The sequence below is a fragment of the Peromyscus californicus genome, unplaced genomic scaffold (genome assembly GCF_007827085.1).
Source record: "Peromyscus californicus insignis strain IS unplaced genomic scaffold, ASM782708v3 Scaffold_7__1_contigs__length_154581171, whole genome shotgun sequence".
In the NCBI taxonomy this organism is placed as follows: Eukaryota; Metazoa; Chordata; class Mammalia; order Rodentia; family Cricetidae; genus Peromyscus; species Peromyscus californicus.
The window spans coordinates 138644265-138714826 of NW_026294595.1; the positions used below are offsets into that span (position 1 = coordinate 138644265).

At 45.6% G+C, this 70562-nt stretch overlaps 3 protein-coding genes across 5 annotated transcripts in view; 2 read left to right on the top strand and 1 right to left on the bottom strand.

Moving 5' to 3' along the window:
* The first annotated feature begins 7661 nt into the window (after positions 1-7661).
* On the top strand, positions 7662-30093 carry Ywhab (tyrosine 3-monooxygenase/tryptophan 5-monooxygenase activation protein beta). 2 transcript variants are annotated; one of them, XM_052724005.1, is made up of 6 exons: positions 7662-7877; positions 23038-23339; positions 25442-25565; positions 26685-26848; positions 27585-27680; positions 28164-30093. In XM_052724005.1, the coding sequence occupies exons 2-6, from the start codon at positions 23040-23042 to the stop codon at positions 28218-28220; spliced, it is 741 nt and encodes a 246-aa protein (XP_052579965.1). In that variant the 5' UTR covers positions 7662-7877; positions 23038-23039; the 3' UTR covers positions 28221-30093. The 2 variants fall into 2 exon arrangements, with proteins under 2 accessions (XP_052579965.1, XP_052579964.1); XM_052724004.1 differs by lacking the exon at positions 7662-7877 and adding an exon at positions 8028-8722.
* Positions 30094-35535: 5442 nt separating this feature from the next.
* On the top strand, positions 35536-63378 carry Pabpc1l (poly(A) binding protein cytoplasmic 1 like). The gene is made up of 14 exons (XM_052725488.1): positions 35536-38054; positions 40096-40289; positions 45133-45248; positions 47016-47155; positions 47321-47415; positions 50006-50143; positions 52135-52230; positions 55755-56003; positions 56928-57018; positions 57589-57705; positions 59440-59546; positions 60454-60547; positions 62329-62459; positions 62809-63378. Exons 1-14 carry the CDS (start codon positions 37862-37864, stop codon positions 62875-62877), a joined length of 1830 nt encoding a protein of 609 aa, XP_052581448.1. The 5' UTR covers positions 35536-37861; the 3' UTR covers positions 62878-63378.
* Positions 63379-66178: 2800 nt separating this feature from the next.
* Positions 66179-70562, bottom strand: part of Tomm34 (translocase of outer mitochondrial membrane 34) — a 16970-nt gene continuing 12586 nt past the window's right edge. For both annotated transcript variants that reach the window (XM_052724146.1, XM_052724145.1), the window contains exons 6-7: positions 67338-67464; positions 66179-67127 (exon numbers count right to left, since the gene is read on the bottom strand). In XM_052724146.1, the coding sequence (XP_052580106.1) occupies positions 67023-67127; positions 67338-67464 (232 nt within the window). In that variant the 3' untranslated portion in view covers positions 66179-67022. The remainder of the gene's footprint in view (positions 67128-67337; positions 67465-70562) is intronic.

The window sequence follows — 70562 nt, forward strand, 5'->3', positions numbered from 1 at the left end:
CTCACAGAAGAGAAGAAGAATGGGCTAAAATGTATCTCAAAGTTACAGTCTAGGGACTCTGGCCCACTAAAATACATAACCCCACACAAAAGAGACTTAATTATAAGATGACAGAAAGCTTCCCATCACCGGAACCTCTCCATAGCATCAATACGTCTTCAATATAAAAACAGGGAATTACAACTGAGAAAGCTGCGAGGTACAAGCTGCCATTCAAAGGGGTTTCCAGGGAAACCTAGACAAGGGAGGCAAATTAAAGAGGAAATTGAAGCCTTTGACACAGTTACAGTAAGCAGTAAACATAGCCTAACTCCAGGCAGATAGACATAAAATCACCACACGCCTGTTTACCTCAGTTTCTATTACACAATACATCATGTCTGACTGCTGAGAAATTATAAGGCTTCCTTAAAGCGAGAAGAAAAAAATTTGAGGAGACAAAGCAAGAACTGGGCTATACTCAACGGTAGAATACTTGCCTAGTATTTGTGAGGTCCTGAGTTTTATACCTAGAGCTGCACAGCGTGTGTGTGCGGGTGCGTGTGTGTGTGTGTGTGTGTGTGTGTGTGTGTGTGTGTGTGTGTATACAAACAACACAGAGAGAGACAGAGACAGAGAATCATAACCAGACTCAGACATGGCAAAGATGGCATTACTGAACCAGGAATTTAATATTACTAATCTAGGGGTTCTAATGAAAAGAGCAGGTTACACATAACCCCAATGCTGGGGTGTCCAGGGGAGATGGTTGACCCCCGAGGCTCACTGGTCAGCTGTCCTAGCCAACCAATGAGCTCCAGATCCAGTAAGAGATCCTGTCTCAAAAACTAAGATGAAAAGAGATAAGGAATGCCGGGTGGTGGTGGTGCATGCCTTTAATCCTAGCACTCGGGAGGCAGAGGCAGGTGGATCTCTGTGAGTTCGAGGCCAGCCTGGTCTCCAAAGCAAGTTCCAGGAAAGGCGCAAAGCTACACAGAGAAACCCTGTCTCGAAAAACAAACAAACAAAAAAAAAAAAGAAAGAAAAGAAAAACAAAAACAAAAGAAAAGAAAAGATATACGGAAACAACTAACATTGACCTCTGGCCTCCATCCACACCTGTAAACACACATGTACACATCTGCACAAGCCAGTATACACACATACGTATAAAACACACACACACACACACACACACACACACACACACACACACACACATCTAGACATAACCCTTGTATTTGTTTCACAAATAAATTATCCCTTGTTGGGTGTGGCAGCATGTGGCTTTAGTTCCCCTTCAGGGGTGGAGGCAGGAGGTCAAAGTCATTCTCTGATACATAGCAGGTTTGAGACCAGACTGGGCTAAATGCAACTTTGTCTCAACAAAAACAACAAAGAGGAATCCTCAAGGGATCCTAGTGAAAATTTAACCCTCAGTGGATCACAGATCTAAAGGTAAAATACAAAACTATACGAGTTCTAGAAAGAAACAGAAAGAAAAAACTCTGGGTAACCTTGTGTTTGCAATGAGTTTATAGAAACCAAAAATATGATCCATGGAGGGAAAAGAAAGGCAAGTTTTAATTTCATTGAACTAAAAAAAATCCTGCTCTGGGAAGTCACTGCTGGGAGAGCAAAAACCAAGCCAGAGTAGAAGATAATCTACAAAACACACATCTGATAAAGGACAGGAAGGCAGAATCATCTGCAAAGAAGCCCCAACATTCGGCGACAAGAAAACAAACAACCCAATTAAAAATGGACAAAACAGAAAAGAATAGAAACAAATGGAAACAAAAAAGCAGGCTGTGTGGGGTATGCTCTGCATTGCTACTCTTGCAAAGGGCCCGGGTTTGGTTCCCGGGCCCCACGTGGTGGTGGATAACCCCCCACAACTTCAGTTCCCAGGGATCCGAGGACCTCTTCTGGCCTCCATGGCATACATGTAGACAACACACAGGGCATAAAAATCAATCTTGTTTTTAAGGGAAGAAAAGGGAATAGACACTTTGCTAAAGATACACATGATAAATGAGCCTGTGAAAAGGTGTCACTGAGGGACTGTAAATGAAGACAATAACAAGATACTAATGCACACTAATCCCAATGGCTAAAATCTAGAAAATGAATCAACAGAAACTAAGACCTGACATACCAGACATACCAGATACAGGCTTGCTCAGGGAGCAGCACTCTTCATTGCCGGTGTAATATAAAATATACGGTCACCTTGAAAGAAACTTCAGTAGCTCCTTAAAAAAGTCAGACATGGTTTAGGGGCTAGGGAGATGGCTCCATCTGTAACGTGTTTGTACAGCAAGCATGATGACCTGACTTCAGACTCCTAGCACCCACGCAACAATTCAGGCACAGCAAGACACACTGTTAATCCCAGGACTGTGAAGGCAGAAGTGGGAGGATCCCTGGAACCCACTGCTCAGCCAGTCTAGATGAATCAGGTTCATTGAGAGACTATGTCTCAAAAAAAAATCAGTGAAAAGTGATTGAAAAGATATGCAGGGCTGGAGAGATGGCTCAGTGGTTAAGACCACAGGCTGCTCTTCCAGAGGACCCTGGTTTAATTCCTAGCACCCACACGGTGGCTCAGAGCTGTCTGTAACACCAGTCTCAAGGGATCCAACACCCTCTTCTTGTCTCAGAGGAGCACAAGGCATGTACATGGTACCCAAATATATGTGCAGACCAAACACCTATACACATAAAATAAAAAATATTTTTATTTTTAAATTTAGGAAAAGGGAGACACCCAATGTCCACCTGCAACCTCACGTATGCATGCACATTCAATTGTGCCCCCACACATTAGACACAGGGGTTTTTGTTGTTGTTTTGTGCTTTTTTGTTTTTTGTTTTGTTTTGTTTTTGTTTGGGGGGACTTTTTTTATTTTTTCAAGACAAGGTTTCGGGGCTGGAGAGATGGCTCAGAGGTTAGGAGCACTGGCTGCTCTTCCAGAGGTCCTGAGTTCAGTTCCCAGCAACCACATGGTGGCTCACAACCATCTGTAATGAGATCTGGTGCCCTCTTCTGACCTGCAGGGATACGTGCAGGCAGAACACTGTATACATAATAAATAAAATCTTTAAAAAAAAAAAAAAAGACAAGGTTTCTCTGTGTAGCTCGGGCTGTCCTGGAACTAGCTCTGTAGACTAGGCTAGCCTTGAACTCATAGAGATCCACCTGCCTCTGCCTCCAAGTGCTAGGATTAAAGGTGTGTGCCACTGCTGCCTGGCTAGACACAGTTTTAATATACAGCCTAATACTCTTGCTCCTACATCTTTACTTAGCTGAACTGAAAACCGATGTCCACATAAACCTGCATGTAAGCGCCCACAGCGGCGTTAGTCGTAATTGTCAAAGGCTGATCAAGAGCTCCCTCAGTGCTTCTGTTAGTCAACACAGTGCTATCAATGAAGTGGCTTTGATACACAGACATGTATTAGCTCACAACTCAGTCTACAAGTCTGAAATAAGGGATCTACAGGGCCGTATTCTCTCTCTGACTCTGGGCAGACTCCTCCCAGGCCTCTCTAGATTCTACTGTTGCTGCTGCTCCTTGGTGCTCTTTGGCTTGTAACCACGTCAGTCTACTCCCTGCCTCTCTGTCACATAGTGCTCTCTTTGTGTGCTTCTGTCTCCATGCGACATGTTCCTTTTACAAAGACCTGTCCTGGTGAATTAGGAACCTACTCTGATGACCGCCTCATAATTTGATTATATCTTCAAAGAGATATAATTCCCAAATATGGTGATATTTGCAGGTATCTAAGATCTCAATTTCAACAAATCTTTATGGAAGACACAAGTCAATTCTGAAGACATGAGTTATGGGAGCTAGGTGTGATGTTTCACACCTGTAATCCCATTATTTGGAAGACTGAGGCAAGGGAACAGCTATAGGGCTATAGGGTGAGAGGTCTTGTCTTAAAAAAAAAAAAAGGTTAACTGATAAACAATATGTGGCATACTCGTACAATGGAATATTATTCGATGATAAAAAGAAATAAGCTATCAAGCTATAAAAAGACATGAAGAAATTTTAAACAGTATCACTTCATGAAAGATGCCAGTCGGAAAATGCTACCTACTGCATGAACCAACTCTCTCTAGAAAAGGCAAAACTATAAAGAGTATAAAATGTCAGTAGTTGCCCAAAGTTGGGGGTATGGAAGTAGGGGGTGGATAAACGAAGCACGGGGATTGTTAGGGCAGTAAATTTTTTGGAAGATAGTCGTAGATACATTGCCTGTCCTGCTCTTCAAGCTCTATGGGACTCTAAAATACAAAGAATGTAATTGGATACAAAACTCTAGGTGCCAGTTAAAGATAATGTATCAATACTGGCTCACCAAATGTCACAAATGTATCAACAAGAAGAAGGTACATTAGGAATAGGGAGATACTGGAATTACGTACTTTCCATTCTCTCTTCACAAGATGGTTATATGTCCTCCCCAAGTCCCCATAATCACTGGCCCATTTGCTTAGTCCTGTACCACACTGTGCTGCTTAGTTGGTGTCAACTTGACATACACTAGAGTCACCTAGGATGACAGAACCTCAATTAAGGGATCACCTGCATCATATTATCCCTGTGGGCATGTCTAGGGGGCATTTTCTTGATTAATGATTGATGTGGAAGGGTCCAGCTCACTGTGGGCGGTGCCACCCCTGGGCAGGTGGTTCACGGCTGAACAAGCCATGCAAAGGAAGCCAGTAAGCAGTATTCCTCCATGGTGTCTGCTTCCGGTGTCTCCCTCCAGGTTTCGTTCTGTCTTGGCTTCCTTCAACAATGGACTATAATGTGGATGTGTAAGCCCGGGAAACCCATTCCTCCCCAAGTTGTTTTGGTCATGGTGTTTTATCCCAGCAAAAGAGGAGCAAACTGGAATACACATCATATTTCACCTTTGCGTCTGTCAGTTGCTAGCTGTGGCTTGCTGACCCCTGGCCTAGAATGCAGAGATGGTGAAAGGATTGCATCCATGCCACCCGTTAGCAGGCACCAGGGGAGGCCTGACAAAGAGCATTTCTGTTCACTCCATGTACAGATGATGTAACCTGTGGTGTAGTCATTAAAAGCCTCTAACCCATTAGGCCACTTTCAAGATGGGGGCATAAGACAGCGCTGTCACATTAAAGCTACTGCAATCTCAACAAACTCTGGATTAGTGACTGGTCTTTGGTCTACCAAAGACAAATCCCCATGGAGTACTTGTGGTATTAAGAAACCCTTCCAGTATTCTAGTTCTGTGGTTTTGATTAAAATCCATTTTTTAACATTACACAACACACTCTTAATCTTGTTCAAGTTAAAAGTTGCTGTGTTTGGTTCAGGACATGTGATGCAGTCTGAGCCTTAAGAACAAATGTCTGTACAACAGATGATGTCAGGAAAAACGGCCCACAGACTGGGAGAGGGCCCTCACACCCTGGAAAGTTTGTGCATAGATACCCAATCTAAAGTAAAGACTGTGGTCTCAGCTCCCGTACAGAAATATGGACAGTATTGCAGACAAGGCAGAGATGCAATTTTCTGTCCATAAAAATCTGATGTTTTTTTAAATTGGCAGCTAGACTGGGAATATAGTTGGTAGGGCCCTTGCCTATCCTGAATGATGTCTTGGCTTTGATCCTCAGAACCCTATAAACTAGTATTGTAGCACACCCCTGTAATCCCAACTTTCAGGATCTGGAGACAGGAGGATCAGAAATTCAAGTTCTCCCTTAAGATGGAGAGTTATATGAGACAAGAAGGGCAACAGCTGTGCTGGACAGGTGGCTTAGTGCTTACAGCACTTGCCACATGAGTGTGAAGACTGGATTCTGCATCCCAAACAACACATAAATGCCAGGTGGGACATGACCTCTCACACCTAATTCCCACCTTGGAATGCAGAGGCTGGAGATTCCTAGAAACAACTGGTCTGGGAGAATGCCCTTATTGGTGAGTTCTGGGTTTGATAGAAAAACCTTGCCTCAATGAAAAAGGTAGAAAATGATGGAGGATGATTCCTGACGCCTACACACACACACACACACACACACACACACACACACACACACGCACATGCACACGCACACACGCGCGCGCGCGCACACACACACACACACACACACACAAAAGAAAAATGCCAGCAAATGTACTGGATAGTATTATGTCAACTTGACACAAGCTAGAGTCATCTGAAAGAAGGGAGCCTCATTGGGAAAATGCCTCCATTAGATGAGACTGTAAGTAAGCCTATAGCACATTTTCTTACTTAGTGATTGATGGGAGGGCCCAACCCATTGTGGATGGAACCATCCCTGGGCTGATGGTCCTGGATTCTGTAAGAAAGCAGGCTGAGCCAGCCAGTAGCAGTACCCCTCCATGGCCTCTGCATCAGTTCCTGCCTTCATGTCCCTGCCTTGTCTGAGTTCCTGTCCTGACTTCCTGTGATGATGAACAGTGATTTGGAAGAGTAAGCCAAATAAACCCTTTCCCCCCCAGGTTGCTTTGGTCATGGTGTTTCATCAAAACAATAGAAACCCTAAGACAGCAACTATCTCAAACTGTTTATAAATACTGGAACAGTATATTGGAATAATAGGGAGTTACATAAATGAATTGGGGTGCTGACGATCCGGAAGGACAGCTTCTGGAGAGCTCTGATTGTTACACTTACAATGGCATTGAAAAAAGATCACTTAGTGGAGGCAGGGCTCAGGGTCAAGTATTAGAAGTCTATCATTAAGTTAAGTAAGGGAGAAATGAAAAGGGTCTATTTGTTCTTTCTCCTAGAGACTGTAAGCTTCAAGACAGCAGGACGACCGTCTGTCTTGTCTCTTGCTGTATTCTCTAGCATTCAGAAAGCTGCCACACAGAATTCGTGTAAAGTGAAGGAGTGGTGATAGAGGTATTTTTGAAGGGCTAGGTTTAAGGGTCAACAGGCTTAAGTGGAGAATTAATAAATTTCAGGTAATGGTGAAAACCATCAGTGAAGCCTGGAGTTCTGTCTTTGAGGCTTTCCTATAAATGATACTGGGGATCAGGGAATCTCAACGAAGAACGGATGTACACAGGTTGTTTTGTTGTTGTTGTTGTTTTTAAAGACCTTTAGGGTGTTCTGTTCCTGACACTTCGTGTAGCTTCCTCAGTCTAGGAAAGGAACAGTATGTACCTTTTAGGACTGAAATATGAATTAACTGAAAATGTAGAGCTGAGCCCTTTCTGTTCTCCTTGGTTACAAGAATTCCCTTAGCGCACAGCTAATAGGACTGCTAGGGCCTCGGATCCCGGGAGGATTATTTTCAGGGTGGGGTGGGAACAAACGACCCGAACCTGGACCACGAACGCTCCAAGCTTCTGAACCCTCCCTCCCGGAGCCCGCCCTGTTCTCACACATCCCAGCCCTGGGGCGGTCACCTCAGCTCCGCCCTCTCTTCTTCCTCCTCTTCCTGCTCCTCCACCCCACTTCCTTTCCCTGCGTCCTCCCCCCCTTCGCTCCCACCCAGGCCCTACGCCCTCCCACGACCGCTCCCTCTAGGCCGTCCGTGACTTCCCCTCCTTCGGGCTATCACCGCCCTTTTCGGGAGGACGGGGCAACCCCGTGCCTCTCTCACCCAATCAGGAGCTGACGCAGGGTGGGGCGGGACCTGGGCTAGAGCGGAAGTGGTGGCCGGAGCGGAAGTGCAGCTGCCGCCACCACCGCTGCCGCCGCCGCCGCCGCCGCCGCCGATTCCGGAGCCCGGTAGCTGCTGCCGCCGCCACTGCAGCTACGGTCGCCGCCACCGCCGCTGCCGCCACCACCGCCTCAGGAGTGGGCCTGGGAAAGACGTAGTCGCCGCCCTCCGAGCTTCCCGGAAGCGCCTTTGCTCCCCACCGTCCTCCACGGTGAGTGCAGCGCGGCTCCCAAGGGCCCCAGCGCGAAGCCCCTTCTCGGGCGGCGGCCGCGGCCCGTCCCGCCACCGCCCCTCCCCGCTTCCGGCCGGGCCTGTGCCTCCGCGGGAAGCACCGGGCTTCTCCCTCGGCGGGCCATACGGGGTGCGGCTGGGTACGGCCGGGCCGCGGACTCCCCTCGGCACCTCCTCTGCTCGGCGCCGCCCCTGCCTGCTCCCCTCGGGCCCGGAGCCATCCCTCGGCCTGTCAGCCTCGCTCCTTTGTGGCTTTCAAAAATTGAAATGTAGGGGAAGGCGAGCGAGTTCCCCAAACCGCGACGCCCCTGCTGCACTCCCTGGATGAGTAAGGGTTTAACCTTGGCGACAGCTGGGGCGAATCCCTCTCCCACTTTGCAGTAAAGCTGTTTCATCATCGCTGGTGTGGGAAACCCTGCTGGACCCGAGATTCTCTGACAGCAGGGTTGAGGTTTGAATCAAGAAATGGATTTGTCGGAATCGTTTTTACTGACTCAAACCGGATTCCCAGTGGGGTGGGGGAAGATCAGGCTGAGAATTGAGGCTTCTTAAGATATTTGTCGTCATTTACTGCCATAATCTCGTGTGTCTGCGCCCCAAATTCCTCCATACACTTTTTTTTTTCAAACACTGTTTGAAGTCTGTTGGTGGGGATCGAGTGGGCGAAATGTAGACCCTTTTTCTTTCCAAGATGAGCGCATCTGGATCTATTGCAAATGGAGAACTTGCGTGCAGGGAGGATTCCAAAGGTGTCAGCGTTGATGAGAATTTGCCAACCTCTCTGTAAGAATAAGTCTTGTCCTTGCCTTCAGTACATTCTCTCTGGTGAGATAGCATTCGACTCTTGATTTCACTTGTCTGATGTGGGAGGTGGAATCTGCAAGATGTTAGGAGTCTGTAATATCACGAGAGCCAGTGCCGAAAGGTGCAACACTTAGGAGAATATGAAAATTACATTTCTCACTGTGTCTCAGGTGTTTCTGTGAAACCATGCATACATACAGTTTATAGGACTGAACGCGTGGTTACTGAGCGCTTTACATTTAGTTACTGGGAATTTATACAAATATTTGGTTCTTGGTGGGTTTCTTCTTGACTGCCTCCACCCAGCAAACCTGATTTTTTAGGGTTGTTCGATGTGTGTGTGTGTGTGTGTGTGTGTGTGTGTGTGTGTGTGTGTGTGTGTGCTTTATAGCTCAAATGTCCTTAGCAGCATACAGCTGGAGAATATTGTTTTTTTTTTCCTTCCCCACCCAAGTCAGAATTTTAAGCATGACCTTAGAAATGGAGGACTGAAAAATCCAGTACCAGCTGCTAAATTATTTTCCTAGCCTCTGCCTTCAAACAAGATAAGAAACCATTCACCCATCTTACAGATGAAATCTTTATGAGAAATGAGGTGATTTGGCCTAAACCACACACCTACTTTCAGATTGAATAGCCTCTTTCATCTGTGGCTTTATTTATGGACTGTCAGCCCCTGGAGTATGGCTCTTACCCTGTTATCTTCTGTACATTTCCCATCATGCAGTGCTTGTCTTATGTTGAAGCCATTTTAGACTTGGAGCTGTATGGCTCAGGGAGGCAGCCTGTGTGAAACCAGGCCGAGCACATTCCCTTGATGCTTGTTCCCTAGGCAGAGTCTCCAGAGATTTGGGCTGCTGCAAAAAGTGCATTTTTCCCACTTGGCCGTGGATCCAAAAACAGCACTGAAGTTGATGTTAGGTAAATTTGATTCGGTTCTTTCCCTGTACTCTTTTCTAACAGTGATCCTCAGAAGTTAATTGATCTCTGGTTCTTAGCTTCCCTATCTCCACAGTTGTCTGCGACCTTTTGTAAACTGTAAGTTGTTAAGTCTAAGCCTTTGGTTTTGTTGTATCTTAGTGGTTGAGTTCTCTTTCTCCCTTTCTGATAAGACACAGTCTTGTTCTGTCCACTGCTATTAAAACGATACATCCTATAACTTTACATATGATAACGGTGCCCCTCTTCCCCACGCTCACTGCTTTGGTCTTCCTCGGCCTCTTAGGTGCTGGGATTACAGGTGTGCACCTCTGCACTGGGCTGCTAATACAGCTTTTGATGTGTGGTGGCAGGCCGAATTAAAATAAGCTTCTGGGTTGTAGATTTTCTTAATACAAATAAAATTAATTAAAAAAACAATTGAATATGAATGGACATATACCATGATGTTTTTATATATATATAGTGTAATGTTTAAATAGCCTATCTCTTCAGACATGATTTCTTTTTATTTGTTTGTTTGTTTGGTTGGTTGGTTGGTTTTTCAAGTCAGGGTTTCTCTGTGTAACAGTCCTGGCTGTCCTGGAACTCAAATCTGTAGACCAGATTAGCCTCGAACTCATAGAGATCCACCTCCCAAATGCTGAGATTAAAGTCATTCGCCACCACCCAGCCAGACATGATTTCATTGTAGTAAAAAATAAAGTTTTTTCTTCTAGCCCATTGAGAAATCCAGCACACAGGGTACATGTTATGTGTAGTCAGGGTACAGTGCATAGCATAACTGAACTTGTAAATTTATAACCCGTGTTTTTGACTGTACATGTCCACATTTAGATTAGGTATAGCATACGTGCCTATAGCATAGACACATACAGAATCTACCCGTTGTGACTTAATCACTAGCTACTGAGGTATCCTCAGGTAAATAGTCTATGATCACACTAGTCACCACTTATAGCACTTTGTATGTGCCAGGCTTCCTTGTAAACACTTCAAGCACTAATTATTTAGTCTTCAGCCAATGAAAGGTAAGTACTGTTCGCCTCATTGTATAGATGAGGAAACTGAGGTGCAGAAATTAAATTTTTCCAAGGACAGAATTAAGTGCTGAAATCAGGAGTCGCACCCATGTCTTTGACTCTGGGTAATGATAGATTTGACTTGTAGAACAACATGTATTCTATGACCACCTTACTTTTTTGTACATGCATCCTATTATGTGTTTAATCTAGCATTTCATCTGTACTTAAAGGCGTATACGATACTGTTCTTTCATAGGGTGATATTGCTGGTATATATCAGATGAAAGCTGCTGAAAAGTCTAGTTTTTCAACCCTCACTTTATACTAGGGAGGACATTCATCAAGTACTCCACAGAAAGCCACCCTAGGTTCTGTTTTCCTAGATTGTAACTGTAACCATACCATCTTTTATTGTTACTTCTCATACACTTTGTAGTATTTTGGGTTTGTATTTTGTCTGGGAGAAGGAAAAGGGAAGGTCTCCCTCTGTAAGTAGAGAGAAGCTAAGTTCCTGTGTCCTGTAGGAATTGTGCTCCCCACTCTATGGATGGCATCAGGCAAAAGCAATTGTGTCAGTGAGGAAGGAACCCTAGAAACTAGAACTTCATGGTAATCTCAGCACTTGGGAGGCAGAGGCAGGCTGATCCATGTGAGTTTGAGGACAGTCTGGTTTTGGTTTACATAGTGAGTTTCAAGATAGCCAGAGCTACATAGCAAGACTCTGCCTCAAAAAAAAAAAAAAAGAAAAGAAAAGAAAGAAAGAAAAGAAAAGAAAAAAAAATCCCTGCTTTATACATTTACCTAAGGAGATGAGAATTTGCACTAGCTAGGGGCCAGGAGAATATAGTTACATAATGACTCTTTAACGTTAGACCTGTCTTCACTACATGAAAAGGGCTCTAGTAGATCTGCATTTCATAATGAGAAACAGTTGGAGGTAGACTTGGGATTTTCCTAAGGAGAATGTTAAAGGAAGAGATATGGATTTGAAGTCCTTTTCTGTTCTGTGATATGTCTGCTAAAAGCGACTTATAAGGCTGCTTTCTGAGAGGCAGTTACATGTTTCTGATTCTTGTAATGAGATGAAAGTGAGTGATGGCCTCACAAAAACAAGCTATTCTGGCAGATTGTAGGTAAACTTTTTTCCCTTCAAGTTCTGGCCAGTTCTTGATTATGTAAGTTTTCCTGTTCTGGTTGTTTATTTCATTGTTTTCCTTAAAAGACTCAGCTAGAGGAGTTATTTCTGAATGGCCTTGACAAACAGATGAAAAGCCAAATTAAAGTAGCTATGAGGCTGGTCTGTTACTCTGTCTTCCTGGGGAGAGCCTTACATTAAAGCTCGTTTGATAGTTAATGTGTTTTCAGAGTGTACTATAACTACTGCAGTAACCTTACATGATTCGTCAACACAGTTAACAGCTTATCTTTAAAAAAGGTTGCTACATTGAGAAAACATTAACTTTAGAATTAATGTAGAGGGGCTGGTGAAATGGCTTAGCTGGTAAAGGTGCTTACCACCAAACCTGATATCCTAGGTTCGACCCTGATACCCACACGGTGAAGGAGAGAACCAATTCCCTCAGTTGTCTTCTGACTTCCATGTGCACACAAAAGAAATAAATGTCAACAACTTTTGAGATTAATTTTATGGGCTCAGGAGATAGCTACTTTGGTTAAATGGTTACTATGTATGCATGCATAAGGATCTGTGTTTGGTCCTCAGCACCCACATGAAAAGCCAGATGTTTTGTGCATATATAATCCCAGTTCTGGAATGGGGACACAGGAGAATGCCTGGGGCTCTGGGGCTGGTCTTTGAGAAAGATCTGTCTCAAATACAAAAAAAAAAAAAAAAAAATAACCCCCAAGGAGAGCTCCTGAGGATTGACACTCAGAAAGTTGACCTGTGATCTCTGCACACAATATTGAGGTAGATCCAGCTCTGCCATGGATAGCTAGCTGTGTGGCCCTCAGTAAGTTATTCTTTACATGTCAAAGGAGATGGTGCCACCTATCTCATAGGTATCTAGTATTGTATGGATTTATACCAATTCCTGAGTGCTTTGTCCTTTTCAGCAGACCATAAATGATAGTATTGTTACTTAGCCTTTTAGCTGTTCTGGGTTTTGTATGGGTACCTGATATTTTTGTATGGAGTGTGGTTTGAAAATATTTTAGGGACTTGTTGGAATCCAGTTTGAATCTTTTTTTTTAAATGATTTTTTAAAAATTTTTATATGCATTGATGTTTTGCCTGCATATCTGTGTGAGGGTGTTAAATCCCCTGGAACTGGAATTACAGACAGTTGTGAGCTGCTATGTAGATGCTGGGAGTTGAACCTAGGTCCTCTGGAAGAGCAGCCAGTGCTCTTAACCACTGAACCATCTCTCCAGCCCCCAGTTTGAATCTCTTAAGTATGATTGGTAGCTGAAAAAATAGTAATTAAAAAGCCTGATGCTGTGTCTTGATTTGAGCTAAGGTAGTGCTTTGAAAAGTCCAGCTGGATGTGGTGGCTCACACCTGGTAACCCCAGCATTTAAGAGGCTGAGGCAGGAGAATTGCCTAGAGTTTGAGGCCAGGCTAGGCTGCATAGTGAGTTCCTGGCCAACTTACATTATAGAGTGAGACCAACAGCAACTAAAAAAAATAGTCTAAGCGGGGGTGGGGGGGTGGCGCACACCTTTAACCCCAGCACTCACAGAGCCAGGTGGATCTCTGAGTTTGAGGCCAGCGTGGTCTGCAGAGCGAGATCCAGGACAGGCACCAAAACTACACAGAGAAACCCTGTCTCAAAAAACAAACAAAACAAAACAAAAAAGGTAGATACATACACACACACACACACACACACACACACACACACACACACAGAGTCTGTATTTTCTAGGTCAAATGTGACTTATCTGTGTCTGTCCACATAGGAAATAACAGCTTGTTCGCTTTTTAAAAATTCATCAATGATCAAGTGGCTTGAAATTCAGTGTGGTGGGCATATTACATTTTGGGTGTCCAAAGGATAAATAACAGTCTGGATTCCTAACTTAAGCTTAGAGCCCACTTTAGTACCAATAAAAGTGTTTAAGAGTAAACTCTGAAATACAGTAGCTCTATGTCCGGCAAACACTGAATTGTGAAGAAAAACCAAAATCTCTTCCTTCTTCCATAGCAGTTGTGGAATTTTGTTGTTGTTTGAGAAGGTCTCATGTAGCCTAGGCTAGCCTCAAACTTCCCATGAAGCTATGAGAATGACCTTGAATTGAACTCCTGATCCTCCTGCCTCCTATTTCTCAGTGTTGGCATTACAAGCCTTCCCAGACCCGCATCTTTCGCATCAGTTTTCAAGTATCATTACGAATTTTGCCCAACAAAGAACCAACACTTAACTTAAAAACTACCAGTGTTGAAACCCTGTCTCAAAAAACAAGCAAACTAAAAGCAAAAACCACTGGTGTTAAGTGGTATGTCCAAGTGTGAATAAATAACATGCACCACAATAAATCGATCTGCTGGCTTTAAGTGACACAATCCAAAGACATAGGCTAATTCTGATTCATAAAGGCAGCCCAATTGACTGACCCTATGAACGGATTTCAAAGGTTTGCCCTGCCATTATAATGAAGCCACTCAATACAGTTCACCAATTTATCTTACCACAGAGACACCTGCATATCCATAGTCACTGCTGCTGTATTTACAAAACCTAGGAAACATTCAGTCTAGGTACCATCTACTAAGCATATATATAATATATATATATATATATATTATATATATGTATGTATATGTATGTATGTGTGTATGTATATATATATACATATATATATGTATATATGTATATATATATATATGAAGTGAATTTTACTCTGCTGTGAAAAAAATAAAATAACAAAATTCACGGAAAATATCCTAAGTGAAGTAATCCAGGCCCAGACCCCAACTCTGGAGTTGGATCTGTGTGTTTAAGTGTCTGTAGAGGTCAGAAAGCTAGAAAGGGCCCTGAGAGTGGGAGGGAAAGTGACCTTCGGGGAGGAAGGGGGTGACATGAAAAGAGGAGGGGGACTGCTGTGGATGGACAGGTTTAAGAGAAATTGGGGGAGAGAATTTTAATGGAATAACCCCTTTCGTCCTCTGTTGCTCTTTGTCAGGTATTTATCACAGCCACAGAAACTACAGCAGTTAGAGTAAGGCCCCTTTCCAGTTAGACTGGGGGGCATGGATTCCACAGGAAGAAAATCGTGCGGGGACTGTAAACCTGGTCAGAACCCACCGCTAAAGGGAGGTTCCAGACCCTGGAGGGAAGCCACTGCTGCTGCTTTACTAAACAGACAGTATGTCAGAGCATCTTCTGAATCCCTATGCTTATACCGATGGATTAGTACTCACCTCAGCCTTGGTCAGAGACACTTTTGCCATGGACAGCGGTTAACGAAGACTTACAACTGGTCAAAGTGCTGAAAGAAGTGACTACTGCCCCACTGGGACATCCTCCCCGCCCCCCAAGCCCAGGGAACGCTGGGAAGAAGTGTGGTGAAATGAAGTCTTCTGGCCACGGTGTGGGTGTTCACTCATGACTCCTACCAGCTGTACAAGATGGGGCCTGCTAATGGTCTAGCACAGATGGGGGAAGGGCAAGTGAGGTCCCACCTCTAGCTGAGGAGCTATTGGCAGTGAACAGCTGTTGGGGCAGGGGCATTCGTTTCGTTTCAGGGGTGTGGCCACTGGTCAAGTCTTCTCTGATCCAGTAAATAACACACCCATGGGCAGGGGATCTCCTTATTAGGAAACCCTGGTATGATACTGTAGAACCTTGCACCACGTTCAAGCAGTTGACTTACACATAATGAGAACTCAGAAACTTCAGTCTATGGTAGCCATTTATTAATTTTAACTGTTGAAAAATAAATACCCCACCTCCATTTAACTAGATTTGAAAGCACATGGAAGCAAACACGATGATAATTCAAAGTAAATTACTACTCCAGGTACTGAAGCTCTATTTTAAACTCAATATCGATGTTTCTGGTGTTATCTGTAGGAATCAAGAGATAATAAACTGTATTTCCTGTTGTCAAAATAATTTTAAATGTATAAATCATCTATAGCCATACTACCTTAAACACACCCAATCATTGAAAAGGAATACATTTAGTTCATGATGTTAACTGTTTAGGAGTCTCTGTAAACACTCAAATCAACAGCACTGACAATGCATTCCACACAAAAGTTAACGGTCAATGAGGAAGGGACACTCAATATGCACCTCATTTCTCTTAAATCTACCTTGTTCTCTTTAAAGAATTTAAAAAGAACAGCACATGTTAATTACTTATGCTTATTTCTAGAATATGACTCTCAAGAGTTTACTGTAAACACTTTTATTGGTACTACAGTGGACTCTAAGCTTAAGTTAGGAATCCAGACTGTTATTTATCCTTTGGGCACCCAAAATGTAATATACCCACCACACTGAATTTCAAGCCACTTGATCATTGATGTTTCCAACAAAGAATCTGCACATGTTTGAATGAAATTAGTTTTACAAGACTACATTTTGTATGTGGAATGGCACACAGGCGTTTTTAGAGTAGGTGTTTTCAGTGAGTAGTTTCCTTTGAGAGCCAGGAGTGCTTCACTTGTTCAGGATAACACCCACCAACCAACTGATCCCCTGACTTCTCATTCCCTCCCAAGGTAGGTAGCTTGGCATACTTTCTTTCCTCAGCTGTGATCTGCTTTATGGTGCTGGGGATGCTCTAGCTGGTGTATTAGTGAGTGTGGTCAGCCCCCACCCATTCACACCTCTGAACTTGGATTTATTTTTCTACCACTTAGCACCTTATTCTTCTCCTGCCATTTCATAAAAGGAGCTAGGACACCTACCTTTAAGAAAAAAAAAAAAGATTTATTTATTTATTTTTATTTAGTGTGTGTGTTTGTCTTCCCACCCCACTCCCAGAACACCAGAGGCATCCGGTCCCCTGGAGTTGGAGTGACAGGCAGTTGTGAGCTCCAGAAATGAATTCTGGAGGTCAGACTGATTCCTTGTTAGAGCAGTATGTGCTTTTAACTTCTGAGCACTCACTTCAGTTCCAGAACACACATCCCTTTAGCCTCTTCCCTCTTGGTGTAGTTGGTTGCTTTTCCCAGGAGATTCAGATGTGCTGCCTTTTTCTTGTGTTTCTATCACAGTTTTAGCTTGAGTGGGGGGGCACTCTGCTGGAAGTTCTTTTCAGCTCCTCTGAGGAATAATCCAAAGAATTCTTGGACATACTGATCATTTTTGCAGTTGTTTCAACACTGGACTGTAGGCATTTTGTTTTTGTGAAGTACCTGAAGAGTCAGAATTACTTGTCTATGAACCTTTACTCTGATTTGGCTGCTGTTAATGTCTACTTTTAACACTGCAGAAACAGGTATTATAATGTGGGGGAAATTATTTAATTGCTTTATATAGCTTCCTATTGGTTCTGTGTAGGGCACCATGTTTTCTATAAAGTCAGGTGATTCTTGACATGTAGTAGATAATGGAATCCACACTTTAAATTTTTTTGTTTTGTTTTTTGAGACGGGTTTCTCTATAAAACAGTCCTGGCTAGCCTGAAACTCACTCTGTAGACCATGCTGGCCTCGAACTCACAGAGATCTACCTGCCTCTCCCTCCTGAGTGCTAGAATTAAAGTTGTGTGCCATCACCGCCCAGCTCACATTTTAAATTTTTAACAAGTTATTACACTCAAGCTTATTTTATAATCAAAAGTGTTCTATTTCTTAAAAATATAGTTAATGCTTCTAAAAGCCAAAGTTAACATTTTCAACTTTTCTTTGGAATAACTTTTTAAAAGAATATATAGGTGAGTGATAGTGATCTTCTGTTTGCTTGGCCACTCTGAAATGACTTCTAAATTTTGAATGACCTCTAACTAGAAAATGTCCCTTAGGCAAAGCATTAGCTACAAGAGTGAGATTGGCTGTCATGTATTCTTTTTGGTTTTTCGAGACAGGGTTTCTCTGTGTAGCTTTGCGCCTTTCCTGGATCTCGCGCTGTAGACCAGGCTGGCCTCGAACTCACAGAGATCCGCCTGCCTCTGCCTCCCGAGTGCTGGGATTAAAGGCGTGCGCCACCACCGCCCGGCTTCTGCTGTCATGTATTCTTACAGCATTGGTTAGCTGAGTTAGCTCTTCATTTGTAGTCACTTTTAGGATTGTGTTTTGAAGTTTTCTTGTGATCCCAGCACTGGGGAGATGGGCAGGAGGATGTAGAGTTCCAGGCTACCTTGGGGTTGGTGAAAGCCTGTCTCAAAACATCAACAAGGGCTGCAAATAATGACTTAGCCAGTGTGCCAAGTCTCTGGTGGATTCCCCAGTACTGCTTTTTCCTCAGAGAAAATTAGGGAGTTGGGGCAGAAGTCAGAAGACAGTGTGTAATCCCCTGGAGCTGAAGTTGAAGGCAATTGTAAGCCACTGGATAGGGGTAACCAAACCTGGGTCCTCTGAAAGAGCAGGAAGTGCACTAAACCATCTGCTTTACTACCACCATGCATGGTAGCTTATTTTTTAAAAGCTCTTTATTATAAGACAAAATAGTCTGTTCCTCATAGTTATCCCAGGCTATGGTCTTAGGATGACTGTGTAGAAAGTAAACCCACCCATAAACATAGTGCAGGAGGATATAGAGTTCCAGGCCCTGTGCCTCATCTGGGCTGTCTGTGTTGTGACTGAGATATGGGATAAAATAATTTTAAAAGTAGGAGATAGCTGGGGCGGTGGTGGCGCACGCCTTTAATCCCAGCACTCGGGAGGCAGAGCCAGGCAGATCTCTGTGAGTTCGAGGCCAGCCTGGGCTACCAAGTGAGTTCCAGGAAAGGCGCAAAACTACACAGAGGAACCCTGTCTCGAAAAACCAAAAAAAAAAAAAAAAAAAAAAAGTAGGAGATAGTCAGGTATGTTGGCACACATCTGTAATTTGAACACTTATGAGGCTAAGACACATTGTGAGTTCCAGACCAGCCTGGACTACATAGCGAGATTCTGTCTCCAAAAAAAAGAAAAGTAAATTTTAAAAATAAGGATTATAAAAATTTTCAACCTAGAGATAACACTGAGATTACTACCCTTAGCCCTTTTATTTATTTTTTTTCTTTTGTTGTTTTGAGACAGGGTTTCTCTGCGTAACAGCTCTGGCTGTCCTGGAACTTTCATTGTACACCAGGCTGGCCTCAGACTCTGCCTGCCTCTGCCTTCCAAGTGCTGGGACCACCGCCTGGCTACCCTTAGTCATTTTGTGTTGACTTTTCTATCATGCTTATATACTCTTTAGGAACATTTTAGGAAAGTACCGTGTACCCCTTTATGCACAGCCCTGTACATCTTAACTGTCTTTCCTGTGCAGCTTCCTTTTGAGGATCCTGCAGTCTGTACTGTCCTGACTCTTCTGTACTAACCAGCTCTCTACTGTTGGATGTTTGAATTGTTTCCAGTAGTCACTAAGCGTTGGTTACATTTATTAGCAAATGCCTGCCAGTACTGTGACTTGATGCTTCCAGTGGCCTAGAACAGACAGATTGACAGCCATCATTACCATGTGGGTGCTCTGGGAACTCATGCATGTCAATGCCTTCCTACTGGCTCACTGCCAGTCTAGACTATGGCCTCTGAGGAGTCGTCTGCCCAGTAGAAAGCAAATAAAGCCTGTGACCTTCATTCAGAGTCTTAGAAGAAATGCATGCCCTTCTGATAAGCTACCACTGCCTACTAATTCCAGAAAAGCCTGATTGGCAATTGTTAAAATGTCATAGTTAGCATGTATGTCCCATTTTTGAACTCACTGAGAGAATGAGTCTCATGTTAACATAGAACTATTTCCTGTGCAAAGATCAATACAGACTCACTTCCTCCTTCCTGGTCTTTTGTTTATTGTTTTGAAACTGGGGATTGAACCCAAGGCCTTGTACATACAAAATAGGTGTTCCTCCACTGCGCTAATACCCCTAACATTTTTTGAAATTATATATTTTTTTTAAAGTTTTAAAAAGCTCACACTTTGGGTTTAAAAAATGGTATCTAGACATTCGGAGAGAATTAATAATCTTCAGATTGTTTGTGCAGTATGTATTTCTAAGAAAGAGTTCATCTATTGTTCTTTACTGCCCTGTTCCTGGTGTAAGCAACTCTGCTGAGGGAGATTCTGTTGTCTGCACTTGTAAACTTTAAGACTTGAGTTTGACAGGCTCCTTTTGTGTGTACTGGCAGAGTGTTTTGACACCTGATGCTGTTGCCTTTCTGTGTGCTCTTTGTTCTCCTGGTCATGGGTGTTCAAAAACTTAACAGTGCTTACTTGAGCAGTTTAGGATTACATGGGAGTCCTTCCTTTGAAAAGAATATTTGGGAAACTAAGTGGTATAGCTTTCTAATGTAGAGCAGCATAAAGAAGCCTTAGACTGTATAGCAGGTTCATGTGTATTGAGAGTCCTGTATCATAGACCAGCATGGGCTGTGTAACCCTAGACAGTTGGATAGAGTTTGCATAGGCAGGAGCAGTCTAGATGAAGAGACCTCATACCTGAGCAAGGTGCTTACAGGGTATATGGGAATGTGTACCTGAGAAACGGTACCTATTGAATGAAGATCAGTGAATCAGAAAACCTCACAGGCCACGTTCTGAAGGACTTCTGAAAGCAAGGGGAAGACCTTAAGATTATTGAGTTAAGGCGAAGGTGTGACTGAAGCTGTAGTTTAGAAATCTATAGAGTGAGGGAGTGTGCTTTTAAGGAACAAGAACTTTGGAGTATTGTGTTTGAGGAAGGAGAGGATACTGCCAAATTAGCAGGGTGGTTTCATTTCAGGAGGTCCTCTTCTAGGAGCTGTTCGCTGGTGCCAGTTGTGCTGGATACTGGGAGCTTCTCCCCAAAGAAGCTCAGTGTGGGAAGGAACTTGGGAGCACATGCAAATGACTTCAGTACTGAAGACACACATTAACCAGCAGGTACAGACAGAATTCTTGCCAGAAATATTTTCTTATTAGAAACAGAATATCAGCTAAATTTAATAAAATAAATTTTGGTAGGTTCATTACAAACTTAAAAAAATAGCTGGGCAGTGATGGCGTACACTTTTAATCTCAGCAGAGTCAGGCAGATCTCTTGAGTTAGAGGCTAGCATGGTCTAAAGAGTGAGTTCCAGGACAGCCAGAGCTACTCAGAGAAACCTTGTCTCAAAAAACAAACAAACAAAAAAAGACAGTCTGGGGGTGTTGTGCAGTGCTGGAGTGAAATTTCAAAATAATTTCAAACCCAGCCAGCTTTAAAAAGATAGATACCAAAAGACAAATGAAACTAACATTTTTAAATATTCAAAATATCATGGTTTCAAAAGGTGGTACTAGTCACATTTTCTAGTGGCCAGTGACTATTGGAGCTTCTGGGGAAGGTCGATGTAGGGGCCATGTGAAGGAGAGCTGCGGCCCAGTGAGTCGAGGTGGGAAAGCAGACGTGCATGAAGACAGCTGTTTTGTCAGAAGGACGTGTTGTGAGAAGAGGGGTTTGCTGTCAGTTGCTACTCTTTTCATTGTCTCTACTTGGGACTGTGAGAACTTCAATCAGGAAGTGTCTTTATTGGGGATTTCAGAGGATGGCCTGCTATCACAGATAGGGCCTGGAGTACAGGTGGGTGTTAGTGTAGATGGAGAAAGAGGAACTGTTTCAGTTTTCCTTCTGTGCCTTCCTCCAAACTACTAGATGTTGTGTAACCCATTTCCTGTTGAAATTGGCCTAGCTGCTCCAAAATCCATGTTATATAAGTCTAGAGTTACATAAGCAGCAGGCATCAGGACCTTTAGTTAATGTGTTTTCTTGTTTCTTTGTATTGAAAGTTTTAGAAACTAATGGATAAATGAGTATCAATTTTCTTTTTAAAGACATAACACTTGGTCTAAGGTAACATGATGGTTTTTAATCTCAAAAAACTCTGTGACAATGTCAGAGAATCTTGAAATAATCCCAAACCAGAAAGGCTCCATTTTATTTCAGATTTATTTATTTTTATGTATATAGGTATAGATGTATGGATGTATGCCTGCATGTATGTCTATCCAGCACGTGTGTGTGCCTGTTGCCCACAGAGGCCAAAAGAGGGCATTGTATCCCTTGGAATTAGAGTTATAGATAGTTGTGAGCCACCATGTGATTGTTGAGAATTAAACCCAAGTAAGTTATCTGGAAGAGCAACCAGTGCTCTTAACTGATGTCTCCACTCCCAAAAGTTTCCTTTTTGTACTGCATGTCCAGTGTGGCAGAGTCATGCAGGAACTTGGACTGTAGAACGTCACCATCTGAGGACTGTACATACTGGAATACATGGACTTTTAGGTAACTGCTGTAAAAGAAGAGGGCAGGGAGAACTGTCGTCTCTGCTGACATTTCATCTGGCTGAAGTGCTTGCTGTTTGACTCAGCTGCTGTAGGGTGCTGGGAACTGGACAGTGAGAAGGGGCTTCTGTATTGCTGGGTGTTGAGCTAAGGTTGCTTTAAAAAAATGTGTATGGGTGTTGTGTCTGTATGTCTGTCTGTGTACCACATTGATGCCTAGTGTCCTTAGAGGCCAAAAGTGGGGTGGGGGTGGTCAGATCCCTTGGAACTGGAGTTCCAGGCAGTTTTGAACTGCCATGTAGATGTTGCGAATTAAATGCAGGTCCCTTGGAATGGCAGGCAGTGCTCTTAACCTCTGAGCCATATCTCCAACTCCAAACTAAGGTTACTTTTTAAAAATTAAAAAGGTAAAGAACATGTATGTAGCATAAACTTAAAAACAAAAAACAAGCCCTGGGGCAGGAGCTGTCAAGATGGCCTAGCAGGAAAGGGAGATTGCTGCCAAACTTGATGACTCAAGTTCAATCCCTGAAACCCACATGGTGCAGGGAGAGAACCAGCTCCGACATTGTCCTCCCTTCCCCCATGCCCATGTATATGCACTCTCCCATGTGCATGCACACATAAACAGGTGTTTAAAAGCAAGTCGTTTTAAAGCAGTTTCTGTGTATTGGGGAGAATACTAGGATAATGGAACAAACAAGCTCTAGAAGAGACAGACAAGCCAGAAAGCCTTGACTCCCCACTGTGTTCTACTTGCTGTGGTGTTGTGGGCACATTGTTTTCTTTCTCTTAATCTTTGTGTTTCTAAGAAGGTAGAAGGGTTATTGGGAATATTCCTACCATGTAGGATTGTTGGTAACAATTGACCAAAATAATTTCAAGGCCTCAGCCGAGTCCTGACTTTGTAGGTATTCAGTACACGGTCCACATTCTTGATGGCATTGGGTGCTGTACTTCTGAGAGTGTCATTGCTGACATTGCTTCCTCTGTGCTCTGGCTGTTCTAGGAATGACCATGGACAAAAGTGAGCTGGTACAGAAAGCCAAACTTGCTGAGCAAGCTGAGCGCTATGATGATATGGCTGCAGCTATGAAGGCTGTAACAGAACAGGGACATGAACTCTCCAATGAAGAGAGAAATCTACTCTCTGTTGCCTACAAGAATGTGGTAGGTGCCCGCCGGTCTTCCTGGCGTGTCATCTCCAGCATCGAACAGAAAACAGAGAGGAATGAGAAGAAACAGCAGATGGGCAAAGAGTACCGTGAGAAGATAGAGGCTGAGCTGCAGGACATCTGCAATGACGTGCTGGTGAGGGCAGCGCTTCTGCTTTTCACATCCATCTCTAGGCTTAACGAGTGGTCCAGATACACTCTCCAACAGCTTAGGAGAGAGTGGAGGTGTTCCACTACACTCAAAGAGCTGAAAACTGTTTATAACTTGATCTAAAGAATGTGATGTGATTTTCATCACCCTTTCTTGATCAGTGCATCTCTTTTGGGATGTCTTCCTTCTCTAAAAAAGACCTGCAACAAACAGGAACATTTCATCAACATTCCTCCATTTGTCTTTAGAAATTAAGGCCAAATGGAGGGGATAATTAGAAAGATGCAGTCACTAGTGGGCTGTTCTAGTGTTCTCAGTAGTGATGTCTGGACAGGAAGAGGTGTAAAGGCCTTTCAGCCTCTCCTTGGTCATGCCTTCACAAAGTGTAGAAATCGGATGTTGAAGGTCAGGTGCATCTGTCAGTTACAGTGTACAGTCCAAAGCCAAATCAACGGTGGTCTGGGGCTTCTCCTGTGTGTTATGGACGCTACGGTCAGGTGGGGGATCCTTGTAACTACATTTGGGGTTAGATGGGAGGGTTGGTGGCCTATCCTAGAACACCTTATGATTATATTCTTTCCCTCATATCTGGAGCCCACTGGGAACTTTCATTTTCTGTGTGAAATTGGGTAAAAATGAACTCTGAGGGCTACTGTAAAGGGAAAGGGGGTTAACACTTGTTGATCTCCTTCCTACCCTACTGTCTGTCTCTCCAGATGACTTCCCTTGACATCTCTTGAAAACCAGTGTAAAGCTTGTCTGCTATCAGGCAGCACGCCTCACCCCAACCCACAGGAGTCCCACCCCTCTCTGCACAATACTTGAAAACAACTACTGCCTCCTGCACACCCTGGCATTGATTAATGAAATCCTTGATAACTGAGCTTTGCTTTGAGCCTCTCTTTTTATTAGATTCTCTTTTATTAGATAAGAGTTTCATGGCTAAACTTGTTGCCTGTCGGTTGTTTGGGGGTTTGTTAATGGTGCACTAATTCCTGAATGTTAGGTACATCTGGTATTCAGATGAAGTATGGCATGCATTCCAAAGGCAAGAAAGTTCCATAATTCCTGACATGTAGACCAGCTTTTAAGAGCATCTGAAAGAATGTGAAGAAGAGCATGGTACTTACTGCCTCTTAACCAGTTTTTCAGGATGCCACATTCTAAAACAACTCTTCGAAAATATTGCTCTGTATACGAAGCTTGGACTCCTTCAGAACTACTTTTGTTGTAAGCATAAATGTTTAAAGGAATTTGTTATTAATAATAGTACTAGACTCTGAGTGCTTACTACGTGCCAAGCAACGTGTTAAGCACTAGATGTACATTACCTCGCTTGTCCTTACAACTGCCTCAGAAGGTGGCCATGCCGGTCCCCTTTCCCCTCCCCACTGTACAGCCAAGGAATCTGAGGCTTGGGGTTCTAAGTCTCTCCAGGGTCGTGTGGAAACAGACAGTAAGCGTCAGAAGGTTCTCTTCCCAGGTCAGATTAATTTTAAACTTAGTTCTTGGCTGTTTTGTTCTATTACTGCTTTTTTTTTCTGCCCAGAATGGAAAGATCCACACACACTCACAATTACAGAATTACAAGTTTAAATGGGGGTTTTGTTTGTTTTTAAGAGACAAACAGAAGAGTTACGAAGTAAAAGTCTCTTCTAATGTCACTTCTCATCCAGAGAAACATTGTTAATAGAATCCTCCAAGGCTTTCCCTGTGTTTTTGTGTGCATGCACCCACACTTATTTTAATATTAAAGTGAGATTCCATTTAGAGTTGTGTTAGTGGTGTGGTTCTCTGCCATGTTTTTGACATCGCATTCCACTGTGGTGGCTGAATTATAACCGGCCCTTACAGTGGTCAGAGTGACTTGTAAATGAAGAATACAGGTGTCTACTCTTAGGACTTAGCTAAACAGTATTTAGCAGCTTGGATGAAAATTGGTTGGGTTTTTCTGTTGGTTTGTGTAGTTTTTTTTGTTGTTTTTAGTCTTCAGAAAAATCAGTAGTAGTAGTATCTATCTTGAATCTCAAATGTAATTTGAACATCTCAGAAGCAATTCAAAATTCTTAATGTGAATCACTTTTTAGGAGCTGTTGGACAAATATCTCATTCCTAATGCTACGCAGCCAGAAAGCAAGGTGTTCTACTTGAAAATGAAAGGAGACTATTTTAGGTATCTTTCTGAGGTTGCATCTGGAGACAATAAACAAAGTAAGTAACGTTTTAAAGAATACAGTCAGTAGGAGGGCTAGTATTTCATAATGAAATCCATTTTGACTTTGTTTACAATAGATACTAAGATCACAGTAACGAGAGTTTCAGGACCACAGAAGCAAATCTCTATCTAGTGGACAGATAGGAAGGGTATTAGAAGTTTAGTATGTAATATATGTGGTGAACTCTTACCTGGGAATTGATGGTTCTCCGTATAATAAAACTGTAAAATATGGTGGTTCACCTTGGCTGTGACTTTCTTTACCCAGTTTTAGTTGCTACAAATGTAGTTTGAAATCTAAATGGAAAATTTCAAAGATAGATGAGTCATAAATTTTCCCAAGTAACCCTGTATATGCTAGCCACCTATGACTTACCTAGTTGCCATATTGGTTACTTGATTGACTGTTCTAGTATGGCACTGCTTGTGTTCAAGTAATTTACTGATTTCCAGAATGCAAACTTACATTCCAGCATATTGATGGAACTGTCCTGTTAATCTCCTATGTGAGTTACCTTGAGCATAGATGATAGGTTTCCATACTGTCTAGTTCCCGGCATCCACAGATGAGGAGACCACTGTGTGGACCACCATAAGGTGCATTTCTTCAACACATGGCTTACTGTGATGTGATTGTGGCTGCTTTACTCGTTACCATGTGCCAAGTAGTTAGGGTTGCACTATTCTCTTAGCACTTTGAATCTGGGTGTGGGTCTCCAGTTTTTCCACTGAAAGAAACCAGAGTTCATGTATGGACTGTTTACTTAGGCCACATACTGGGTGAGTTAAGTTGAAAATTTGAGCTTGTTTATGCTGACCTTAAACCCCATTATTTTTTCACTAGAACATATTTTCCACACTTAATCTTATGAAAGGCCGTGTCTATATTTCTCAGATGCTTTAATAGACTTCCTCCTAATTGTCTGTTTTCTTCCAAAGCATTTGCTGTAGTACTTACATAAACATTGAACAAGTGTTCAGGTGGAATGGTGAAGACACGGACCTTTGTATTGATAGTTCATTTACTTTAGCCTCTTCACTGAAGTAACTTGATAGTGGATCATCCAATGGGATGCAGCCTGTGCAAGAAGCTGACCTTTTTATCTTCTTTCTAGCCACTGTGTCGAACTCTCAGCAGGCTTACCAAGAAGCATTTGAAATTAGTAAGAAAGAAATGCAGCCTACACACCCGATCCGACTTGGCCTGGCGCTGAATTTCTCAGTCTTTTACTATGAGATTCTAAACTCTCCTGAAAAGGCCTGCAGCCTGGCCAAAACGGTGAGGAAAGAGAGACCCTTTTGCTATTTCCAAGAACTTCCTTCTATTGATGACAGTCCTCACTGTCTTGGACATTTAAACATTTTCTAGGGGGTGGGATTTTAGGAAATAAATACAGAGCTGTTACTTGGTGCTTTCGTCTGAATACATGCTGACTTTTGTTTTACTTTGTTTGATTACTGTTGGGGTCATTGGTAGAACCTTTGAGGTAAAAGTGGTGCTTCCCAACAAGCTTTGAGCATTGGGCATTGTCATGTTTGTGCCAAGAGAGGACATCATGAAAGAAATGAGATCCCATTTTGTTTGTGCTGTATTACTTCCTGTCTTCTTTGGGGAGCTTTCTCCTATGCACACTGTTATTTCAAACTTGAATTTGGAAAGGGTGCCTGCAGTGAATTCTACAACTTGAACCCCAGAGACAAATCAAGCTTAGTGAGGTGAGCTTTGCTGTTCTCCCTTTGACCTTTGTGTACAGACCTTTTTAGTTTAAACAAAAATAGAAACCGCTTTGGCAATTAAAAATTTGAGTGAGCTTATAGACTAAATGTGCTAACAGTAACAGTGTTTGTTGGTGGGGATTTGTCATTGCTGGTTGGTGCTTTATACATGTCACACATTGGAACCAGCTGGCAGACATGTGAGAGGAGAGCAGGGCAGTTCCCATCCTCCTACCTGCAGGAAGGGTAGAGCTAATGCAGAGAATGTCCACGTCTTTGCTAATAGCTCTTTGTTTTAGGCATTTGATGAAGCAATTGCTGAACTGGATACGCTGAATGAAGAGTCTTACAAAGACAGCACCCTGATCATGCAGCTGCTCAGGGACAACCTCACTGTAAGTACCCTGGAGGCCGTTCACCTACTTAACCCACTACTGTCCAGGGTGTAAGAGGGATTTGTCAACTCACAGTACAGTTCTACGTTGTTACGTTAACCTGTATTGTACTGCTACCTTTATGCCTTTGCAGTCATCATTGTCTATGGTAATAAGGAGTTTTGAATAGTTGAGTGAGAGACCTGGAAACAGGACTCAGTGGTTCTCAGCCTGTTCTTCCAGAGGACCCAGGTTCCCAGCACTCACTCAGCAGCTCACAACCATCTGTACTCCAATTCTAGGGGATGTGGTGCCCTCTTTTGACTCCCTAGAGCAGTAGGCATGTAAATGATGCACAGACATACACGCAGGCAAAACACCCATACATGTAGGATAAAATGAAAAAGAAAACTTAGTGGTTGAGGTAAATATACTAGGCCCACCTCTTGGAGAAACATTTTAATGATCTATTATTATAGCTTTCTATTTCCTTTTCTCTTGCAGCTCTGGACATCAGAAAACCAGGGAGATGAAGGAGATGCTGGAGAGGGAGAAAACTAATGTCTGTCATGCTGTGTGATCTCTTTGGTGTCACTCTGTATCCTCCACATTATGTCCCTTTGTGCGATAAACAAAAACAAAAAAATCGAATGTTGACTTTCGATTTTTCACAGCCTAAGCCTAGCAAAAATGGTCCCTGGGATAAACAGCTGGTATTTGTATCTAAAACTCAGACTGGTCCCTTAAATGCCACGGCATTTCTGAAGTCTTGATTTTTGATCAACATTGACAAGGATTACTGTATGTTTAATTTTTACAAACTGAACACTGTGATTATGGGGTTTTGTAATTTAGCAGAGCTCTTACTGGTAGGAAAAATAGACCTGAATTATGTATAACTTTTTGGAAAGTTTAATCTGATATCAGAATAGTCACTGAAAATACAATTCTGTTGTAAAGTTGTACAGAAAGTTCTAGAGATTCTGTTGTGATGCCGGGACTTAGGGTGAGATGCTTACCATTGGCACCCTGAGTTTGGTGACTCACGGTAATTCTGCCTATGGTTGATGGCTTATTGACGCTTGATCAATATGGGCTGTTGCCACTCAAAAGTTCATGACCACAAATATCTGCAGTGTCTTCTCCTGAGGAAACTCAAAACCTGAAAGTGAAATTCTTTAGCTGATAATTGGGCTATGACACCACAAAAAAGGTCCCGTGCTCATACCACATCTGTGACTAAACCCCTTTACTACAGCAGTGTGTTCCTTATTAGCAACTTGTGAAAGCAGAGATCTATTTCTGTTACCCCCTAGCTAAAGGAGAGAAAAAGAGAGAGCAGTCTGTCTTAGGAATGGCCATACTAGTTTGCTGGATAATTCCTTTAAGGACACTGTTCTGGGGAGATGGTCTCTTGTCTGAGGAGCACTCCTAGTCTTGGAGGGTGGGTCTTCCTAGCTTGGAGGGTGGGAACTTGGAGATTTAACATTCTTTCCGTCCTGTCCTTCTGGCTGCTGACTTTGGTTTTCTCCTCTTTAAATTTACAGCTTTCTGCTTCCTTGGGTGTTTTCTTTTGGAAGCCTTTATTTGTTGTTACTGTATGGACAGGGGCGAGGCATTGAGCACATTGGGGAGCAAGCCTTGCTTCAAGGTGTTGGGAAAGGTGGCCCGCCAGCACCGTCACCCCCGTCTTCCTGCAGCTCTCGGCACAGTCGTTGTTCATTCCATGACTGAATCAAAAGAAGTCTCTTTAAGTAGCCATGATTTCTCCCTGTTGCAATCAGCCCTGATAGTGCTTGTTAGTACCTGTCACCAGACCCTCCCAGTGTACCCATCCAGCTTAGTTCTCAGACTTGTCAAACAAGACCCTGTAACACAGGGAAGTTGCATGGCCACTACAGTAGAGAGCTCCAACAGCAGCCAGGCCTGACAGTCTCACAGTATCACCCCTCTACCTTGACATTCCATGGAGCTGTAGAATCCATCTGTTTGTCCATCTGCTGAAGTGAGAAAAGAATTCATGCACTGATTTAAAACCAAAAAACAAAACAAAAAAACAAAACAAAAAAAAAACTAAAAACAAAAAACAAAAAAAAAAAATCCCTTCTTTCTAGCTAAACAAAAATGTGCAGTTAATACTTGGCGCTTGACAACGCAGTAGTGAGTGTGGACCCAAGCCTGTCTGTATATCTGGTAGCTCTTTGCTTTGTTTCTTCCTTACCAGTATTCTGCCTAACGTTTGCTTCTGTGGTGGTTATATTTACCTAGCAAGCACACCTGTGGTTGTGAAAATAGTATAGCAAAAAGAAAAAGAAAACCCTGGTTACTGATGTACTAGATTCGTGTGTGTCTTTTAAGCATTCTAGTTTCACCTTACCCGGAGGAATCAGGAAAATGTAAAAACTCAAAAGTGAAATAAACGTTTTATCAGTTAGTTGCCTGTGGATTGATGTATCACACTATCTGTCACTCAGGACTATTCTGATCACACCTGTTTGGAGCTTTTTCTTTTAAAAAGTAGTTTTATTTAACCCTTTGGAGCCAGCAGGAAGACTGTGTACGGCTGTTTCTGTCGAGGTGGATGTGATCATTGCCGTCTTGACCTCAGAACAGCTGTGATCACCTGTGCAAGGCCCTCACCAAAATGGGCCGTTTTTTGTTTTTATTTTGTTTTTTCTTTTAGGAGGGGGTGGGGCATATTTCACAAGATTACATAAGCGCTTTGGCTGGCGGCGGCGGGCACAGATGGCAGCCCTGCTGGTGACATAGCTGTTCTGAAGTGGCGCAGGGGGCCTGCCAGTGGTACAGCTGCCTGTGGACCTGCCCGTGCTCCTTCCTGTCAGGTCCCCTGTAAAACATAACTCGTTTGCCAAACTGGACTTGGATGGGGTCCTTTAGTCTCTTAGCATCTTCCCTGTCTGTAGTGAGTAGATGTGTCTGTCCCTAGGAAAAGCCCTGTGATATGCCACGCAACAAAACCAAAGGCGAGTCTAGGAGGGGCAGTTGATGGCCCCGGCTATAGGTGCTAAGGCACACAGCTGAGCCAAGTATCGGAGAAACCCCCAGCTGGCAATTTGCTTCTGTAGTAGAGTCTGCCAGGTAAGAGATTCCCCCAAGCAGCCGGTGGACCAAGTGTTCTTACAATCCCGGAAAGCATTTGTGGGTCAGGATGTAAGCAGGCAGCGGCGGTTGCACGGTCTGTGCTGTAGGTAATCAGACGTGAGGAGGCTGCACTGTCAGCCCATAGTTTCTTCCTGGAGGAGTTACAGTGGGAAGAATGGACGTTACCTACTGTTAGCTCCTGGGAGTTAAATGGGAGGAGGAAGGAGAGGGAGAGGGAGTGCTTGTCTTACACAACTGATATACGAGGTACAAACTGAGTCTCTTTCCTGGGATCCAAAAACTTGGGAGCCCATGGGAAGAGTTGGTAATAAAAAGGAAGGGAAGATCCATGGCCCAACGTGCAGGTGGCCTTAGAGATGGTCCAGTACAAGAAAATGATAATCGGAATACTCTGCCTCTGAACAGCTTGACTGGGGAAAGACCGAGATGGCTCCATGGGTAAAAACAAAGTATGTTCCTGCTACCAGGCCCGGGGACCTGAGTTTGATTCCTAGAATTAACATGGTGGAAGGAGAAAAGGGAAGTTGACCCCTGACCACATGTGCACCCTGGCATGTGTGTACTCATACACACACAACAACAAAAAGACTTTTAACAATGTCTGTTGAGACTCTGGGGCATGGGAGAAGATGGAGTGAAAAGTCTAAGTGTAGGTGCCATGAAATGGAGATTATCACTCATCCCTCCTTGAGATAAAGGGTATAGTCTGAGACAGTAGGAAATCAGACTGTCAGCTCCTATAAACTATTGAGGACTCTTGGTCATTTCCTGAGGCTGCCATGTATATTAGGAACTAGAAGACAATAAAAAGGGCAGGCATTCCTGAGAACTGGGTGTGAAGGAAATGCTTGCTGTACAGTTCAACACCTAGATAAGACTGTTGACAAGAAAGTTAAAAGCTAATTCAGCAGTGACCTCAGGACTGGTATGGGCCCTTAGGCCTTTGCTGATACTAGTAGGGGACGTGACCTTCACTAGATAGGAGAGGCCAGCAGGTCTGTGATGAAGAATAGCGTGTACACAGAGTTAGTGAGTGCTAAAGTACTCAGGAGGACTTGAGAAAAAAGGAAATGCAGGAAAGGTCTTTGGTTGCTTAAAAAATGAATGAAGTCCTAGTTGTATTGAGTTGGGGTGACAGGAAACCAGATTTGGTACTTTTGAGCCTCTAGGACAGCAGTTCTCAACCTGTGGGTCACAACCCCCAGGGAGTCAAACGACTCTTTCACAGAGTCACCTAAGACCATCAGAAAACATTCACAATTCATAACAGTAGCAAAATCACAGTTACAAAGTAGCAACGAAAATAATTTGATGGCTGGGGTCACCACAGCTTGACCTGTATTGGGGGTTGCAGCTTTAGGAAGGTTGAGAACCGCTGTTCTAGAAAGAAGACTTCAGAGCCAGGCATCAGCTCCCCCGTGTGGATGATGACAGAGAGGGTTGGGATGCCGGTGGAGGAAGCTCTGCAGTGGAACCACCTGAGCCCACCCTCAGAAGTGGCCAAGATTAAAATGAGCATACAAAGGAACTAGAGGCTCCGTGGATTGCACGTTTATCTGCCCCTTATTAATGTGTAAAATATGGGCTGTGGTAAGGTACTGGAGCTAACCTTGGCAACCCTCAAAGGTACCAAGAACTGAGCAGCAGTGAGTTGACTGTGAGAGAGAATGGTAGAGGTAGGTGCTAAATTCATCCTGTGAGTGGCTGATCATCTGCCCAGGGCACTGTGCCTTTCTCCCCAGTTGGTAGATGTACCGCTAGGGATGCTGCATACCACTTTGGAAAGTTTCTACTTGGAGTGACTGTAAGGCAGGCAGGTCTGGTTAGGTGAGCTGAGAGCTGTAAAGTTGTTTGACCTCCCTGCCATGGGGCAATAAATACCAAATGACATAGGCTGCCCAGGGTGTGACAAAATTACAGAAACCATGAAGAATTTTTAAAGGATAGAGCATCCACCCAGCCCCAAACACTTTCAGCAGCCCAGTGTGTCCAGTAAAGAAGCCAGATGGAGGCTAGTCATGGTGTCACACACCTTTAATCCCAGCACTTGGGAGGCAGAGGAAGGTGGATCTCTTGAGTTCAAGACCATCCTGGTCTACATAGTGAGCTCCAGGACAGCCCGGACTACAGAGAGACCAGTGCAGCAGCAGCAATACGGGTCCATTGAGGTTGCTCAACTGGTTGGGGCTCGCGTTGCCAGGCCTGAAAACCTGAGTTTGATCTACAAGGCCCACATGGTAAAAAGAGCCAACTCTCAAATGTCCCCTGACCCCTACATACATGCCATAGTGTGCACATGCACATGTGTGCATAGACCCACAGAATGAATAAGTTAACAATAGATAGTTAATGTTTACATTACAACAAAAAGAGCCAAACAGCTCATGGATAATGGCTGAATTAAATAGAGAAATGCCACCGCCATCCACCTGCTTATACCCAGGATTGGTCTTTTGAAACAGTGTAAGTGATGAAGTGTCCCCTTGCTTCACTATTCCCCTAGCTACTGGATCCCCAGACCTGCTCTCACTCAGCAGGAGCAGCTTCATCAAGGTTTCCTCCAGAGCCCCACTGTCATGGGATTGTTAGCCAATAAACAAGGCAGGCACCTTCAGGAACATAATCCTGGATTAATGTACCTTCAAAATGTTTATGTTCCATTAAACACTATATATAATGTGAGCTGAGCATGCCCAGAGGCATTCCTGTCCATCACTTTCTTAAACATGGGTCTCAGCATCTTAAACTGTCCTAAAGAGCATACTTTACCTGAGTTTATTTAGGAGGGGGCCACATCCTCTGTGAATAGCTGTATAGTCTTGTATAAAACCCTTATGCTTCCTTCAGCCAAGGAGGGCATTGCTTTAGAAACAGACCCCTCTTTCCAGGCTTCGAGCAGTAAAATAAAATAAATTCACTTTTGGCTTTACACTCATCAGGATACAAACCCAGTGTCTGGTCACATGATGGTAGTCCAGGACCCTGCTGTACGATCTGCCCTCCGCAAGATGGTTTCATTATATAGACGATATGATGCTAGTCTCAGGGTGTTTGACAGATTTAGAAACACCTTGAAGATGTGTACACCGAACCTAAAGAGAGAGTGGGAAGTTAATCCACACAGTGTGAGAGCCAGCTGAGGAACTTTTAAGAATTTTAGGGTTGGTAAGACATATGCTCCCTGACAAGGTATTGATCAAATTCTACAGTATTTTCTGGACATGACTGTTATGCTCATGAACTCAGCAATGTGGTTGCCAGCACAGAATCAAGCCAGTCAGCATTCCAGCACAAATGGGGGAGGGGCTATTGACAGCCAATGGCTGCTAGAAGAAGACAGTCAGTTTTGTTTAGGGGTGTGGCCCCTGGTAAGCTGACCGTGCTCTAGTAGATGGGTACACGCCCATACATATATGGGTAGCACTATGGAACTCTGGGTTATTTAAAAAAAAAAAAGGCATGAAGTCAGGAGGGGACCATGGAGGTGGGGTTGGGGGGGAGCTGGAGAGAGGAGTGAGGGTGGGTATGATTAAAATAAATTGGATATATGTATGAAATCCTCAATGAATGAATAAAACAGAAGCTGGAGAGATGGCTCAGTGGTTAAGAGTACATACTGCTTTTTGTAGAGGGCCCGAGTTTGGTTCCCAGTACTCACGTTTAGTGGTTCACAACCTCCTGTAATTCCAGCAGCACAGGAAACCAAGACCTCTGACCTCCATGGGTGCATGCACTCATACTCAGATATCTACACACAAACACACATGCATACAATTTTTTTTTTTTTTTTTTTGGTTTTTCGAGACAGGGTTTCTCTGTGTAGCTTTGCGCCTTTCCTGGAACTCACTTGGTAGCCCAGGCTGGCCTCGAACTCACAGAGATCCGCCTGGCTCTGCCTCCCGAGTGCTGGGATCAAAGGCATGCGCCACCACCGCCCGGCCTCATACATACAATTTTTAAAATAATCTTTAACATAATAAAAATAGCTTTTAAAAATTCTCTAATAGCCTGTGCCTAAGAATGTAAAACAGACGTGGGTGTTTGAGGATCTCCTAGGGAACTGGTGCGTTTTTATTTTATTTTTATTAAGACTAGTTTGTCCTGGTGCCAGGGAAAATCCCAGGAATCCATAAGGATGACCCCGGCTAAGACTCCTAGCAATAGTGGAAAGGGTCCTAGAACTGGCCCTCTGTAATCAGATTGGTAACTGCCCTAATTGTCATCATAGAACCTTCATCCAGCAACTGATGGAAGCTGATGCAGAGATCCACAGCCAAGCATTGGGCTGAGCTCCAGGAGTCCTGTTGAAGAAAGGGAGGAAGGGAGGGTCAAGATCATGACAGGGAAACCCACAGAGACAGATGACCCTCTAGACCGACAGCCAGGGAGCCTGCATGGGACCCACCTAGGCCCTCTGCATGTGGGTGACAGATGTGTAGCTTGATCTGTATGGGGCCCCTAGCAGTGGGACCAGCATCTGTCCCTGGCACATGAGCTGGCTTTTTGGAACCTATTCCCTATGGTGGGATGCCTTGCTCAGCCTTGATGCAGGGGGGAGGAGCTTAGTCCTGCCTCAACTTGATATGCCATGCGTTGGGCATATCATGGGAGGCCTTACCCTTTCTGAGGAGTGGATGGGGGGAGGGTAAAAAGGAGGTGGGGGAAGGGAACAGAAGGAGAGGAGGGAGGGGGAAATGGTTGGTATGTAAAATAATCAATAATTTTAAAAAAGACTTGTTTGTTGGGCCTGGAGAGACAGCTCGGCGGTTAAGAGCACTGGCTGCTCTTGCAGAGGACCTGGGTTCAATTCCCAGCACCTACATGGCAGTTCACAACTGTCTGTAACTCCAGTTCCCTGGGATCTGACATCTTCACACCAATGCACATAAAATAAAGAAGTAAATGATTTTTTAAAAGGCTGTGTGGGTTCTAGATTTAAAAAAAAAAAAGACTTGCTTATTTTTATTTCAAGTGTATGACAGTTTTGCCTTCATACATGTATGTACACCATGAGCAGTGACCCTAGAGACCAGAAAAAGGCATCAGTGCCCCCTGGAACTGCAGGTACAGATGGTTTTGAGCTACCATGTGGGTGCTGGAACTGAACCTGGGTCCTCTGCAACTGGTATTTTTATACCCTACCTTCTTATCCTTAGAACCTGAAAAAAAAATTTTTTTTTTTGAGACAGGGTTTCTCTGTGTAGCTTTGGAGCCTTTCCTGGATCTCACTCTGTAGCCCAGGCTGACCTGGAACTCACAGAGATCTGCCTGCCTCTGCCTCCCGAGTGCTGGGATTAAAGGCATGCACCACCACCGCCCAGCAGAACTTGATTTTTAAAGGCAAAAAAGGGGGGGGAGAGATTCCATGTGGAATTTTTCACAGAAAGACCTAAAAAACTTTTAGGTCTGATCTACTACTAGGTCCCAATAGGATCCTGGCCCTAGTCATGCAAAGGAACGGACATGTAGGTACAGCACTGGTGCAGCTCTTAGAGCCGCAGACAAAGCATCACCACAGCTGGAAGCTGCCGCCGGCCACATCAGTGACAGTAGAAGCAACTTACCCAGCTAAGGGTGGAGTTGAAGGCCTCGTGGCCTAACCTCCTGAGAGGGTGAGCCAGCATCCAGCGCTGCAAAGGCAGCACACACACTTACAACCGCACCACGTGGTGTCTGCCAACCCCATCACCAGTGCCATGCAGGCTGTGCTGAGATCTTTTGAGCCACTGAGTCTCCCCTAATAATTGAACCAACAGTCAAACTGGAAAAGGTACTGGAAGGGATGCCACCCATACCTGTAAACCCCTGGTACAAGCAAGATGATGGGCCAGCTAAGGTCACCAGCCAGAAATGGTAGCTACAGCAGTACAATGAACACAGATGCCAAGTGGCTAGAGAGAGGAAGGGGAGGAGTAGCCAGGGGGCCGAGTTCAGAGTAATGTGGATGAAACTCGCCCTTCAGCTGTCTTCAGAGGCTTGACTGTAGAGGGCCCAACGGGACGGGGGGAACTGGTGGGAGCTGGACAGGCAGAGAAAAGAGCAGCTTTGGAAATATATAACACAGTTAAATCTATATAGTATATAAATATATAATTGTATATGTTCAAATACAGTCAATATATAAGATATGCACAGTTAATATATAACACAGAAGCAGCTCTCCTTGTGGTTTCCTATGTAACAGACCACAGGCTCCAAACTGTCACATGCAATCTTCAGTCCCCTGACACAGAACTGTTCGTTCTGTACCCTCAATGCCCAGGTCTCCCTGGACCAGGGTGTTCTGAGAGAAGGCTTTTCTGGAGACAAGATAAAATTGTTTGTATGCACCTGCTTGGGTGTGCGGGTGACTGGGTGTGCAGGTGTGGAGGTCGGAGGTGTCCATAGCTCACTACCTGTTTTTGAGATAGTCTTATACTGAGCCTGAATCTGGTTGTTTTGGCTAGACTGGCTGGCCAGCAAGGCCAGGGATCCACCTGTCTCCATCTCCTCAGGGCTGCAGTCACAGGTGCCCATTGCCACTGTACTTGATAGCTTTTACTTGGACATTGGGGATTTGACCCTGGGTCCTCATGCTTGCATAGAAGTACTTTACCCACTGAACCATCCCCCAGTCTCAAACTCTACAAAACCTTGGAACAGAGTATTTCCATAGAATTCTCTGGTTTGTACTGAAACCACAAAAGAAGTCTCCTTTAATGGTTCCCAAGAGGGAGTCATCCCCATTTTATATAGAGAGAAAATGAATGACCTGGGTTCAAACCGGCACTCTGCCTCTTCTAAACGACTCCACCCACGACTCATCTTGGTGGCCCTGCCCCAGGCCTTGCTGACCTGTGGTCTTGCCCCTAGGCAAGGTGGGAGATGCCGGCCACCTGCGCCTTTCCCAGCCTGAGGACTCCCAGGTGGGTGGGGCTGGGCGCTGGGATTGGCTTACAGGCCTGGTAAAGGCAAGAGGTTGACGGAGGCAGGCGGGACGATTGGCAGAGCCCTGCAGCGGCCACCATCACGTTTGCCAGGCCCAGTACCCTGCGAGCTGGGGCTGCTTGGTGACCCACTTCTGGGTTCCCTGCACAACCATGGACCCCGGTAGCCAGAGCTGCGCACTCTCCTCGCTCTATGTGGGCGATCTGCACCCCGACGTGACTGAAGCGATGCTCTACGAGATGTTCTCCCCCATCGGCAGTATTCTGTCCATTCGCGTGTGTCGGGACGTGGCCACCCGGCGCTCGCTGGGCTATGCCTACATCAACTTCCAGCAGCCTGCTGATGGTAAGCCCCAGAGGAGAGTAAAACCTTGCCTTTAACATCCTTGGGCGAAATATGCCCTTTTGAAAACTACCATCCCAAACTGGAAAATTTTATTTCAAATGAACTTCTATTAGCTAAGAAATAGTAATTTTCTGTCTTTCAGGTAGAAATGGGCCTGTAACTAATTGTGGGTATTTAGTATTGCAGATCCTAGCCAGGGAAGATGAGGCAGCCTGTGTTTCCCTCTTCCATATAACAGCAGGGAAACTGAGACCCAGAAGTTGGAAGGCAGGCATTCGGAGAATTGACAATTGCTGCTGGGTGTATTCCTTGTTGCTGGGTGGCTTTTGTGTTGAGTAGACCTGGATTAGGAGCCCGGGATCTGTGTGACACTGGGCAAGTGGCTCAACCATTCTGAGCTCAGTTGCCTGAGTAGAAGGAAAACTGGAGTTCTGCCTTCCTTCAAGAGTGGTTATAGAAGAGATTGAGAGCACCTGGGAGGAAGCTGGCCAACGCCTTGCAGGTGGAGAATGGGAAAGCCTTGGGTTTCCTGCCCTCCAGTGTAGTCTGACATGGGGTCTACACCAGGTGCCTCACCTTTTTGATTCCGGAAAAGCTGCCTCCTCTTGTCTTTGTTGGCCACTGTCAGGGTGAAAGGATTGGCTAGTAACTGTCAGCTGAGCATGTCTGGGCTTCTGCAGAGAATGGAGGGCAAGGGTTAAGAGCCATGGGTTTTGCTGGGGCTATGTCACTTGGCAGGACCAACCTTGGTAGGACCAAGGCTTGTTCCTCAGTAGCATGAAGAATGGGGACCGGAGTGTGAAGGACCATTTGGGACACTGGACGTACTCTTAAGTGACAGCCTATGAACCACTCCAGAAATGTAACCAAGAATTGGCCTCCCTGGACTACTGGAGAAGCCATGGCAGGAACATGAATTTGAGGCCAGCCTTCGCTACATTTTGAGACATGTCTCAAAAGGAAGAAAGACCCCTTAGTTCAGGCCTCCTGGGTGAGCTGAAAGGTTCCCAGAGTCCAGGATGCTCTCTCCCTCTACTACACTCCATTTCTGCCTCCTCTTGCCTCTCTGCAAGGCTCATGAGTGAAACAGGACCTGACCATCTGGGCCAGTCCATAGATGGGAGGTCTGAACTGTAGTTTTGTTCCTGACTGGGTATGCTAGCACTGGATGAAAAGTATAGACTTCTGTTCTCTCTCTCTCTTTTTTTTTTTTTTTAAGATTTATTTATTTATTACGTATACAGCATATGTAACTGCAGGTCAGAAGAGGGCACCAGATCTCATTACAGATGGTTGTGAGCCACCATGTGGTTGCTGGGAATCGAACCCAGGACCTCTGGAAGAACAGTCAGTGCTCTTAACCTCTGAGCCATCTCTCCAGCCCCTAGATTTCTGTTCTTACTCCACTGCATTCCCTCGGTCTTTTCTGTGCCTCTGAAGCTAGCAGGGTCTCTGAAGCAGGCAGCACATTATCTGCAAGGCATAGCCTGTCCAAGTAGAAGGATGGTGGACAGAGGTGGCTTGACACGCTGCCGTTTACCAAACACCTAGTCCCCGTGTGGTACAAAACCCAAGTACCATTTGTTGCACGCTTTGCTTCCCAATCTGCCTGACTGCTGGGCAGTTGGTGGCATCGCTTCAGTTAGGCATGGGGAGGAAGGTACCACCATCATCTCCTCACTTCACAGGTGGGGATGAGGGACTGGTGAGGAGGGTGCAGTTCACATCCCCTTCCTTTACATGCTCATCCATGCAATATTCTTGGCTAGACTAGCCTGGCTCTGCCTTCCCAAGCTTCAGTCTCCCCATCTGTAAGATGGGGATCCATGCTACTTGCTAAGAGTTGATCTTTCTGGAACGTCCAAGGAGTACCATGTACAATCATCCCCTTCAGCTTTAATCCACCCAAGTCTCCAGGCTCATATCTCAAGTGAGACCCAGATTATGGCTTTCCTTTCCTCGATCCTAGAGAGCACAGTGGAAACTCAGGGTCACAAATGTCACCTAACTTGCCCCTTTCTCTCCTTGCCTCCCCCGCCAGCGGAACGGGCACTGGACACAATGAACTTTGAGATGATCAAAGGCCAGCCCATCCGTATCATGTGGTCCCACCGAGACCCAGGGCTTCGCAAGTCTGGTATGGGCAACATCTTTATCAAAAACTTGGAGAATTCTATTGACAACAAGGCTCTCTATGACACCTTCTCCACCTTCGGGAGCATTCTCTCTTCTAAGGTGGGTGTGCCCCTCTAGGAGAGTCAGTTGGTATCAGATACCTCTGTGGTAGAGGGGTATCAACCAGCACCTTACTTCACAAGCTTAGGGTACAGCAGGCACTTGGCCAGTAGCTATTCATGGTTGTATCTTCTTAAAACCACTAGAGGACGCTCCTGCACCCAATAGCCCGCTCGTGGGATAATCACCCGAGCTCATGGCTTTCAACACCACTGTTTATTTAGTTTATAATTCGGAGTTGGTGATTTGGGTTGAGCTCAATTAGACAGCATTTCTGGTCTTGTCTGGGTTCCCTCCCATGCTACCTGAGCCTGGCGGAAACTCTCAGGAGGCCCGTGTGGGTTTAGGCTGGCTGTCAGTTGAAACATCTGGGATTTTCTCTGTGGTCTTCCATGCTCCTGCAGGCTATCCCAGGTCTTTCTCACAGCTGTGCCAGGTCTCAGACGACTGGGAGTAGAAATTCACTAGGCTATCTATAATTTCAACTCAGAATCGGGACCCCTTTACTCCCACTGTTCTCTATAGACCAAAGGCAGTCCCCGACCAATCCACATTCAAGTGAGGGGGTAGTTAACACCTACAAAACAGAATTAAGTGTCTGGTTATGATAAAGTTATTCAATAGGGACACTGTAGCAATCAGCATCTTGCTTCTGGTTTTCCCTTGCTGCTGGAGACAGAACCCACTCTACCACTGAGTGTCGTGCCCAGTCCCCACCACATCTTGTTTTTTTTTTTTAAAGATTTATTTATTTATTATGTATACAGTATTCTGCCTGCATGTGTCCCTGCAGGCCAGAAGAGGGCACCAGATCTCATTACAGATGGTTGTGAGCCACCATGTGGTTGCTGGGAATTGAACTCAGGACCTCTGGAAGAGCAGTCGGTGCTCTTAACCACTGAGCCATCTCTCCAGCCCCCACATCTTGTTTTTAAGATGTTTCTTATATTAGAACATGAAGTCCATCTAAGTGGCATTATTATTTCTAGTCACTGCTGTGTCTCAGAGTCTTTCTTTGTGTTCAGTTTCCCGCATCCCTGAGCACACTGGATGTCCCCCCATCATGATGTGCAATAAGTACTGGATGGTTTATGGTTTGTGAAGAGTTCTGATTAGTTCTCTAACCTTATATATGAGACTTTTCAGGACCAGAGGCTTAACAGCAGGTCAGTATGTGCTGAGTATAGGGTTAAAGCCTGGGTGTTGTGCCCTAGATGTTATTGAGGATGGCCGATTAGGTCCCCAGAGGTCTCTGGAAGGGCAAAGGCAGAGGTATCAGGATCTCTGGGTTTGAGCCTTTCCTGAACACTGCCGTGAGCCAGCTGCAGTCCCTAGGCTCTCAGTTGAGCTCTTCCCCCTTCCCTGTGAATAGGGCCTGTCTGCCACTCAAAGGAATAGACTGACCCCTGAGGTGTGTACTGTACTGAGAGAGCCAGGGCAGCTCCTTGCTTTGACAACCAGTGGGAGGAGGAAGCTTAAGGAAGCTTAAGTATGAGCTAAGTTCTTACATACTGTCAGAAGCTTCTCTTTCTGTGTGCCTGGATGTCTGCCTCTATAGCCTCTCTGGATTCCTCCCTGCCACCCCTCAAGGTGTCCCCCGGAAGATTCCAGAGTTTTGTTTGAGGCCACAGAGGTTTGGAGCAGTAAGATGGCTTGTCTGCCGTTTAGTGTAGTACATGGATGGGGGTTAACATTAAAAGCTTTGGGTTTGATTTTGTGGGTTGTTTGGTTTTTGTTGTTGTTTGTTTTTCGGGGTTGTTTATTTTGTTTTGAGGAAGGGTTTCTCTGTGTAGCCCTGGGTGTCCTGGAACTCACTCTGTAGACCAGGCTGGCCTCAGACTCAGAGATCTGCCTGCCTCTGCCTCCCAAGTGCTGAGATTAATGTGCCACCACTGCCTGGTGCTTTTCTGTTGTTTTGTTTTTTGAGACAAGGTCTTACATAGTCCTGGCTGGCCTTGAGTTACTATGGCTATGTAGTTCAGCTACCCTCAAACTCAAAGCAGTCCTCCTGCCTCGCAGTCTCCTGAAGTGTTGGGATTACTGCTGGGCACTGCTGTGCCTGGCTTTAGAGTCAGTTTGAACTGGTGGGTTCAAACTTATCAGATTAACTGTAGTAAATTGAGCAGGGGGAAAGATGTCTTCATCCCTTCTTCAGGCCTTGAGTCCTCTGGGCCACTAAAGACTGGATGGCAAGCTTTGTGTGACACAGGCAAAGCCTTGTAGGCCTCAGGAAGCCCTGCCGTGGGCTTGGTCAGGAATAAGGCTTACAATGAGGTCCCTACCTCCACTCCAGGGAGCTTGGCTGGAATTGGTAGGAATAACTGGAAATTGGGCTCAGAGGGAAGAATGAAGTTCTCAAGGAGTCACGGGCCCAGAAAGGAGGGAGCCATTAGGCCAATCAGGAAAGAGTTCAGTGGCACCATGGGAAGAACACATGATCTGAGTCAGGCCACCTCTATGCAAACACCAGCTGCATAGCAACAAGGCAACATAATGTATTGAGCCGGAAAGAGAACTCTGGAGGCCAAATGTCCTGAGTTCAAGTGCTTTCACTTCCTGACTGGGTACCCTGCACCTACACTGGCTTCCTCGAAAAGGGGCAGTGGTAGAACTCCCCTCCTAGGACTGTGGGGAGTTATGTGCAGCCTATGGAAAGGTACCTGGGCCATGAAACACCTAAAGGACCATGCAATAATTATGAAATTGCTACTGAGTGGTTGACTTTGGACCAGTCATCTATTCTAATTTTCCCACTGGGTCTCAAAAGTTAAGAATTGTCTGGAACATGTAACAAGATAAGTACATATCTTTAGCTAGTGATGGATCCAGAGTGGCAGAGATGGGGACCGTCAACATGGCTAAGTATGAAAGGGTTGACCTTGAACTAAAAGTGAAAAGATCCTGCTTGGGGGAAAAGAGATAGAGAAGTGTGTGACGGGTATGAGATTGAGGATTGTATTTATGTATATGTGTTTGTACCTGCTTGCCTGTATGGGCACTATGTGCAGGCAGTACCCTTGGAGGCCAGAAGAGGGCGGTGGATCCCTTGGAACTGGAGTTGCAGTTGCGAGCTCTCCAATATGGAATTAAACCCAGGTCCTCTGGAAGGGCAGCAAGTACTCATAGCCCCGGGACCATCTCCCCAACTGCACAAGAAGTGGTTTGGATGTAGGATTTGTTGTGCATGGCCCATCAGAGGAGCCTCAACCTACCAAGCTGACAGACTTCTCTGCATGGTTGAAGCCATTGAAGGTTAAAGGGACCTAATCACAGTTTTAGGAAGAGCACCCTAGCAATTTGCATGGGGGTGGAGGGTGGACAGTGTCACTGAGCTGAGCTATGTGGTGGTTCTGTGAAACTGGGGTCATGGAGACCTCAGAAATTGGGCCTAATACCGGGTGGTGGTGGCTCCCGCCTTTAATCCCAGCACTCGGGAGGCAGAACCAGGCGGATCTCTGTGAGTTCGAGGCCAGCCTGATCTATAGAGTGAGTTCCAGGACAGGCACCAAAACTACACAGAGAAACCCTGTCTCGAAAAACCAAAAAAAAGAAAAAAAAAAAAAGAAAGAAAGAAAGGGAAAAAAAAAAAGGAAAAAGAACCTGGGCCTAAGACCTTGACCCAAGAACTGAGAACCATCTGAACTCTAGGTATTTTTTTGTTCTGTATTACAGAACAGACATGGAATGTTCTGTTACAACATTGAGGTGAGTTTGTTCTTGGAATAGTATAGGAAGTGGTAAAAGTCAGACAATATAGGGCAAGGCATGGTGGTGCACGCCTTTAATCCCAGCACTTGAAAGGAAGAGGCAGGTGGATCTCTGTGAGTTAAAGGTCAGCCTGGTCTACAAACCCCAGCTAGGGCTGTTACACAGAGAAACCTTGTCTCAAAAATTCCCTCCCTGACCAAAAATAAAAAGAAAAGAAAAAGAAAAAGAAAAGAAAAGAAAGGAAAGAAAGAAAGAAAGAAAGAAAGAAAGAAAGAAAGAAAGAAAGAAAAGAAAAAGCAATATAGACGAGAAGGAGCTAAGAAATAGAGCTCTGTCCTTTCTGGCTCTGGTCCCCAGGAACAATCCCTGCCAATAGTTTTGTGAGGTGTGTACAGTTGCACACACTTATAATCTAGCTCTTGTGAAATTGAGGTAGGAGAATTGCAAGTTTGAAGCCAGCCTGGGCTACAGAGCAAGAGCCTATCTCAAAAATCTCCTAAACAAACAAAAGCCCCCTAAAACAGAGGTGTGTGTGTGTGTGTGTGTGTGTGTGTGTATGTGTGTATGTGTGTGTGTGTGTGTGTGTGTGTGTGCATGCGTGCGCGCACGTGTGTTTCAAAACTTTCTATTCGTACATCCCACGTTGATCCAAATAGACTTGATTTCTGCCTGCGCCTTAGTTCTCTCTTTCAAATGACTGTCAGCCTTGTAAGCCACCACATTCTCTTCAGCCTCGCACATGCAGTAGACCAGGGCAACTGTATACAGCTTCTACAGCTAGCCTGCCCTGGGATGGTCACAGTATCTCCAGTTTGCTCTCAGAGTCAGGGGGTTTGAAATCCCAAGTCCACCCCTCCTTACGCTGTCACCTCAAGCAAGTGGATTTGTCTCTCTAAATGTCCATTCTCCAATTCTAAACTGGGGCTGTTATGAGATTAAGTCTCGTTCTCCCCCCGCCCCAGATGAAGCCCAAGGTCTAGTACCTGTTAGCAAAGGCTATCTCTAAGCTCCCCCTACATAACTGTCTTTTACACTCACCAATGAACAATTCATGTACAGGTCATTACCCCTTTGTCCTTCTCTTCTCCCTGAAGTCCCTGTTGGGTGGTCTCTGTCCTTCCTCCCTGTGACCCAGGTAGTGTATAATGAACATGGATCACGGGGCTTCGGCTTTGTGCATTTTGAGACCCATGAGGCTGCCCAGAAGGCCATCAACACCATGAACGGCATGTTGCTGAATGACCGAAAAGTGTGAGTTCTCGGCCCTGGGGGGAGGGTAGCGGCTGAAGGGGCAAAACTGTGGAATCAGGAATGTTGCTTCTGAGACTGTCTAATGGGCACAAGGTGCTGGGCAGAGCTCTTCCTTGGAGTATAACCTCAGGTGAGTGGCTGAACCTCTCAGGGACTCTTTCCTTGTGTAAAATTGGAGTTGGTAGACATCAAAGGATGAGAATTCTAGAGGGAACAGCTGAGGACCAAATCATGGATGGGCTTGACGATTGCATCTGTTTTTCAGTGTCTCAGTATGGCTGCAGTTTCTTTCCTCTATCTTGTGTGCTGTTCCATGGGGTCTGGGGGCAGACGGGAAGGCAGGTGCAGCAGCAGGCCTGCCCAAGTTTGCTATCATCCCACTTCCCAGATGGGAAAATTGTGCTGCAGATCCGGAGAGAAGCTGCCTTGGGCTGCTCCTTTCCATATTTGGAATCTGCCCATCTGCTGGCCCAGCCACATGGTCAGTGTTGTGGAGGGAAGGCAGCTCTTTTTGTTGTTTTTGTGTTTTGTTTTTGAGACAGGGGCCTCATACTGTATAGGTGGAGATGATCTCGAACTCACTATCCTCCTGTCTCTGCCATCTAAGTACTAAAATTACATGTGTGAGCCGCTGGCCCTGACTGGAGAGGCAACTTTGGGTTGCCAGAGGCACTGGGTTATCTGACCTGGAGTTTCTCTGGGGAGGGTCCTGTGTACTGATCTTATTGTTTTGTTCTGCGATTTCCTGGATTCTCCAATGTTATTAGCAACCACTTCTCCTTATTGACCTCTGACGCTTGGTGTTCAACTCTTGGTGTCTGCTCCAACTTCCTCATAACACATGTGCTCCACACCACCTGCCTTCCTTATGCCAGGCATTTGTTAATCGAGGATTCTTTTCAGTCAAGTGCCTGTAGTCCCAGCTACCTGGGAGGCTGAAGCAGGAGGATTACTTGGGTTCAGAAGTTCCAGGGAATTCTGGGCAATATAGCAAGTTTCTTATGTTCTCTCTCTCTCTCTCTCTCTCTCTCTCTCTTTCTCTGAAAAATGATTCTTAGATGTGTTTATGTGAACTTGAACACTTCTAGATTTTTCCTCTCCTTTTTAGCTATGCTTGGAATTGAACTAGGTGCTCACACATGCTAGACAAGCACTCTACCACCAAGTTATATCCCCAGCTCAGAAACTCCAGATTTTAAAATGAATGTCCTATTTAAATGATGTAAGTCTATCTCCCCTCCATCACCAGTGACCCAAGCACTGACCATGTCTGATTGGCTCACCCTTGCATCTCTGGTACTCTCCGTGCTTGTTAAATGAATAAGCAAAGCCCAATAGTGGGAGTTGGACCCCAGATTTACAGAAATGAACCCTGAGGCTCAGAGAGGTTCAGTAACTTGCTTAGATCACACAACCAGGTAATTGCAGTGAGGTTCCAGGCTTGAGCCCGATTCCAAAGCCATGCTCTTCTTTCCTGTGCTCTCAGCTACCCAGTCTGGAGCGTTTATTTTGTGTGCAATTGCCACTAGGTTGAAGCTCTTGTAATCTCATGCAAGGTGGCGCTCTGGAATACAGCTTCTTGCCTATTGAAAACAGCTGGGCTCTGGACACGTTCAGTCCATGGAGTATGACCCTGCTAGGGTTCCCAACAACAGACAGGAAACTGAAGGATAGCAATCGGTCCAAGTGACCCAGAGTTGCCAGGTGAGCCCAGACTGGGATGGAGGGATGATGAATCGTGTGGCTTCTACTCTGTTGTGTCCACAGTTTTGTAGGCCACTTCAAGTCTCGACAGAAGCGGGAGGCAGAGCTGGGCGCTCGGGCCCTGGGGTTCACCAACATCTACGTGAAGAACCTGCATGTGGACATGGATGAGCAGGGCCTCCAGGACCTCTTCTCCCAGTTTGGTGGGCATGCTCCCCAAAGGAAAAGGGGGGACACTATTGTTCTTCTTCCAGGCCTAGGTCTGGTGGGAGGAGGGCTTCCCTGGGATTTCTTGGGGACTTAGAGGAAGGAAGGGAACATGCTGGCTTTTCCCCAACTCCCTGCTAAGCCAGTTTGGTCCTTCCTAGGAAAGATGCAGAGTGTGAAAGTGATGAGAGACAGTAATGGCCAGTCCCGGGGCTTCGGCTTTGTCAATTTTGAGAAGCATGAGGAAGCCCAGAAGGTAGGTGCCTCCACGGTCCTGCTCCACTAAAGAGGCACAAAGCCAGGACTGGGAAGCCAGAAGATCAGGAGTGGGCCTGCAAGTGGAGGGCAAGAAAGCACCCTCCCCAGCCCAGGATGCAAGGATCAAAGGGTCTATCATTATCTTTTCTTGTTGGCTTCTAAGCCTAGAAGTTCAAAGAATGGAACATTTAGGCGGGGAAGCAAAAGTCCTCACTATGTATAAATGTTTACTAATAACTGACCTCTTAAGAAGCCTCTTCCCCCTCAAATATTTCTCCCCACACTGGTGAAAATCCTAAACACTGAGTCAGTGTGCACTTGGGTCTGACTTCTGCTGCTTTCTGTGGATAAACAAATGGGAATTCTGTTCTCCATGTGGATTACAGAAAGAACCTGCTTGGTTCCTCTGTGTTCTGGCAGAAGATGCAGGATTTTACACCATCTAATAGATGTGGGGTGTTTAAGAGAAGAAAAAGCTTGGGGCTGGAGAGGTAGCCCAGCTAAGAACACTTGCTGCTTTTCCAGAGATCCTCAATTCCCAGCACCTACATCAGGCAGCTTACAACTGACTGTAACTCCAGTTCCAGGGATCTGATGCCCTCTTGTGGTCCTCTGGAACACTTGCCCACAGGTGGCACACTCACACACAGATATGCACCATACACATACATTAACAAAAATTTTTAATGTTTGAAAAAAAAGATTGAAGTGGTTGAGAGATGGCACAGTGGTTAAGAGCACCGGTTGCTCTTATGAAAGACCCAGGTTCAATTCCCAGCACCCACATGGCAGCTCACAATCATCTGTAACTCCAGTTCCAGGGGAATCTGACATCTTTTAGCCTCCAGGGGTACTGTACACAGACACAAATGCAAACACTCATACACATAAAATAATAAAATAACTTTAAAAAATGTTTTAAACTTTTTTTAAACTTTATTTTATGTGCATTGGTATGAAGGGGTCAGATCCCTTGGAACTGGAGTTACAGACAGCTGTGAGCTGCCATGTAGGTGCTGGGAATAGAACCCAGGTCCTCTGGAAGAACAACCAGTGCTCCTATCTGCTGAGCCATCTCTCCAGCCCAACTTTAAAGAATTTTTAAAAATATTTTTTAAAAGATAAGAAAAATCAGGATTGAAGTGCAAATGTTTCTAAAAATCTTTCTGAACGCTCTCACGGTTAGAAAAAAGAATTGTCCTGCGCTGTAAATTCTAACACGAAGGATGGTGATTAGGCAGCCATGCTGTTTTGGAAGAATGATGTTTGTTGCTTCCTTCAAATTAGCCCTGTTTGGTGGCAATAAAATAGACGGTTAGCTTGTTTCGTAATAGACCTTCCAGGGCAATGTAAAGTTCACAGCAAGACTAGGTGGATGGCATACACAGTCCATGTGCCTGTCACCTCTTCCATGCACAGCCTCCCCCATTACCGGTATCCCCCACCAGAGGGGCACATCTGTCACCATGATGAATCTACTTGGCACATGCACCATCGTCACCCAGGGTCCCTAGTTTACACTAGGGATCATTCTTGGTATTGTTCACTCTCTGGGTTCAGACAAATGTAAAAGTGTATGCATCCAGCATGACCATATGAGAGAGTATTTTCACTCCTCTAAACCTGTGCTCGGGCCATCTCTTCCAATACCCCAGCCCCCTGGCCCCCACTGAGCTTTTTACTGGCCTCATAGTTCTGCCTTTTCCAGAATGTTACTTGGATAGAGTTAGACGGTATGTATCCTTTACTGACTGACTTCTTTCAATGTAATATGCATTTAAATATTTAAAATTTGGTATTTAAATATGGGGCTAGAGAGAGCCAAATTTAGTTCCCAGCACACCCATTAGGAGTCTTACAACCCCCTGTAACTCCAGCTCTGGGGGATCTGATGTCCTCTTCTGGCCTCTGTGGGTACTTGCACACAAGTACTCATGCCTACACCCAAATATACACACCTACACACACTTTAAAAAACTTTAAATTTTTAGCCGGGCGGTGGTGGCACACGCCTTTAATCCCAGCACTCGGGAGGCAGAGCCAGGCGGATCTCTGTGAGTTCGAGGCCAGCCTGGACTACCAAGTGAGTTCCAGGAAAGGCGCAAAGCTACACAGAGAAACCCTGTCTCGAAAAACCAAAAAAAAAAAAAAAAAAAAAAAAAAACTTAAAATTTTTAATATGGAAAACTTAACATTAATTCCGAGTTTTTTGTTTGTTCGTTTGTTTTTTTTTCTTTTCTTTTTGACAGAGTCTCAGCTTGTAGCCCTAGCTGGCCTTGTCAGAGAACAGACTAGCTTTGTGTTCACTGAATTCCTCTGCCCTGTCTCCTGAATGCTAGGGTTTAAAGTCATGTTGTCACCACACAGGCTTCTATTCTGTCTTTTTAAATAATGAGGAATTTAAAACCCACAGTTTACTTCAGAGTCTTGTGCCATATCTTTAAAAAGTGACTGTCCTGTAAGAGGCCATTTCCTTGTATTAATTATTCCCGGATAGAAAGGCCAGCCTAGTTGTAGGTGACCTCCTCTGGCCCAAAAGGTGGGACTGGAGACAGGGATGGTTCTCCATGTGCACTCCTGCTCTCCAGGCCGTGGACCACATGAATGGAAAGGATGTGAATGGGCAGCAGCTGTACGTGGGTCGGGCCCAGAAGCGGGCAGAGCGGCAGAGCGAGCTGAAGCGCAGGTTTGAGCAGATGAAGCAGGAGAGGCAGAACCGCTATCAGGTGAGGGCAAGCCGGAGGTGGGGCTAGGGAGGGGCTGGGGAGGGGGTACCCTGAATATGATTCCTTCCAACAATCGCCTTACTTCTAGAATATGGCTCAGGGCAGGCGACACCTGCCTGTGACAGAAGTGGCACATAACTGCACTACAAAGGGCTGTTGGGAATGCTGTCAACTTTGGTTGGCACAATCCTTTGTGTGTCCAATACCCACTGTATCCTCCAGTGATGAACAATGAGAATGACCTACATATTGCCAAATGCCTCTGGAGGACATCCTACTCTAGGTTGAAAATAATTAGGCCACACAGGTCACATCCAGAAGGTGGAATATTGTTTAGTTGTTAAAGTCACATTGATTTGTGGCTCAGTCAGCAAAGTGCTCGCTGCGCAAACATGAGAACTTAGGTTTGACCGCCAGTACCCACATAAAAACCGAGGAGAGCAGCACACAACTTACCACAAGCGCTGGGAGAGACAGGTGGGTCCCTGGCGCTTGCTGACCCACCAGGCTAGCCTAACTGGTGATCCTCAACTCCCAGTGAAGAGACCAAGTCTCAAAAAACAAGGAGTGATTGAGGAAGACACCCAGGGTCAACCTCTGGCCTCTGCTTATGCCCATACACAAAAAATTCTATTAAGTCCACTGTTGTTTTTTTAAGATTTATTTATGCGTATGAGTATTTGCCTGAGTGTATGTAAGTCATTGTGTGCATGCATGCTACCTGTGGAGGTCAGAAGAGGGCATTGGATCCTTTGGAACCTGAGTTGTAGATGATTGTCAGCCATCATGCATGCTCTTGGAACTGAACCTAGGTCCACTGCAAAGCAACAAGTGCTCTTAGCTGCTGAGTCATCTCTCCATCCCCCTCATGAGCATTTTTTTTTTTTTTTTTTTTTTTTTTTTTTTTTTTTTTGAGATGGAGTTTCTTTGTGTAACAGCTCTGGATGTCCCGGAACTTGCTTTGCAGACCAGGCTGGCCTTGAACTCACAGAGATCCACCTGGCTCTACCTCCTGAATGCTGGGATTAAAGGCGTGTGCTATTACCCCCCCAGCCCTTATCATTTTTGAGACAGAGACTCACTATATAGTTCTGGTTGGCCTGAAACTCACCAGGCTGGCCATGATCCTCCTGTCTCTCTCTCCCATGTGCTAGGATTACAGTCATGAGCCACCAAACCCTACAAGTTAACTAATTAAAATTAATAGTGTAGATCAGTACAATGTAAATTTTTGGAGATGAACCCCTCTAAATGTTTTAAGGAAAGTTTTAGATTTTATGGAGAATGTACATGGTGTGTATGCATGTATACATAGTCATGTACATGCATCCATATGTAATAGTTCTCAGTGAGAGACAGCTTTCTTCTCGCTGCAGGGACACTTGAGAATGTCTAGAACTTTCATTTTCCACACTTTGGGGGGAGGGGATGCTGGCAAACACCTGCAGTGGACAGCAAAGCTCACATAACAAAGGACTGGCAAGAGAAAGGAGAGCTGCCATTTTGACATCTCCAAGACGGGGATTAAAGCTTCCGTATCTTAGGGCTGATGTATGAAAGGGCTTAGAGTGGTGTCTTGCATCATGTAAGATAATATGTCAAGCAGGCAGATGGCAGAGGGGCAGCTATCCTATACTCTGCGACTAAAGCGGAACTGGCCCGTCAGGAGTTCTGCCTACAGCTGTTCCACGCAGCCTTCCGGAGAGCTGTGTGGCTGAGCTCTGGGCCTGGGAGACTCAGCCTGCTGTAGGTCTGAGACCTCCTTCCGTGGTCCCCATGTGTGAAATGGGAGGCTAGGATCTGGGCAGGTGTGTGGGAGCGGTTGCGGGCCTTAGACGGTTATGGGATCTGCGGTAACTGGGGACAGGCAGGCTGACTGGCTACAGGAAGCTGGGCCCTGCATGTCCCTTGTGGCCCTGCCAGCCACTGACCCCACCCCAGGCAGTCTGGGACGAGAGGCAAAGGGGACTGAGCAGAATCCATTCTTTCAGGGTGTGAACCTTTACGTGAAGAACCTGGATGACTCCATCAATGACGAGAGGTTGAAGGAAGTTTTCTCTGCCTACGGAGTGATCACCAGTGCCAAGGTGGGCACTGCGGCACTCCCTGCCCTGCCCTTCACTATCTCGCCCCTCCACGCCCCAGCTTCTCACCCCTGCACCATCCCCAACTTCTCACCCCTGCACCATCACCAGCTTCTCACCCCTGTGCAACCCCCAACTTCTCACTCCTGCACAACCCCAGCTTCTCACCCCTGCACAACCCCAGCTTCTCACCCCTGTGCAACCCCAGCTTCTCACCCCTGTACAAACCCCAGCTTCTCACCCCTGTACAAACCCCAGCTTCTCACCCCTGCACAAACCCCAGCTTCTCACCCCTGTACAAACCCCAGCTTCTCACCTCTGCACAACCCCCAGCTTCTCACCCCTGCACAAACCCCAGCTTCTCACCCCTGCACAAACCCCAGTCTCTCGCTTGGCTTCCAGGGACTTTGGGTTGAGTTCCTCATTCTGGTCTGGCTAACACCTTTGGAGACCCACCAGCAGCCTTGCCTGGATTGGGTGGGAAGAAATTAAATGTATGCTCTAGCTGTAGAGCTGGACTTGATACACTGTAACTATGATTTATTCAACAAACATCCATAGATACCATATAAGCCAGGGTTCCAGAAATTTACCCTATTTCTAGGCCTCGGTTTACTCATCTGGAAAATGGGACAGCTGGGTTGCCACTCATCACTCTTTACTCATTCTTCTCCATTTGTTGAGTACTAGGGATGTGCCCAATCCTGCGAAGTACCTAAGATGTGACAAACGGCCATTCTATTCAGCAGTTCCATGACTGTGCGGGAGGCTTAGAGTCCGTGTCTCATTCTCAAGATGAAGGTGCAGCATGGACTGTGTGGTTCCCAGCCCTGGCTTCTCATCTGGGTCAGACAAGATGCATGTAGAATTCAGAGGGCATGACCTGAACATTTGACTTTCTTTTTTTTCCTTAAAATTTTATTACATTTTATTATGTATGTGTATGTACACACATGCTCAGAGTTCAGAGGTCAACCTGTGGGAGTCAGTTTTCTTCCTTCCACTGTGTGGACCTGAGGGATCTAACAAGTCATCAGGCTTGGCAGCAAGTGCTTTTACCTGCTGGACCATCTCTCCAGCCCCGGATTTATCTAATTATATATATTTTCTACTTTATACAAAGTGTGATAAGAACTAAATGGATGAAGGTGAATACATTGTCCACTGTGAATAAGCCACTGCCAAGTTCGTAGTAAATTCCACTGGAGTGTCCCCTTGTAAAATCTATCTGTTGACAGAAATTCTTGACAATATTTTCGCATTGAGACTTCTGGTCCCTGGGTTGGAGAAATGACTCAGTGGGTAAGAGCACTGTGCAGACATGAAAACCTGAGTTCAAACACCCATAACCTATGGAAAACTAACTCTGCTCACATATGTGCTTGTGACCCCAGTGCTAGGTTGGGTAGAGACAGGAGGATGGCAGGGCCTTGTTCCCTACCAGCCTAGCTTCAGGTACAGTGAGAGACTCTGTCTCAAAGGAATAAGGTCGAGAGTGACAGAGCAGGATGTCCAACATCCTTCTTTAGCCTCAGTGTGCACATAACACACACACACACAAGTACGCACAGGTGCATGAGCACACACACATGTGTATGCATGCAATGGCATCTGGTCCTGATGAGCTTTTGGTTCTCTTCTAAGAATATTTTGCATAGGATAAAATTCATAAGATTACCAGAAAGCCAGTTGTATTGAAATCTAATTATCAAAATATTAAAGCAACAATGCTACATGCTGTGTTGTTAATGTATTAAGCTAAGATCCATCACAAAAGCAGTGAGAATAAATAGCACATTGAGATCATCAACATTAAATAGGACATAAAAATATTTGATTTCACAGGCAATGCTGATACTGCTGTGTTGACTTTTTGTTGCCCATCTCTGTACCGAAGGAAAACAAAGACCCTTTTGCACAATTCTATCAATGCCCCTTGCTTCAGTTCCACAACCCAGAGATGAGGCAGTTGGAGAGGCCCTATGTCACAGAATGGACTCTACTGGAGAGGTTCTTAAAAGGGGCTCTTGTGCCTCCAGCCTACAAGGGCTAAGAATGTAAGGTGCCTCTGATCTGGGAAGTGATGAATATTATTAGTTTAAAAGCTGCAATCTGCTGGGTGGTGGTGGTGGTGGTGGTGGTGGTGGTGGTGGTGGTGGTGGTGGTGGTGGCGGTGGTGCACACCTTTAATCTCAGTACTCGGGAGGCAGAGGCAGGCGGATCTCTGTGAGGCCAGCCTGGTCTACAGAGCAGAGTTCCAGGACCGCTAGAACTGTTACACAGAGAAACCCTGTCTCAAAAAACAAAACAAAGCGAAACAAAAGCTGCAATCTGAGCCAAGCCTGAAGTCGGAACAGTAGCCCTGTGGTTGACAGAAGCCAACAGTAGCAAAGTCAGGAGCTGTGAGGGACGACTGGGTCTGGGACACACAGCAATCTCTGTTTTTTTCTTTTCTTTTCTTTTTTTTTCTTTTTACCAGGTAGGGGGCTGTTGAGTAGAAGACAAGGGGTCACTGTGTAAGGATGGCTTTGAACTCATAGTGCTCCTCTTGCCTCAACCTCCTCAGTGCTGGAGTTACAGGTGTGCACCACCACACCTTGCCATCTGTACTCCTCTTCAAGCTTTTCTGGAAGTCTACAGTGACTCCAAAATAATGACACTATTGTAAAAGGGCCGCTGAGAAAATCTGTTGCAAACTTCTGAAGAGCCAGGCCTCACACCTTGAGGAAGGGTAGGAATCGCTAGACTGTCTTGAGTCCTGGTTGTGTTTGAGTCACCAAGTAGGTGGCCTTGGACAAGTTCCTCTTGGGTCACCCTTTTTCTCCTGTAACAGGGAGGCCATGATGCCTCCCTAATCAGGAGTCTGGGTGTGAGAGCCGCAGAGGCTCACAAAGTATGTGGCATGCAGCAGGCCTCGTAAGTGCAGGGTGCATGCTTCATCCCTCTGTCACAGTATGTCCCAGGATCTTCTCAGTGATGGATGTGCTATGCCCTCATCATGAGCCCCCTGGAAACCGTCAGGAGTCCGAGTTCATACACAAAAGCAAAGAGCCTTTTTGCAAGCTCAAGCTTGGGCTTCCGGTCTGTTCTGACACAGCGGTTGGATCAGGGAGATCCAACAGGCAGGGGTTTTAAGGAGTAAAGGATGGAGGCGCTAGGGGAATTCCAGATTCAGATGGGGTTTGAACTCCTGATTGGGCAGGAGTGAGGTAACAGAAGTTTTGTCAAACAGGGATTGGTACTGGCGTGGCTGCAAGGAAATTGGCAACATATATATGTCCTTTATGTTCTAGAGCCTTGAGTACTTGCTTGTCTCAATTCTGATTGGTCTCCATCAGGGTACAGTTTTTGGCTTTTCCTGCTTATTGTAATGGTGAGGCCCAGTCCCAGTACTGTTAGTCGGCAGCCTGTCATGGCTGCACTGATGTTAAGTTAGGCCTCTTCAGATGTGGTCCCAGGGGAGAAGTGTGTATCCCAGGAGTGTTGCTTCCCTGTGCCCAGCAACCCTTGTCTTGTCTTGCTTTTAGGTGATGACAGAAAGTAGCCACAGCAAGGGGTTTGGCTTTGTCTGCTTTTCCTCTCCAGAAGAGGCAACAAAGGCTGTGACGGAGATGAATGGGCGCATCGTGGGTACTAAGCCTCTGTATGTGGCCCTGGCACAGCGCAAGGAGGAGCGGAAGGCCATCTTGACCAACCAGTACAGGCAGTCCCTCTCTCGTCCGGTCTTGAGCTCCTTCCAGCAGCCCACCAGCTACTTACTGCCTGCTGTATCCCAGGTGGGCCTCCAGTTCCCACAGGGGGATGGAACTTCACAAGTACAGGTTCTGTTGAAAACACTTTGGGCAAGCTGATCCAGCCCCATGAAGCCTCACTCGCCCCATCTTTAAAGGGGCATAGCATGCTATCCTGCTTTCCAATCAGCATGAGATTCCTGAATATTGTGTGGAAGGGACTCTGTGGTTAAATGAGTTTGAGAGGTCTTACATTAAGTACCTAAAGTTGGCGGTGATGGTGCACGCCTTTAATCCCAGCATTCAGGGGGCAGAGGTAGGTGGATCTCTGTGAGTTCAAGACCAGCCTGGTCTACAGAGCAAGTTCCAAGACAGTCAAGGCTATACAGGGAAACCCCTGTCTCAAAACACACACACACACACACACACACACACACACACACACACACACACACACACACACACAGTATAGAAACATCAATTACTTTATTGTATACATTATCTTCTCCAGTTATGTCAGAATCCATTGGCTCTCTTAAACAGCCATAGTGCTTGTAGCATTTTCCCAGCTCAGATAGATGCTCATGCACCTTAGCATGACCAGGCTGTTCATGTTCTGAGGAGCATGGCTAGAGGAATGACATCATAGAACTGAGAGCAGGAGAGGGATGTGCATGTTGAAGACCACTGGCTTGGTAACATCCTTTAGCAACTGGTTGTGCTTGTACAAGCTGGAGTAAGTGACGGACTTTATCTGGTTACTGGGCTGGGGTAAGGAGCAATGGTTGAAATAAATCTGTGATCTTGCTCTGAGGGCTTTAGGGATAAGGGCATCCTGAGATGGAAGAAGAGAGCCTTCATATTAGCTTTGGAGGCCTGAGCTTTCCCCGTCAGGGGATAGTGCGGTTCTTGCAGTGGTGTCCTGAGAAGATGCAAAGCCTCTCTCACCTTGATCCTCTTCTCCCACAGTCCACAGCACAGGCTATATACTATGGTTCTGGCTCCATGACTCCAATGCAACCTGACCCCAGGTGGACAGCCCAGCCACACGGACCTTCGTGTAAGTGGTCCAGCCTTCTACCTTCAGCCAAGCTTGTGGGTGTGAGCCTCAAGAGAAGAGGCAGTGTATAGCTACAGGGCCAAGCCTGGCTTTGCGTTTCTCAGAGTCAGTTACTTCCCTCCTCTGAGCCTCAGTTACCCCTTCCCAACTGGGGACCAAATGAAGCGTTCATGAAGCGGCAGGCACCATGGCAACCCTGACGAAGACACACAGTGTGGCCCTTGTCAGTTATCTCCAGAGGCTACTCTGATTTGGGGCTGAAAATTCTTGTAGAACAGAGAAAATAATGAAACTCTTTTGGCTAAATTGTTGAAGAATGGCCTTCTGAGATCCAAGCTTCCACATGGACGAAAGTGAATGATCAGAATTTTAGGGCCTGGGGGGACATGAGCTGGTTTTGTCATGGCACATTTCTATACACCCTCCTCCAGAGTTCTTGGTCTAGGTAAACTGACTCTCCTTTCTTTGTTGTGAATTTCCAGTTCCTTGCCAGCCCTGGGAACTCCAGGCCACAGTGTGCTACTTTGATTATCACCCAAAACTTCTCTCTGTTTTTCTCTCTGCTCTAAGCCACCTGCCCTCCAGCTGCCTCAGTGGTCCAACCACTAAGCACGATGCAACACACATGTTTTCACCTCAGCAGTTCCAGTCAGGCCTCCAGTCACCTGCCTCACACGCAGAGAGTAGGTGAGTATCCGTGAACGAGGGCAAGATTCGGAATAGAAGGGTGTCAGCGGGTGAGGCAGTCTTACCGCTGGGGTTGGCAGTGGAGGGGAGCTTAGACCAGGCTCCATAGTGACCTTGCTTCCTTGGTGAGTCAGGCCAGCTTTGGAGGCTGGCTGTAACAGAAATGTTAGCTTGGCATCCAGCCCCTGGGAGTCACTTCGTGCCCCTTGCTGATTGCTATCTCTGCTGACTGAATCTTTAAAATAGTCTTTAGAAGCTTTAAAAATAGTAGGCCCATTTTGTGGTGAGGATTGGTGAGTTCACAAATGGGAGGGACTTGAATCTCAGCAATGATTGAGGCTGCTGTGCCTTGAGGACAAGCGTATCTGTTGGCCAATATCCTCACATCTCTGTGCTGGTCCTACATTCAGCACTGGGGGTCCTTTGGGGATTCTGCATGAATGATCCAGATGAAGTCCCTGGTCTTATATTGTTGCAGGCTTCAACATACATGCTCATTGTTACATTTTTCAACCTCAGTAAAATACACACAATGTAAAATTTACTGCTTTACTATTTTTGGTTTTTTGGTTTTTCAAGACAGGCTTTACTACTTTTTTAAAGATTTATTTGTACTTTATGTGCATAAGTGTTTACCTCCATGAACGTATGTGCACCATATGAGTGCAGTACCCAAAGAGGTCAGAAGAGAGTGCTGGATACCCTGGAACTAGAGTTACAGTCAGTTGTATGTTGCTATATGGGTGCTTGGAAGTGAACCCCAGTACTCTGCAAGAACAGTGAGCGTTTTACTACTTTTTATTTTTTTTATGTTCATGTTTTACCTGCATTCATGTCTGTGTGAGGATGTCAGAAGTCCTGGAACAGGAGTTACAGACAGGTGTGAACTGCCATGTGGATGCTGGGAATTGAACCCAGGTCCTCTGGAAGAGCAGGCAGTGCTCTTAACTGCTGAGCCATCTCTCCAGCTCCAAGCTTTACTGTTTTTAAGCCTACAGTTTAGCGGCATCCAGTACATTCGCACTAGTACATTCGCACTGTGGAGTAAGGACTGCAGAATTTTCCATCATCATCTTTAACACTTTTTGGCTTGTGAAACCATGCTTCCCACTAGCCACAGCTCTTCATTTTATCCTTTCTAGCCCCTGGAAAAACCACCATTCAATTTTTGGCTCTTTGAATTTTCAGTGGATCTTAGCCCAAAGGCTGAGAAGCCATTGTCTTTATGAACTGGAGTATGGTTACTTCGTGTAAGTGGAATCAGACCATCAGTCCTTTGTGACTAGCTTTCACTTAGCACAATGTCCTCAAGATTCAGTGATGTTCTAGCATGTTGCAGTTTCCTGCAGATGTAGATTTGGGTTACGCATTCACCTGTTGATGAACACACAGATGGCTCCACCTGGGAGCTCTTGTACACGAATACTGCTACTGTGAATACGGATTTGCAGATATTTCCCTGAGACCCTGCTTTCAATTCTTTTGAGTATATATCCAGAACTGAGATTGCTGGATGTGTTGACTCTTTAATTTTTTTGAGGAACCCTTATATTGAATTTCTATAGTTGCTGTATACCTGACATTCTTGTCTATAGTACACAAATGCCTCAATTTCTTTATTGCTCCACCAAAATTTGCTATTTTTTTCTGAGTGGCTCTTTAAAGCTTTCTTCTTCTTCTTCTTCTTATTCTTATTATTATTATTATTATTATTATTTTTTTTTTTTTCCACAGTCAACATTGGTACTCAGACTACAGGACCAGGAGGGGAGGGACGCTCTATTCTAGGCCAGCCTCTCCTGACACATAGAGGATCTTCAGCTGTACACAGTGCCCATGGGGTAAGGCTGTCTGCTCACTGTGGGCCCTGGGTATCCTGGCTCATAACTTTGGCTAGAGTGTTTTCCCTCTGGTCTTTGCTTTTCTTGGCTTATAAAATTTCATTTACTAATTATGTGCAATCAGTCAAAGATCATTCCTACTAGCAGAGAGGAAAAAGAACCATGGTCATATTTTATTTACTGGTTATAAACTTTTTGTCTAGGTTATTATCAAAATGAATTTGAACTTCCTGTGAGTATCAGGAGAAGGAATTCTAAGAACATACTGAGTACTGAAGGAATAAGATTAAGCTTCAAAACAGGACTAAAAATGTTTATTATAATTAAACAAAAGGCTATGTATCTCCTTACTCCCCCTACCAAAGGTTTCAAATTCAACATTGTTGAAACATGTCTAGAATTTTAACATGTCTTGTTTGAATGCTTTCTTGCAAAATGAAAAACAGTCTTTAAATAACAATAGTACTTCCAAAGTTAGCAAGATGTAAGAGGGCTGAAGGAAGAGGCAAGAATTCTAGGCCAGCCTAGGTTACCTAGGCTATCCTGGACTATATAGATCTTAACACACACGAACATATACACCATGGAGATGTGTGTGTACTGCTCATGTGTTCGTAAAGCTTGCCAAGAAAAATGCTTTATTGGGTGCAAAGTGATTAATGAAGTGTGGCTTTCATGTGACAGTGTTTTTGAAGGGCCTTCATTGGGTCACAACATCTCCGTTTGAGGATAACTTTGTCTTCTAGTCCATGCCCTTGTTAGGAATTCTCTGTCCCACCTGACTGTGCAGACATTGCTTCCCTCTACCAGAACCTTTCCTGGAGGTTTATGTTCACCTGATGGGGTAAGTGTGTGAGGTCTTTCCCATCCGTGTGGTTAAGGAATGTGTTCCTGGCACCATGCGCAGGTCCAGGAGTCAGCTGTGTATGTCCCTGGCCATCAACCTCTGACTGTGTCCATGCTGGCTGCCGCGCCCCTGCATGAGCAGAAACAAATGATTGGTGAGTGGCTGACTCTCCTACACTGGGGCAGGCAGGCAGGAGGGCTGAGAGCTGCCTAGCCTGCCAGGAACAGCTCCAGTGAGGACAGACTTGGGAACTTTTTCCAGCTTGGTATCTGACTCTGACTTTAGGTGGGAGATACCTGGATGTGAGATCAGGGCCAAGAAGCAGAGTAGAATGCCCTTGGGTTTCTACTGGGAAATGGTCCAGGGTGGTCATTACATGTCTTCACACCTCTTCCAGGGGAAGCCCTGGTCAAATTTCATCTGTCTCCTGGTGCCCTCTGCAGAAGGTGGGAAATAACTGTGTGCTGGGGAAACACAGGTGGTTCCCTCTGGACTCTGAGCTCCAAGTGCAGTTCCTCTCCAGCCCTAGAGTTTCTGACAGGCTCCAAGAAAAGATGGCACTAAGCCGGGCGGTGGTGGCATACGCCTTTGATCCCAGCACTCGGGAGGCAGGGGCAGGTGGATCTCTGTGAGTTTGAGGCCAGCCTGGGCTACCAAGTGAGTTCCAGAAAAGGTGCAAAGCTACACAGAGAAACCCTGTCTTGAAAAAACCAAAAAAAAAAAAAAAAAAAAAAAAAATGGCACTAGTAGGCACTGGGGAGATGGTTCAGTAGGTAAGAGTGCTTCCTGTGTAATTCAAACTTGAGTTTGAATCCCCAGCACCCATATAAAAAGCTGGTCCTGGCTATGTGTGCCTGTAACTCCAGGCACACATAGTTGGGGGATGGAGAAGGGAAGATGGTAGGAAATTATTGGCCAACCCGCCTAGCTGAAAAGGCAGCTTCAGGGTCAGTAAGAGACACTGTCTCCTCGGAATAAGGTGGATAGTGATAGAGCAGGACACCTGATATCCTCCTCTGGCCTCCATGTGCATACATCACTGTGCACGTGCGTGTGCTCGTGTGCACACACACACACGCACACACACACGCACACACGTGTACATGAATGTGATGTTACTAATATTGGAATGAAGGAGCAGCTTGTTTCTGGTCAGCACACTCTTCACTTCCTGACCATGCAGACCGGGGGCCCCTTCACTGAAGGCCATTGCCACTGCTCCATCCTTTCCCTAGCTTACTCGCCAGGTTCTGTCACTTCATGCCCCTCCCTAACACACAAGAAAATTACATATGCCTGATGTAGGCTCAACTGACATGTCTGTCAACATGTCCCTTCTTTATGGGAAGGCCTTTCTGCTCCCACTTAAGCACCCCCATCCTGGAGTGTTCCTCCATGCGTTGTCAAGATGGGCGGACCCCAAAACTAGGTTGTACTGCCGGAAGTACCTGGTGGTGGAAGGTAAACTTACACTGTTTGCTTCCCACACTCAAAGTCTCAAGTTGAGCATTACCTCCTGTTTGGAATCCCAGTGTGTCCTCTGAGAACCACTTCTCACAAAAGGAACAAATGGAGTCTTGAAACTCAGCTGACCTTGCTGCAGATCTCTTTACAAATAACAACTTGGCCCTTCAGATTGTCCTCCAAGGCAGGTTTGCTATGCTTTATAGAGGTGGACAGAGAAGTTTCCAGTAGGGTTAAATGACATAGCTCGGGGTGACAGGTTCTAGGACAAGATCCCAGACACCCTCCTTGCTCCACTCCAGGATGCCACCGCTCCTGGGCGCTGGGCTGTGAGGCAGGTGTGTGCCGTGATGCCACCGCTCCTGGGCGCTGGGCTGTGAGGCAGGTGTGTGCCGTGATGCCACCGCTCCTGGGCGCTGGGCTGTGAGGCAGGTGTGTGCCGTGATGCCACCACAAGGTTGTTCTACACAGGGGAGCGTCTCTACTCCCTCATCCACGACACCTGCGCCCCACTGACTGCCAAGATCACAGGCATGCTGCTGGAGATGGACAACCTGGAGCTTCTGTTTTTGCTGGAGTCCCCAGAGTCCCTCCATGCCAAGGCAGGTGGAGACTGGGAGGCAGCCCAGCAAAGAGCGAGGGCTGGCCTAGACAGGTTGTGGCAGCTGACATCAATCTGCTGCGTCTTAGTGGAGGGTTCACGACTTCAGTCCCTCCACAGACAAGCGCTGTGTAGCTCTCTAGTGAAGCTCCAGCACAAGCAGCTGTGTTCTGACTGGACAGTCATGTCCAGCACTGGTACCTCTATTTGAGAAGGTGGCAGTGGGGCTGGGATCTTGGGAGCGGCCGAGGATGAGGGCCCCTCATGAGTCCACGAGGCAAGTGAAGTCATGGCTCTTGTGAGGCCCCGTGGGGCAGCTGCATTAAGCCCCTCTCTCTTGTGTCCCGTAGATCGAAGAGGCGCTGGCTGTGTTGCGGGTGCACCAGGAAATGGAGTCTGTGGAAGGCAACAGGACCTGAAAACAGTGGGTGGCTGGGGGTGGGAGGACCCACGACAGAACAGCTGAGCTGTTCTCAGAAGACCCTGGAGAGATCCCAGCGGAGGCTGACATTTAAGAACTCACTGTGATGTGCTGGTGGCTTTGTCTGAAGCACGAAGGAGTTTGGTGAGGCTGAATGAGTCATAGGAGACACACAGAGAGGCTGGAGTGTTCCCATGTCAGCGGCCCTGCCAGGCCTCAGGGTTTACTGCCTGGCTCCACTCTGCTCATCTGAAGGCCTGGTCTGCTGTGAGTCAGTCCATCTTCTTAAGACGGGGTGTCCTACATACTTTAGGAACATTTTTTCCCCTTCCCCCACTGAAAATGGAACCCTCCCTCCCTCGAGTACAGCATTTCTGCTTTTGGTTCTAAGGTCCTGTGAACTCTAACTTATTTCCTGATCGGCCTCTCTGTTCTTGAGCTATAGATGTGTAATGAAGGCTGGACACACAGTCCATTGCTAATCTTTTTCCTTTGTATATTAAAATACGCTGCAAAAAATGTCTTGCCTCCCAGGTGACTTTCTTGCGCCTGGGGGAGGGGGAGGGCGAGAAAAAGATTTTACTGGACTGGAACTTTGGCTCTAAGAATAGGAGAACCCCAAACAAGTGCTGAAACACACAGAAGGTGCATATTACAACAGGAGACCCATGGGAGCTGAGCTTAGCTCCAAACTACAAACTGGCCATCAACAGCAGATGGTTACATGGGTACCACCACGCAATGGACTCAAGCACCAGGCAGCCCCATCTGAAAAATGTTGCATTTCTGCAGGCCAGGTAAATACCACAGAAGGAAGCCGACAATTGTATGTAGGTCCCAGCTGACCAAATGCTGTGTAATGCAATTAGGAATTCTGTAGATATATACTAGATTACCTTCCTTGGTAAACAGGGAGCTCCCAGAGTTCTTCAGCGAAGTGAGTGTTCCCCTTAAGGGGTACCGACCTCAGCTCCCTCCCCATACCCATGTGACCAAAGAACAGTGGTGAAGATACACCTGCATATTGGTGCTGTCACAAGTTCAAACAAATACAACAGGGTCCTGCTAGTCTGCCTCACACTGTTTTTGCCCCACAAATGCTTTTGTAAACTCACACCCCCAACCTACAATCCACTGCTCTCCAAGTAGCTTCTCCCCATTCTCTTCAGATGCTCAGTGTTGGCATTTTTTCAGGCCTGACCCCCATTCCTCTCTCCGCGTTCTCCGTATCTAGTTTACAACTCCATTTTCAATCATACTTGAGGACTCGGGTTTCTGTTTTCTGTAGCCCCACCCACTGTGGGAGCCCCTGGACCAGACCTTACACCCTACTTACCCTTAGTTCTTAGACTGTCCCAACGAAAGCCGAGTTCATGGCTTAGAGCTCCCCAGTCCCTCTGGCTTCATCTTCAGGCGTTCTCAGGGAGTCTCCCACCCTCACTCTGTTCTAAAACCGAGGTCTCCCCACTCTGTCACTTCCCTCTCCTTCCTCTCGTCTTCCATATGCAACCTATCAATCTCACCCCCTATCCTTCATTTCTTTCCACTCTGCATATCCTCCACTGTCATCCTGAGCTCAGCTGGACTCTGGCAGCAGCCCCTCTGTGGCTTCACTGTATTGGTGGTGCTTTCCTTCAAGCGATTAGAAGGTTGCCTTCAGAACGGAAATCTGATGTCTCATTTTTTTATTCAAGTCTACATCATTCTGTTTCACCAAGGTGAAAACAATGTCACTTGCAGCCTCGTCTCACGTTGAGGACTTCGCAAATGTGAATGGTATTTCACTAGTCCTCCCTTAGTGAGTGCTCCCACCAGGGAGCACGTGTTCTGCTTGTCCAACTTCCCACCTATTAATATTACCTTTAGAATAGTTTCCCATTGTCAGTCTATATTTATCATACAAAATGTTTCATCACATTTGTTATGTACAGTATGCACTTTGCTGATTTACCACCCTCATTATGCTCTCCTGTCCCAGGCCCTTCACACACACACATACACTTATTGATAGATCTAGATTCCATATATAAGAAAACATGCTGGGCGGTGGTGGCGCACACCTTTAATCCCAGCACTCGGAAGGCAGAGCCAGGCAGATCTGAGTTCGAGGCCAGCCTGGCAGAGTGAGATCCAGGACAGGCTCTAAAATTTATACAGAGAAACCTTGTATCGAAAAGACAAAACAAAAAACCATGAGTCTAGTTTAATTGCTTAACATGATCTCCAGCTCCATCCATTTTCCTGCAAAAAAAAATTTTTTTTTTCATTCTTTATGGCTGAGTAAAACTCTACTGTATAGGCCAGAGATGGTCCACCAGGTGATGTCACTGCCACAGAAACCTGGTGAGCTGTTTGACACCTGGACTCATGTAAAGGTAGGAGAAACAATTTCACAGTTGTTCTCTGATGTCCACGTGTACTGTGGCGCACACATGCTAAGACACCCGCTCACTGTGTATGTGTACAGTTCATCCATTCATCCGTTGATGGTGGTTTATGCTGATTCATTGAATCATGGCTTTTGTGAACGCTGCCACAACACACATGGATGTACAGGTGTCTCTAAGGAGTGGTGATTGCTAGGTGTTTTTTCTTTTGAGACAGGTTCTGTGTAACCCCAGAACTCACTGTGGGTACTTTTTGAGGAACCTCTATACTTATTTCCACAATGGGCAGCTTCTCCCTTTACTTTTTGTGGTGCAGGGTCTTGAACCCAGGGCCTCGTGCATGCTAGGCAAATGCTCTACCACTGGGCTACATCCCCTGCTCTTAGCTTTTTCTTCTGAACTTAGTTCATGCTCTACTTACCAGTAGACCTTTACCTTTCCACTGTGCAAACCTCTTCATGGAGGCAGGCAAGGCAGCTGACTGCTGGATAGCTCCTCCATGCTGATGAAGGCAGGTACAGCTTTATACTTACCTGATTAACTCCTTGTCTTCTCACAAGGCCACTCCTCTGAGAGCAGGGACAGATCTAGTTATCCTGTTTCCTTCGGACTATATGCAATGCCTGGGCTGTTCTGAAATTTTTCTCAATGAACAAATGAATGTCCAAAAACCAGTAGCTGTTTGTTCTTTTTCAAAGATCATTCTCTTATCTTATTCAGGAAATAATCATAAGTGAAAATATTTTAAAATGAACATTTCTTTAACAGGGTTGAAGTTCAGTAATAGGAGAGGTATGTTTAAGCTCTAGCTAGGTTTTATTTTCTGTTCTGTGCTATATTCAACATAGCACAACAATTGTTATCACTACCGAGTTTCAGATGCAAGGCTGAGAAGACACATGAGAAAGCCGGTTGTACAGAAGAAAACCTTTTAATGCAACAGCAACACACAGTTCAGTAAAATCAGTTCAATTAACTTCAACATATTAACAAAAACAACAGAAAACAACGAAGAAGCCTGAGGGGCTGCTGTCGGGGAAAGGTCAGTTCCTGCTCAGACTGGAGGGACACTAATCTCAAGGAGGCCTCTCTCCCCATCCCAGGAGGAATTCGGGCTCTTTGAACAGCGTAGGTAGCTTCATACAGAAGGCAGCAGCACAGAGCCTCCAAGGGTCAGGCTCTGCCTTCCCACAAAGGGCCTGGACTAAAGGCACTGGGGGCTCAACACAGGACACTGTGCCAAGGACAGGGTGCAGACAGCAGCTGTACCCTTGGGGAGATGGCAGCCTTGGAGAACCAGCTCAACAGGCTGCTCTGGGTGTAGGTAAGCCAGCATTTTAGCCTGTCAACACTACCCTCCCAGCTCAGACTAACTGCAGACGCGTGCGGGTGTCTGGGGACACCACAAGGGCATCCATCAGTCTGCGGCATATCTGGGGCATGACAATTGCCAAGGACTTTGTTGATGAGGACCAGGCTGAAGCAAGGGGATGAGGCTGGGGCTGGACCTTCACACTTTAGCTCCAGTGGAGACCTTTCTGGAAATAACAACTGTCCTGTGCTTGTCTGTAATGGACGTAATTGGAACAAGCGAAGCTTCTCAGGTGAAGGCTGCTACCTCTCCAAGGGGCCAAAGTGGGGTTGCTTTTGCACTCCCGTAGGGGCATGCTGGGTATTGGGGGCAGATGCAGGGGAGGCCCCTAGCTTCCTTCTCTGGGAAGGTCGGGTAGAGGGTTCCTGTTGCCCTCTTGGGGTTCTAGTTCATGTTCTGGTTGACTTCCTGCCGTAACTTCTGTGCAGGGCCGTTCCTGGGTTCGATTTGTAGGAGGCTGCTAATATCTGCAAGGCTGGATTTATAGTCCTATGAAAGAGAAAAGAAGAGTTGGGGAAGGGAGGAGGTGAGACCCACTGGAGTGGGAAAGCTGCTGAGGCAGGAGATGTTTTCAAACCCCAGACCAGAGCTGTCGCAGGGCTTGGAAGGACACAGTAAGCACTGCTTCGCTTGATACCACAGGAGCCAGCACTGGCATGAATCTGACTACAGTTGAGTTTCTGAGCAGGGATCCTTTACCTTGAGTGCCTTGTAGGCTTGAGCCCGTCTGTAAAACGCTTTCACATTCTTTCCATCCAGCTTGAGGGCTTCTGTGCAGTCCTTTACTGCCTCCTTGTACTGTTTCAGGACCAGATGGCAGAGCGCTCTGATGTGGAGAGACCATTGCACAAGTTCAGTCACTTGTGGGTCCCTCAAGCAAGACGGAGGCAGTCGGGATGACCCGATTTGCTGAGCACCCATTCTGTGCTGCTGTTTCTACCTCAATCCTCTAAAGTCTAGCCTCACCTCCCAAGATTTAGGTTTATGTGTGTATGTTACTGTCACATGTGTGCTGGAGCCCATGGAGGCCAGAAAAAGGTGTTAGATCCTCTGGAACTAGAGTTACAGGTGGCTGTGAGCTGCCATAAGGGTGCTGAGAACTGAAACTGGGTCCCCTGGAAGAGCACCCAGTGCTCTTTAACTGCTGGCCATTTCTCCAGTTCCCTAGCCTTTTTTGAAGATGCAAAGGCTATAAGAAGCTTCATAACTGGCTCAGGAGTCAAGGGACTTGCCCAAGGCCTACTACCAGTGAGAGGCAGAGCTGGAGTTCAAACCGGTGGGTCTGCAGGAACCCAGAGCCTGACCTTGCATACTTCTGTCATTCACCACTCTGCATCAGGTTCTTTAAGCAAAGTTCTCCAAACATTTTCCTCAACAGATGAAAAACTTACCCATTTTAAGAATAAATGCATGAATATTAAATACTAATGAACATGCTTGCTGACGTTTCAGGGGTAGAGTGTAAAGATGTAAGCAATTACACTGTAACAATCAACAATAACATGGATTGGGCTAGGGATGGAGTCCAGAGCTCAGCACTGGATAGAGCCCCCAGCACTGTGTATCTACTGGACAGCTTAGATGTTGAGTATATGGTGTTCAAGGTACTTGCATGTTTCCAACTTCCCATACTTTGAAATGTCTCATAATAAAAGGTGGAAAATACCCACTGTGATTTTCATCATCCAAGTCTGGTCCTTTTCTTCAAAGATAGTCACTAGAAGGAAGCCTGTCAACTTGGCCTACACTCATTTTCCCTCATTGTTTTTAGTGGATACAGAGCACTCGACAGTTGGATATGGCATCATTTGTTTTACCAATTCCCTCTCTGTATTTTCACTGTTTCCAGCATGGTAAGTACAGAATGCTGCAGTGAACTCCCCTAGGGAAGAGGCTGCCAGATCAAGAGACACCAACAGCTCAAATTCTGTAACTGCCAGGCACTCTGAAGAAGTTACCAAGAGTCTCTTTTCCTGTAACTATAACAAACCTGGGTCTCAAATTTTAATTTCTGTGAAGATGGAAGAAAATGGTAGCTAATGAATTTTAGTTACTTTTTTTCCTGGTCCTGCTGGGTATCACATCCAGGGTCTTGTGTTAGTTGCTATAAACATGAAAAGCCGAACTTCTTTATCTAAGGTGTTTAACTATTGTAAAAACAAAATTATCCAATTTATCCTTAATGACTTCTGTGGGGTTTTCCTTCCACACTGTGAGGTAATCAGCTTGTGGCTCTTCCACAATTGTTCTGTTTTTACATGTGAAATTGTGCTCTTCTAAAACTTTATTTGAAAATACAGAGAGGAAGAATTTGTATTTAACCCCCACCTGGACAACCCAACATTATTTACTGACTGATACCTCTTCTCCCCACACTTAAACTAAACTATCATGTTTTTTTTTTCCTTCCCCCCGATAAACTCTGGAATCATCATCACCACTTAAAAACAAACACAACACAAAAATCTACCTCAGGCTGGAGTACAGGTCAGTGGAGAGTGCTGGCCTAGCATGCACGAGGCCCTCAGTGTGACGCCTAGCAGTGCACCCCCACCCAAGGGGCAAGACCACATTTCAAATGAGCACATTATAAACGAGGAGAAGTAAACCTGGAGCCCAGAAACATTTGTTTAAAGGACAGTATTTAAACAAATTCTTACAAGTTATGGCAAAAATAAAATATTTTTAGGAGAATGAGCTAATGGGTTTCTAGCAGCACCAAGGCCAAAGAGCTCAGAGAAGAGAGGGAGCAAGCAGGCTGCAGGCTTCCTTTACAAGCTAGCCTAACAAAGGAGGCACCCTGGTCCAGTCAGCTCGGAAAGTCACAGGCAACTCTTAAGAAGCAAAACCAAACCTGAGTGAGTTAAATCTACTTAATTTCTTACACCATCTAATGTGAACACAGTTCCCACAGTCCACTGAAGAAACACTAGCTGATCTCAGGAAGCTGCCTCGGCCCCTGCACAAGTGTTTCAGTGTGTGCACCAAAGCACCTCGCTACAACCTGAAACAGGCTTTAGTTTTAAATTTTCTCCGACTAAGAAAATATTGTCTGTCTATATGTACCTGATATGCGCATGCAGGTGCACATGCCATGGCATACATGTGGGGCATACATGTGGAGTCAGTACAGAACTGTGAAGTCAGTTTTCTTTCCACTCTTATTGAATGTGGGCTCTGGGGAACAGAATGCAGGTCACCAGACTTGTGTGACAAGTACCTTTACCTGCATCTCACTGCCTGGAAACACGTTTTATCTTAAAAGTTTTTACTAAGGAACAAGGAAGTTCTATCAGATCAGACTTTTTGAAAGGATTTATTGTTTTGTGTGCCTGCATGTGTTTATGTGTACCATGTGTGTAAGTACAGCTGCCCAGGGGCCAAAAGAGGGCACTGGATCCCAGGAATGGAAGTTATAGGTGGCTGTGAATTGTCTGATATGGTGCGAACTACTCATGCTTGGCCATCTCTCCAGCTCCCAGAGTAAAGCTGTTCCAACTAGACTTCTGAATGCCTGTCATGTGGGAATCAATGATCAATGTGTGGAGGAGGCGATGCCTCTTGTTGACTGTATCAAGCTTCTGACAACAGAAGCAATGGATTTCACTGGAGCCAGATTCCAGTGCTGCTGCCGCCATGTAAAGACTGCCAGAGCTTAGACAGCACCTTCATTTTCTCAACTTTAAAAACCAGTAATACCGGTCTCTGTCACCTACACTGCTGAACATCAGTATAAAGCAGTGAGTACCACACAAGGGTGTGTGTGTGTGTGTGTGTGTGTGTGTGTGTGTGTGTGTGTGTGTGTGCCCTATCTCTAGTCACCTAAACTGCCGAACATCAGTATAGAGCAGTGAGTCCCACAAGAGGGGGAGGAGGGGTGCCCCCTGGCTCCTGAGCCTCCCCGCTCAGTGCTTCCCAATAGCA

What these genes read in the sequence shown, in the direction of transcription:
- Ywhab (XM_052724004.1), top strand. Translation starts at nt 8,614, where the DNA reads ATGGAGAACTTGCGTGCAGGGAGGATTCCAAAGGTGTCAGCGTTGATG. An exon ending in ACATCTGCAATGACGTGCTG is followed by an intron (nt 23,340 to 25,441) that starts GTGAGGGCAGCG and finishes ATCACTTTTTAG; the next exon opens with GAGCTGTTGGACAAATATCT. An exon ending in ATCTGGAGACAATAAACAAA is followed by an intron (nt 25,566 to 26,684) that starts GTAAGTAACGTT and finishes TCTTCTTTCTAG; the next exon opens with CCACTGTGTCGAACTCTCAG.
- Pabpc1l (XM_052725488.1), top strand. Translation starts at nt 37,862, where the DNA reads ATGGACCCCGGTAGCCAGAGCTGCGCACTCTCCTCGCTCTATGTGGGC. An exon ending in CCAGCCACACGGACCTTCGT is followed by an intron (nt 57,019 to 57,588) that starts GTAAGTGGTCCA and finishes CTCTGCTCTAAG; the next exon opens with CCACCTGCCCTCCAGCTGCC. An exon ending in CAGAGTCCCTCCATGCCAAG is followed by an intron (nt 62,460 to 62,808) that starts GCAGGTGGAGAC and finishes TGTGTCCCGTAG; the next exon opens with ATCGAAGAGGCGCTGGCTGT.